The 68,558-nt window shown below is 35.5% G+C and overlaps 2 protein-coding genes and 1 pseudogene across 2 annotated transcripts; 1 reads left to right on the top strand and 2 right to left on the bottom strand.

The window, feature by feature from the left end:
* Positions 1-30,017: 30,017 nt before the first annotated feature.
* On the bottom strand, positions 30,018-43,513 carry LOC132185171 (glutamate receptor 2.8-like). Its single transcript, XM_088518404.1, is given in 5 exon segments — positions 30,018-30,635; positions 30,736-31,142; positions 36,119-36,431; positions 36,633-37,969; positions 43,246-43,513. Coding segments are annotated over 5 exon segments (2,943 nt in total).
* A 10,148-nt stretch (positions 43,514-53,661) lies between these two features.
* Positions 53,662-63,134, bottom strand: TAFII15 (TBP-associated factor II 15). Its single transcript, XM_059598050.2, has 6 exons — positions 62,959-63,134; positions 62,761-62,825; positions 60,167-60,229; positions 58,360-58,417; positions 58,229-58,279; positions 53,662-53,850 (listed from the first exon to the last, which is right to left on the bottom strand). The coding sequence occupies exons 1-6, from the start codon at positions 63,049-63,051 to the stop codon at positions 53,770-53,772; spliced, it is 411 nt and encodes a 136-aa protein (XP_059454033.2). The 5' UTR covers positions 63,052-63,134; the 3' UTR covers positions 53,662-53,769.
* Positions 63,135-65,459: 2,325 nt separating this feature from the next.
* LOC148584608 (uncharacterized) lies at positions 65,460-66,237 on the top strand (annotated as a pseudogene).
* Positions 66,238-68,558: the final 2,321 nt, after the last annotated feature.

Raw genomic sequence — 68,558 nt, 5'->3', positions numbered from 1 at the left:
GGGACAGTGATGCATGCATGAGCTTTAGTACTCACTTCTATGTTAGTGGGCAAATTAGGATTCGTTAAGGGCTCATTGTTCTCATGCTGCTCAACTTCTTCTTCTTTTTCTTCCTCCTCAATGTTATCCACAATTTCCTCACTCTCAATTGTGGTGGTGACTTAGGCATGCTCAACTTGCTCTGTGTGCTCCTCTTGCTCAGGTGCTCAACTTGCTCCTCTTCGTTGTCCACAATTTCATTCTCATCAACTATGTAGTGTAAAATGAATGGACATTCGGTTTGGTGGTGAGTAGGATTATAATAATATTCACAAAACAAACATGGTTCGAATTTATTCATAATTCTGGTATAGGCAACCCTAACTGTCATGAGTTGGTTTTTTCTTCTTTTTAAGTCATCAATGTGAGCATTTGAACAAAGTTGCCGTACCTCATCTTTAGGAAGATAATTTCATGTAGCACTTTCCTCTCTTTCAAAGTTAGTGCTGGCTTGGACATGCTCATGATAAGAATTTTCGGACTTATCCTCATCAATCATGTAGTGTCCTTTAGCTATCAACAGACCTTGAAGTTTTCTTCCTCATTGTTATCATCTATGCTTGCATTGTCCCAATTTTGAGTTATTGGGTCAAATTGATGTTCAGCAAGATATTCATTCTCACTCTAGCCAATCCATTCCTCCATCCCTGCAGTAGTTTGAGTGTTGGCATATTTGAGCTCTTGATTGAATTGTCGCAGTTCTTGTACGGTTTGGGAGTTTAGTTTGTTCATTTCTTGAAAACCGCTATCCATTTTCTTTTCTGTTGATTGGGCTGACCGGTTGATAGTTTGCATGAGTGCTTTTATCTTGTCTTTCAGTGATGACTATGATGCAGGCTGTGGCACTCGCAAGTGGTTGAGCTTGGTGATCGAACTGCGGATTTTCTGAATTGTGCAATTCATCAAATTGGTGAGCATAATTTCCTGTAGCCTTAGTTGACCATGAGAAATCAAATTGGTTGCTCCAATCCAAGTTGTAGCAATTGGAATTTGATTCAAACCCCAGGCTGGAGACATTAGAGTTCAATTGCTCATATGAAAAATTATAAAATTGTCCCTAGTGTGGACAATTACTAGAACTATAATAAGGATTTGAGCAGTATGAACATGAATCATGTGGGTAAAAATTTTGAGGGTAATTAGTAGGAACTGGTCTCCTACAACTAGGAGAAGCATGTTGTACAGAAAAATTATTAAAATTATTAAACGGAAAATTCATACTTTACCCTCACTCTTTAGCATGCAAATTTCCCACATAACACATTCACCATTTTTTTTATATATATATATTTTCAAATAAAATAAACTAAAAAAAAATGACTAACACAATAAAAAAAATTAAAACTAAAATTTAAAAACTCACAAATAGGACCAAAAATAAATTTTTGGCAAAAATTTTCAACTACTGCCAGCCTGTTGGTGCTACCTCTAGAGGTGCGCTCAAGCGTAGGTTAGGTGCGATCGAGCGCAGTAGCGCTGATCCGTTGGTGCATGACTGCAAGTGCACTTGAGCCTTCAGAGACGATTGTCGAGCACAGGTTACCCTTCTGTCTTGGCCCCGAGTGCGCTTGATCATAGCAGGGCTGCGATCGTTTGCACTAGTAGGGGCGTGTGGAAGATACTGCAGTAAAACTGTAAAACAAGGCAAGAAAACAAAAAACAAACAAAAGAATTTTTTTTTTTTTTATTAATAACAAGAATAAAACAAAAATAAATTGCAGAAAAAAAAAAATCCTAATTATAACTAGTAGAAGAATAAAACTAAGCTAGAAATAAATTGGTTTAAAAAATTAAACAATTCCCTGGCAACGGCGCCAAAAACTTGTTGTGCAAATTTATTTAACTCGCAAGTGCACGAATCATTCATAGTTTAATGGATTGCAAATGCGAGGTCGAACCCACAAGGAATTGTGTTTTTGAAAATCAAATTTAAATCTAAACTAATTTTACCCTAACCTAGTTCCAAAAAGAGTTTGATTTTGAGGTTTTTGAAATCGAAAAGAAAACGTAAACTAAATTAAATAAACTAAATCTAGGGATGAAGGTACTAAGGTTTGGCAATTCACACTCACCGAATCATAACAACATACTTCCATGTTTATCAATATTAATCCGAAATTCTCACAATTAAAATCATATGTATGCTTTACATATGAATTGTATGTAAATCATACATATGATTTTGAGTTAGCTTTCCAATGCCGCTAGAATCATCTCAATCCGATATTTGAGTAGAAAGTTATCTTCAAAATACAAAGAGGTGTTCAGAATCTGAATTTGAATCCAATCCGATTTTGACTTTAATTAGAGAAATTTCAATTTAATCATTTCTTGATTGGGTTAAACTTAACCACATCATCTAGGTCTTCTCGAAGTGTGCTTTCTTTCAAACTTTGCATTTTTCCCTTTAAAGATGCAGTTTCTCTTCAACAACCTACTAAACACTAAAAACACAAAACTAAAACAAAACATTAGATAACGGCATAGGTAAAGGATTAACTAATGTAAATTGGGGTTTAAATATGCAATATTTGGTACTTATCATGTATAAGCCATACAATGAGAAAAATTATCAACTTACAAAATGAGGAGAAAGTTTCACCACCATGAGGTTTTGACAAAAGTCAAACCTTATCATACTAGCCACACTCATCCTATACATTTCCCATTATAAAACAATTTGCACAACTTTGATGTCGTACAAATTTTAATTAACTCATAAGTACAAGAATCGTTTGTAGTTTAATGGGTTGCAAGTGCGAGGTCGAACCCACAAATAATTTTATTTTTTAAAGATCAACTTATATCTAAACTAATTTTACCCTAACTTAGTTCCAAAAGGGTTTTGATTTTGATTTTGAAAATTAAAAGACTAAACATAAACTAAATAAACTAAGTAAATCAATAGATAAAGGCACTAAGGATGTGGAATCTACACTCACCAAATCATAACAACATATTTTATATTCATCAATATTAATCCGAAATTCTCACAATTTAAATCTTATGTATGTTTTACTATGCTTCAAAGAATTAATCAAATCATCTCATATATCCATTCATTGACCAAATCACAAGAGGAATCCAAATTTAATTGAAATACCAGATGTATCTATAGAACAAATCATAAGGGATATCAAATTTTTATGAGTTAAAAACCAAGCAATCAATTATGTGAAATTATCTTAAATTATCAAGTGTATCCTTGAATCACAACAAGATATACAAAAATCATGCCACATATTGAAAAGAAGTAAAACATTGAAATAATAAACCAATAAAATCGGAATAATAAAAACTTACAATAAAGCGATGTTGTTCTTCATTGGTGAGGCTTCGCTCCCAACCTTAATTGAAAATTTAGCTCCACATGGCTATGAAACTAAAACCTAAACCTAAAGAAAAATTAAACTAAAAGAAAAGATGCGGATTGTATTCTGTCTCCAAAATTGTATCCCAAAACTAGTCTCTAGAATTGTATATCTTTTCTTGAATGCAAAGAGGTCTATTTATAGGCTTAGGAAGTCCTAGAAGCCCTACTAAACCAAGATAAATCGGAGGTCTCTCTCCCAATCAAAATAGAAATCAGAATAGGATTCATCCAGATTTGTGTCCGCTTATTCCGGGGCAATTTTGGCATAGTAACCTTCCGAATTAGGAAAATCCTATTTCACAACGAATTGTCATATTAAATCAATTCAATCCGATATTTGAGCAGAAAGTTATGGTCAAAATACTGAGACACGTACAAAATTTGAATTTGAATCCACTCCGAAATCTTATCCAATCTAAAATTTAATCCACTATGATCTTTAATCCAATTTAACCTTTTCTTGGATTTGGTTAAACTTAACCGCATCATCTAGGTCTTCTCAAAGTATGCATTCTTCCAAACTTTGCATCATTCTCTTTAAAGTTGTAGTTTTCCTTCAACTACCTACAAAACACTAAAAACACAAAACATTAAATAACGACACAGCTAAAGGATTAACTACTGTAAATAAAAGAGTCCAAATATGAAATATTTGGCACTTATCAAGCACCCCCAAACTTAAATTTTGCTAGTCCCTTAACAAAGCAAAACGAAAAATAAAATGAAAGCAAGAAACATAAATCCTATTTCGTGGGAGAGACAATTGCATTTATCATATGCAACAAGCCTTTTAAACCCCTAGGCATCCCTAGAGGACGAGTGAAGTCTCGCAAGGGCTTAACAGGAATGATACCCACAAACATTGTGCACTATATTGTTAACAAGAAAGAATTTTCACATAAACCATGGTTCTTTTTCATGAAAAAGCTTAAAAAGACAAACACCTTCATCACAGTCAATAAAAAATCCAAAATCAATTCACTCATAAATGGACAATTTAGACCTCATATGTTCTAAAAAGTGTAAAGTGTAATTAGCATACAATCATAAAGCTTTTAGTTTAAACTCAAGACAAGTTTCATAAAATTTGTAAAAATCTCTATCAAATGAAACAACCAAGGCAAGATATGCATTTTTTTTTTTTTTTTTTAAGGCTCTACAATGTCTAACTCCTTTAACCTTTCTAATTGACTCAGTAACAAGTGTTAGGCCAATGACTCCCAAGCCAGGTGGCTTTAGGGCATTAAATATAGAACATCCATAAGGGCTTAGTAACTTAAGTCAAAAGGGCTACGAAGCCAGACTAGCCATATCTTAAATCAACACTGAATTTCACACCTTCTAACGCGAACACTCAATGCTTAATGAGGCAAGAGATCCGGTTACTCAGCGGAAAACTCAACATGATCTTTCTTTTCTTTTTCCTTCTTTTTTATTTACTTTATATATATATATATATATCTTGCAAGCTAATGGTTATTCATTAATAGGTCATCCAACAAATCTCAAAGAGAACAAGCTTAAGCTCAAACATCATATCTCACAGAAAACATGCTAATGTGCTCATAAAAATTTATCTCAAAACAAGTGAAATCTCTTTTACCCAAAAATAAGTCAAAGGACTCAGACTCCTAATGACATAATGATGTATTCAACCCTTTAAGCAAGCTAATGAAGTGCAAATCACAATTACAGTTTAACTCAAACATGACAACAACATAGAACAATTTAAAAATTAAAAATTAAAAATTAAAAAAATTAACACAGAATGACAAATAAAAATAAACAAATAAGAACAAAAATAAACAGACAAAGTGTTTTTCCATACCCCCCAAACTTGAATTACACATTGCTTTCAATGTGTAGTATAAAAATACATTACCGAAAGTAAGGAAACATCAAGGTGTGAAAAAGGGGCAGGGCATCCTCCAAACTCAAACACCAAAACACCTGTCATCAAAACTAACAGCAAAAATTTTTTTTTATAGAAACAAAACTCAAAAGATTAATTGTAGTTAGAAACAAAAGCAAATAAAAATAACATGTAATGAAAAAGGAAAGAAAGAATTTGTGTAGTGAAGTGTAGAAAATAAACTGGAGGAGAAAACTTTACAGCGCTTTCCCCGATCATGCAGATGTCCAACCAATCCCTTCCACTCCTTCTTCTTCAAAACTTCATACCCCTCTGGAAGGATGTTTCTCCATCTTATGTAGAATTTCTTGCTTCGAAGGATCTTCTTAGGAAAGTGGTTCCTAGATTTGTGTGCACAAATCCTTGAATATCTTGACATAAAATGGCTCTTTGAGACATTCAGGCGATGAAAACGTTGGGCTCTTGATGTGTCTCAAGAGGGACAATGATGCAGGCAGGAGTTTCAGTACTCACTTCCATGTCACTAGGCAAATTAGGATCCGTTGAGGGCTCACTATTCTCATAGTGCTCAACTTGCTCAGGGTGCTCAACTTGCTCCTCTTTCTCTTCCTTCTCTTTGTTATCCACAATTTCCTCACTCTCAAGTGTGATGGTGACTTGGGCATGCTCATGATAAGAATTTTTGGAATCATCCTCATCAATCATGTGGTGCCTTTCAGCCATCAACTGACTTTGAAGCTCTTCTTCCTCTATTATGTTGAAGTCAGCAACTAGATGACCGATCTATCCTTCTATCTTGGTCATGGCCTGCTTAAGTTCTTGTATGTCTCTACTATTAGCCATCTTGGAATTCCTCAGCTCCTGTACCGCTTGATTAGTGAAGCCTTTTATCTCTTGTATAGCTTTGGAGTTGGACTGGTGGACTTTTTCTATTAATGTTTTCATCATGTCTTCCAGTGATGATTGTGGTACAGGCTGTGGCATTTGAGTAGTGGATTGATAAGCAGGAAGTTGAGTTTGATAATCGAATTGCATATAGTCTGAGTGGTGCACTTCATCAAATTGGTGAGCGTAATTTCCTATAGCCTGAGCTGACCATGAGAAATTAGATTGGTTGGTCCAGTCTGAGTTGTAATAATTAGAATTTAAATCAAACCCTGGACTGGAGAAACTGGTGTTCATTTGCTCATATGGAAAATTAGAAGCTTGTCCCCATAATGGACAATCACTATAATGATGATAAGGATTGGAGCAGTATGAACAAGACTTATGTGGGTAAAAATTTTGAGGATAGTAGGTTGGAGTTGGTGTCCTGTAACTAGGAGAGATATTAAAATCATTAAAATGAAAATTCATGCTTCCCCCTCAGTTTTTAGCATGCAAATATCCCACATAAAACATTAACCATTTTTTTAATATATTTTTTAAATAAAATAAACTTTAAAAAAAATGACTGACTAATAAAAATTAAAATAAAACTAAAATTTAAAAACTCACAAAAATAATCAAAAATAAATTTTTGGCAAAAATCTACAGAATTGCTGCAGTTGCTGTCGTTGCTGTGAGTACACTGGATTGCACTTGAGTGAAGATGCGGCAGTTAACGAGCGCAGGTGCGCTTGAGCTTGTTGTCTTGGCCCTGAGTGCGCTCGATCATAGCAGGGGCATGTGAAAGGTGGTTGCGGCAGAACTATAAAACAAACAACAAAACAAAACAAAACAAAAAATATATTTTTTTTTTTTTTATTAGTAACAAGATTAAAACAAAACAAATTGCAGAAAAATAAAATCCTAATTATAACTAGTAGAAAAATAAAACTCATTTAAACATAAATTGTTTTCAAAAATTGAACAATTCCCCGCAACAATGCCAAAAACTTGTTGTGCAAATTTTAATTAACTCGCAAGTACACGAATTGTTTGTAGTTTAATAGATTGCACATGCGAGATCGATCCCACAGAGAATTGTATGTTTGAAAAATCAACTTATATCTAAACTAATTTTACCCTAACCTAGTTCCAAAAGGGTTTTGATTTTGATTTTGAAAATTAAAAGACTAAACATAAACTAAATAAACTAAGTAAATCAATAGATAAAGGCACTAAGGATGCGGAATTTACACTCACCAAATCATAATAACATATTTTATATTCATCAATATTAATCTAAGGTTCTCACAATTTAAATCTTATGTACGTTTTAATATGCTTCAAAGAATTAATCAAAACCATCTCATGTATCCATTCATTGACCAAATCACAAGAGGAATCCAAATTTAATTGAAGCACCAGATGTATCCGTAGAACAAATCACAAAGGATATCCAATTTTTATGAGTTAAAAACCAAGCAATCAATTATGTGAAATTATCCTAAATTATCAAGTGTATCGTTGAATCACAACAAGATATCCAAAAATCATGTCACATCTTGAAAATAAGTAAAACAATTGAAATAATAAACCAATAAAATCAGAATAATAAAAACGTACAATAAAGCGATGTTGTTCTTCATTAGTGAGGCTTCATCCCCAACCTTAATTGAGAATTTAGCTCCACATGAGTATGAAACTAAAACCTAAACCTAAAGAAAAACTAAACTAAAAGAAAAGCTGTGGATTACATTCTGTCTCAATTTTTATGAGTTAAAAACCAAGTAATCAATTATGTGAAATTATCCTAAATCATCAAGTCTATCCTTGAATCACAACAAGATATCCAAGAATTATGCCACATATTGAAAAGAAGGAAAACAGTTAAAATAATAAACCAATAAAATCGGAATAATAAAAACTTACAATAAAGCGATGTTGTTCTTCATTGGTGAGGCTTCATCCCCAACCTTAATTGAGAATTTAGCTCCATATGACTATGAAACTAAAACCTAAACCTAAAGAAAAACTAAACTAAAAGAAAAGCTGTGGATTACATTCTGTCTCCAAAATTGTATCCCAAAACTAGTCTCTGGAATTATATATCTTTTCTTGAATGCAAAGAGGTCTATTTATAGGCTTAGGAAGTCCTAGAAGCCCTATTAAACCTAGATAATTCGGAGGTTTGTCCCCAGTCAAAATAGAAGTCTGAAATCGGAATAGGATTCGTCTAGATTTGTGTTCTTTTATTGCGGAGCGATTTTGGCATAGTAACCCTCCGAATTAGAAAAATCCTATTTCACATCGAATTGTATTATTTTGAGTTAGCTTTCCAATGCCGCTTGAATCATCTCAATCCAATATTTTGGCAGAAAGTTATGATCCAAATAATGAGACATGTATAGAATTTGAATTTGAATTCACTACGAAATCTGATCCAATCTGAAATTTAATCCAATCTAATCTTTAATCTGATTTAATATTTTCTTGGATTTGGTTAAACTTAACCATATCATCTAGGTCTTCTCAAAGTATGCTTTCTTCCAAACTTTGCATCATTCCCTTTAAAGTTGTAGTTTTTCTTCAACTACCTACAAAACACTAAAAACATAAAACTAACACAAAACATTAAATAACGACACAGCTAAAGGATTACCTAATGTAAATAAAGGGATTCAAATATGCAATATTTGGCACTTATCATTTGAGAAAGTGAAATAAATTCCTTTTGGAATGTGATCTTTTGATTTTATTTGTTTCACTATTTTGTTTCTTTTTCTCTATAAGAAAGTGTCCTTAAAATTTTGATGCTAATCACAAAAGAGAAAATAGGAATTTATTAGCCCTAGGTTCAACAAGCATATGGTCAATTTGAAAAATATGACTAGTCAAAAACCTCATATAGTTACCTAACAGACCTCACAAATAAAGTTAAGCAAAACCTCAATTTGAGCTTAAATGTCCACAAGAGATAAAATATAGGCAAAACGTACTACATAAGCTTAGGCTGTAGGTAGCCACAAAAACAAGTCCATTGACACAAATTTTCATCTCATGCATATTAAGAACATTCCAAGACTCAAGGAATTAAATCCACAAAAGCAACATGAGAAATTAATGGACTATCTAGGTGCATAAGACAAAAGAAAGAAAAGAAAATAACCAAAAAAAAATATTTTTGCCTTTTTGAATTTCTTTTTTCTTTTTCAAAAATGCACAAACGACAAAAAAAAAAAAAAACAATTGCAACACAAATAAAACAAAAATGCAATGCAAAAAGAAAAACAGCATGCTCTAGAATATGCAAAGATGTGCAATAAAATCAATCCTAGGCATGTGGGTGACTCATCTAACATAAGGTGAGATCACCACCACTCCCCCTCAAAGGGTGAATGGTATCATCCTTTCTAACCCACACTTGAGAAATCTTAGGTCTAGACTTACGACTTTGCCCAAACTTATCTAGCCTAAATAGCACTTCTCTCATCATTGTGACTAAACCCTTACTTTCTTTCCTAGAATAGGAATTTTCACTTATATGCACATGAGGTTTCAAATTAAAATAGTGAGGTCGAATGTGACCCACTTTTCCACAGTGATAACATGTAAGGGCAAACCTTTGAGAAGGTAATTTTCTAGGAGAATGCACGACTCTACGTTTAGGGTAAGATGCATGAGGCTCAATGTAGATTTTCTTACCTTTCTTACCTTGAGGAGTCAGAACAACTCCTTGCTTTTCTTCACATGAAGATTCTTCTACTTTCACTAGTTTAACAAAAATAATCTTTGAAGTAAAAGCATGGTTTGAAGACAAAGAAGCAGTTTTATCAAACCCTAAACTAGATCTGTCACTAGAACGCTTCTGAACATGCAACATTTTATTTAGCTTTTCACTAGAGAAGTGAGTTCTAGATTCAATCAGATCACTTTGAAGGGATTTATTCTTAGCAATTAACACATGGTTTTCAAATTTGAGAGTATTGCAAACAGCATGTGAATCACTCAAAGATTTCAAGAAATTATCCCTTTCAAGCTCAAGATTCTTAAAATCGTTAACAATTTTCAAGGTAGTATTTCTAAACATAGAAAATTTTTCCATCAAATTGTCAAAGGAGTTTGAAGATCACTGACCCTATTTGATTCATTATCAGAGGAAGACTGAACATCTGATTGTTTAGAATCATCAGAATCATAGGAAGCAACAAATGCCATATAATTAGGAGTTTCTTACTCATCAGTGTCACTCAAGGTAATATTGAAGGCTTTTTGATCTTTTGTCTTATTACTCTTGAGGTTAGCACAATCCTTGCATACATGACCATAGCCAGAACGCTCATAACATTTTGGACCATGTGGGTCTCTTTCATTTCTATCCTGAGTACTCTCTTTTTGTTTTCCAAATCTCTTGGAAATTCTATGTTCATTCTTAAAATACCTTCTAGCTATAAAAGCAAGTCCTTCATCATCTGCTGATTCCTCATCAGATAACTCATCAGAGTTTTTCCTAAGACTTCTAAGGGCAAGATCCTTATTTTTCTTAGGTTGACGCAAAGAAAACTCAGAAGCCTGAATAGCACCAACTAACTCTTCTATCTTCATGATATTAAGATCAGTGCATGACTCAATAGAAGTTACCTTGATTTTGAATCTTTCATGGAGCGATTTCATAACCTTTCTAACTATCTTAGTGTCAGAAACTTTCTTTCCTAGATTTATCATGGAATTTATAATTTCACTAAGTTTACCAAAGAAATCATTAAAAGTCTCATCCTCTAACATCTTAATTTCCTCAAACTGAGAAAATTAAAATTTGAAATTTTGACGCTTTAACAAGATTTGTTCCTTCATAAGTAGTTTCTAGGATCTCCCATGCATCTTTGGCACTATCACAATTGGAAATTCTAGAGAACTTAGTTTGTGAAATTGCCAAGCATAGAGCATTCATAGCTTTGTCATTCACCATACGAGTTTGTTTTTCAACATTAGACCATTCGGCTGTCGGCTTATCTGGAGCTTTAAATCTAAATTCAATAACAGACCAAACGTCTATAGATTTTAAGAAAAATCTCATACGGGACTTCCAATAGCCATAATTTGATCCATCAAAATTAGGCACAGTGTTAAGGGTTTGAGACATCTTAAACAAGAAACAAAGATCACACTCAGGAATTTAATCATTTACAGATTGAACCCACTCTGATACCAATTGAAAAACTTTTAACAAATAAATATCACAATTTATATGGAATTAACAGATATTTAAATATACGCATACAATCACGAAAATATGAAAATTTACACACAAGGATTTTGGTGACAGAGGAAACCTTTTGGGGTAATTTCATTTTTCCCCCATCAACTCCAACGCGTTGTCACTTTCCCCACATGAACTGCCAAATGTACCACCTGGCCCTATCAAACTACCATTTTTTACCCAAAAGCCCCCTTCCATCAGTCAAGGGGGTTAACTTTGACGGTCAACGCATCATGTGAGGAGCACATGCCATCTTTAAACTTTCTCTCCCATTTTTGCCCTCACCCAAGCTGGACCACATGTTTTAGCAGCCTTAAATGAGAAAAAAAATCTGGACCACCTAATTTGTCGCACAGCCTCCTCCTTCAAGCAGGAATTTTTTTTTTTTTTTTTTTTTTTTTCTCTTCTCGTCCTCCTCTCTCCTTCAAGCAGAATTTTTTTGATCCTTCCATGAAATCTAATCGGTTTATCTGGTACCGGTTCCATCCTTATCCATTACTAATCCATCCTGCAATATATCCATGAGTACCGGCCTTTAATGGTGGCTACTTGACCATGATCAGATCTAGTGAAATCCAAGTATCAAAAATAGGTGCAAATACTACTCTTTTTTTTTTCAAATATATTGAATAAATAACTAAAACATATTATATGTAATTTTAAATCCATCTCAAAATAAATAATTTAATTTTACAGGTGATGCAGGTACCTTAATAACCTTTAAAAATTAAAAAATAAAAATAAAAATAAATCATTCATAATTCACTAATAATCATTAAGCTAATGATACATATAGATTTCTTTCATGATCCCGTAAAACGACACCAATAATGCATACGCGTCCATTTGGTTTATCAAGTTCAACAATATCCAATTTGGCTTTTAGTACTCATGGTGAGAGAGTGAAACACCTTGATGTAGGCCTCTTGACGAACTAAAATTTTCCCATATAGGCTTCCATTAATCAGAACATGGGAGGAGCATGCATGGTGGTGGGGCAGAAGAAGAAGGTGTCTAATGTCTACCATGGGAGGAGCATGCATGGTGGTGGGAACAGTCGGTGGGGTAGTAAGTTAGGTTTTCACTTTTACTGAGGGACACGGGGGGAATTACTTTACTAAACCCTGATTTTTCCGTCAACAAGAGTGTTTTGCAAATATCTACCTAAATTAATAGGTAAATAAATGTACATTTAACTCATAAGTGTACAAGATCAATATAGTAGTATGGGGTGCATGTACAAGATCATTCCCACGAGGATTGCTAAATTTTGCTTAAAATAAATTCCATAAATAAAACAAAACAGAGATTGATTTTTGAGTAAATAAAGATAAAGGTAGGGCTTTAATATCCACCACTAATCACGCTCAAATAATATAACAATATGCTAATGCTTTAACCATATTATGAATATATAATATTTGCCAACTTAAGGGCATGGGTGTATACTGCTTAAGCTATAGATTTTCCTAAGCAACGAGTTAAGCATGTATGTATACTCTAACTCTTTTCTTCCTTAAAGAATTTAGCATGGGTGTATACTAAGTTTTTCTTTCAGAAAGCATAAATTTATGAAAATCGACAAACACACGGAACCTAGGACATGGGTGTATACTTCCGATTTTTCATGTTGATTAACCTAAGAACCCAGTGTGGAATTCTTTTGTTACTCTTATTAAACCCAAGACTTGGTCATCCAAATTGATTTAATTAACTAATTTATACCACATGCATATGTTGATCAGGTAAACACATATGAAAAATTCAATAAAACAGGAATTAATCAAGTTAAGCATCACAATATGATTATCACAAAGGCGCCAATATTGAAATATTAAATCAACATGATTATGGCTTCAATCTAGCCCTTCTAAGTAGTTTAGTTACACATGAGTTTGACGTTAAACATCTTCATAAAATAAAATAAAGAGGAAAAGAATAAACCCGAAACTTGAACTTGAAGAGCTCAAATTCTTCTCCTTGGAATTGTATGTCTATTCTAAAGGCTTAAAGGTCTATTTATAGGCCTTAGGAACACTCTAGAAACCCTCAAAATTGTAGCTTTTGCGTTCTAGTTCGCCTAGGGTTTTGAAGGGTTGAAAATGAGGACTTTTTGGAATAGGGCGCTGCTGACTTGCTCCTCACGCACGGGTGCACTCGATCGCAGCCTGTGTGCGATCGATCTCCTGTGTTGGTGCTTGATCGCAAACGGGTGCTTCTTGTACGCACGAGTAGGCCTGCTCATCTTGGCTTGGACCTCTTTGGTAGCGCGCTTGACCGCAGTAACCCTACAATCGATCGCACTATCAGAACCTTTTGCTTGACTCAAATCTTCTAGATTTTTTCCAATTTTTTCATTTATGCCCGAGACTTCCAAAAATACTTTCTTTTCTTCCAAAAGCCTACAAAAACATAAATAACACATAAAGAACTAAAATAGCATAAACTAACAAAACTAAGGAATTAACAAATATAAGTTAAATGCTAAAATATGAATATTTTGGCACTTAACAAAGGGTACATTATTATGGGCATTTACGGTAAAACCCTAAAATATAATGGCATTTCCGTTGTTTTACACATGAAGATATTTTTAGGTGTTAGTAAATGGAGGGTATAAGCGTCTTTTTGTAGCACAAACTGAGGACAAAATTGGGATAGAAAGTTTAAAGATGCCACGTGCTCCTCACATGACGAGTTGACCGTCAATTTTAACCCCTTTGACTGACGGAATGGGGCTTTTGGGTACAAAATGGTAATTTGATAGGATCGGGTGGTACAGTTGGCAGTTCATGGGGGGAAAGTGACAACGCGTTGTAGTTGATGAGGGAAAAAGGTAATTACCGCAAACCTTTTAGGAAACAATCTAAAAGTCAAACCTCTGCGAGGCAGCGAAACCCAAGAAATCACTACCAAAAGATGTTTAGAGATTATAGACACTAGGAACACTTACAAAACGATGCAAGACCATGACTCTGTAAGATCGACAAGCCTCCAACTCATCTCCTCGCTCATAATCTTCTTCAACATGATTCTCCTTTACCGGACCCTTCCGATAAACTTCAATTAAGCACAATGAATCTAACACAAAATCATCTACGTGGAACAATAAGGCTCATAACACTTGATCACTCAAGCACGGCCTCTCCCGAACTCTAGGGTTGTAAAATTTGTGCATCTCTTCTACAAAGATGTATTTATAACATCTACAAAATCCTAGACCTGGGCCCACATAAACCAAACGTTTTGGGCATAATTTCTATAGGGTGTCCGGACAGGGTTAGTGACTGTCTGGACAGTAAGCTTTGAAGATGCATTTCGGCACTTTCGGAAAATGCTATCCGGATAGAGTGAGGGGTTGTCGGACAGGGCCTGCAAAGGTAGAAAATAGCATTTTGGAAATGTTATCCGAACAATGAGAGAACCTGTCCAGACAGCCGTGGCAGGGACTCAAACTTGATGCTTTCAAGCTTCCTTTTATCACCAAATTCGCCAAACAACAAGAACTAACAAAAACTTTTGGATAATACTACCCTTCAAAATGTACTAAATGGAGAAAATTGAGGGGATTTGAAATGGAGAGGATCCTTTTCCAACTGGTAGGCTCATATGATCAGACTTTTGGGAGTACCATATGGGACTTGGTTTTTATAAATTGTGTAATATGGACATGCATGCCCTTTTGCTATTGAATACTTTTGTAAGTTTTGAATATGAATTATAGTGTTAATAAGTTATGATGATTAAGTTATATTATTTCTAGTGCTCTAGTATTATTTTATAAGTATGTGATTTTATGGTTTCACATGATAAAAGGAAAAGAAAACTTTTATAGCATGGTTTTTCATTGCAAACGTTTATCAAAAGGAAACACCTACAATTTTCACAACACAACATACCCCCTGACCACCTATACACAGGCCTACCACAACACGTATACCCGACGCACTTACACACACAGGCCTATCATTACAAAAGTAGGGTCTGTTTGAAACCCTTCTTGTGAAAAGTACTTTTAATACCTAAAAAATTATGTCAAACTAAAAGGTGGCATGTTTACTTAAAAATTTTAAACATAGTTCTTTGACTTTTTTACTCTAAAAATAGTGAAAACACACTTTTAGAAAAGGTTTAGTTTTGAAGCTTTTACCAAAAAAAAAAAAAAACATTTTTTCACTTAAAAGCTCTATTTTTCCAACACAATTCCAAACATACTCTTAATACATAGGCTTGCAACAACACTACATACACCTAACATACCTATAAACATCGGCCTACCATAACACAATATACACCCTACACACATCTATACACGCAAAAAGACCCAATGAGAAAAAAAATATATATATATACACTTACATTAGTTGAAGTTTTTTTTTCTTTTTTTTTTTTTTTGTATTGTATTGTATTGAGTGAAGATTGATGAGATCGAATGGATTTCTCATATTTGGCTGCACAATATTCTTTGAAATAGTTGGAATGTCTATTCCTTTAAATAGAGGAATTGTAACGCCTCAAGTTCTAGAGGTAGAGCGACTGGGAGCAATTGTAACATATTCTTAATAAAAATATAAATTTCTCCTACCATATGTTCACCACAAAAACATAAAATCACCAGAGTACTGTAAACTCTCATTATAAAATCACAAACACATAATGTGTTGGTATTCAATAATTTCATAAGCAATAAAGTTACACCGTCTACGCTTATCCAAAGCCGTCTAGTCTATAGAATGAAGTCCCAGACACTTCTACTGCTACTGCTCCTGTTAGTCCATAAAGTAGCGATAGGATCTTTAACAACTAAGAGGCCCATCGGTACCCATGTCCTCAGTACTACGATATATAGAGCAATCTGAAAAAGATGTATAGGGAGAAGGGGTGAGTTCGACAACTCAGTAAGTAGCCACAACACCAAGATGGTATAAAACATGCTATACAGATTTCTCTGTCAAAATTTTTGTCATGCACAATAACAATTTATGTAGAATAACATAATTAACAAAATAAGCATGTTAGTCGCAAAATGAGTAAGCACTTCCTTTTACTTTCCTTTCCAAATAATTGTTTTACCCTTTGACCCAACACCACAAATTTACCGTGAGTAACGCACATTGGCTTGTCCCGAAGAACCTATATGCTCATCCTGTCGTCACAGGGGAGAGCTACCAGGTTGGGAACTTCCCTAGGTGAAGGCCACCTGGCCGGTAGCACACACCTTCTCGTAACCATCCTTCAGTGTGCTTGCCATGCTACCCTATGCGGTACCGATCGTCACTATAATCGTGTCTCGGGTTAAACATTTATAAGCATGAATGCACATGTAACATTTCATATAATCTGTAAGCTCATCTGTAACTATATGCTATGCCATGAACTTTGAGAGCTCTCATCCTGTCGTCACAGGGGAGAGCTACCAGGTTGGGAACTTTCCTAGGTGAAGGCCACCTGGCCGGTAGCTCACACCTTCTCGTAACCATCCTTCGATGTTCTTGCCATGCTACCCTATCCGGTACCGATCGTCACTATAATCGTGTCTCGGGTTAAACATTTATAAGCATGAATGCACATGTAACATTTCATATAATCTATAAGCTCATCTGTAACTGTATGCTATGCCATGAACTTTGAGAGCTCTTTTCATTCATAATCGCTGTCATGCATAACTCATAAAAATTAGATAATTGTAATACTTAAAATTCTTAAACTATAGCATATGACTGAATAAAACATTTCATTAAAAATATGAAAGGAAGTGTAATTAAAAATCATGTAAGTAGATTCTTTATAAAATCTCCAACATTTTTCCAAAAGATTTATAATAAAATCTGTTGGGTTTTTGGTGTTGTGTCCCCTTACCTGGCATTGTATGCCCTTATATTGAATCCGCATCCAACTCACAATTCTTACAACGGAGGTAAAAAGTACCTTAGTCATCAATTCGTTTTCAAGTCTCAATCATGCATCACTTTAGTTGCTAAGGATCTAGACTTTAATCTTTATCCTACCATCGTCTATCCTTAGCCAAAAACATTATAGTGATATCAACCCTACCATGCTTGATTTATATGCCTCAAATAGAATTCTAATAATCAACTCCACTGAGGCCTTACACTAGAACACCAAGGTTATAACATTCTTATTACTTTAAAATCATCCTACTACAATTAACATTTTAAGAAGTCTATCTAGCCATAATATCGCTCTCTTCCTAAGCCATTTAATTTAGCAACTTACTCCCAATATCAAAAGCTTGGAAACATTTACAACAATCACTCTAATTATCACAAGACGTATTAGCATCTAAACCCAATAAGCATCAACTTCTATGGATCCCATAACAATTTATGATCAATTAACACTCTAAATATAATTAACTTCTCCAAATAGCAATTCAAGTGTTCATAAATTAAAAGCCCCAATTTAATTCCAACTACAAAATTAGGGTTTTGCTTCATACTAAAAATACCATAAAAGATATGAAAATGTTACCTTTGAGAGTTCTCATTTTATTTTATTTTTTTTAATTTCTTCATCCTCCTCTTTCTTTCTCTTCTTTCTTTTCTTCTTCTCTTTTTTCTTTCTTTTCTTCTCTTTTCCCTTCTCTCTTTCTTTTCTCCTCTCTTTCCTTTCTTTTCTTCCTCTTTCTTTCTTCTCTTCTTCCGGTTCTCTCCCTCATCTCACGCTCACTTGAGCTGTGAGCAAATGGGGGGAAAATTGCTCCCCTTTATAAGATGTAAAAGCTGGCCGCATGTGGAACATTTGTCCCGCATGCACTCTACCCACCTGCTGTCAAGTAAGTTTGACACCTTAGCTTCCCAGGAGTTCAATGAGAAGGCAATGGAAGCATGCTGGGTGACATGTGTAACCTTAGGTGTCAATCAAGCGGCTTACTATGCATGCTTATATCTTAGCACTTAGGTGTCTTGACATGAACCTATGAAGATGTAGTCATAAAATTTTATAATTAATCATCAATGAACCTAAACCTTTTGACTACTACATACCCAAAAATCGTGGCTTACGAACATCATTAACCAAGTCGTAGGTACTTCAACTACTTGACAGCTTGACCTATTAAAATTGGAAAAATCATAACTCTTTCAACTTAACTCCAAATGACACAAACTTTGGCTTGAAATTTTCCTCATTCAAAGATGCACAACATATCCAAAAATCATAGTAACCCATAACTGTTTGGTAACTCAAAAGTCCCACGAAATTCGGTGCCTCTGTTTGACTGAAATTCCTGTTTTGACACTTGCATCTTCTAAAATAAATAACCCCTTCTACAAGCATCCAAAAATCATGAAACCACTTTTAAAATCTTCCTTTCTCATCATTCTATAAGGTCTTAAAACAATTTTATTTAAGATCACTCATTGAATTTTCGGCGTCCAAAACAATGTGACTTTTCTTTCAATAACCCACTAAAATTCTAACTAGCAATTTTCTATCATCTTTCACATGAAGTCTATTTACCTAATTTCATATAAATCTTAATAAAATTACAAATCCTCCTTATCCTTGATATTAAGATCACCTTTCTTCTAGGTATAAATTTTGGGGTATTACATGAATAGCTATTCTTGGAGGAATAGGCTCACAATTTGTGTTTTCCAAAACAAAAACAAAAAACCCACATTAATTTTTTTTTCAAACACAACCTTTTTTAAAAGAAAAACAATCTAAATGAATTATGTGGGTGGCACCACGATCAAAGCGCCTCGTGGTGGACCTCAAGTGGTTGGGGAGCATCGGGATGGTCTTGGCCACCCTTCATGGCACTAGACATTGTCGCTCACCCGGTGTTTTGTTAGAATGGTTGGCCACCCCTTGGGGAGGACAGACATTCATAGAATTTTAAGAATTTTTATTATTATTTTTATATATCTTTGTATTGGTTTAATTTTGAGGAAAATACGTTTTACCCTCATAAACTATCAACTTATTTGCACTTTTACCTCCAATGTTTAAAACATGACACTTGACCCCCCCCCCCCCCCCCAAACTTTTAAATTGTCAATTCGACCATTCTGACTCTTTTTTTTTTTCAAAATGCCCCCATCACATATTTTATTTAAAAAATAAAAATAAAAATAAAAAAAATAAAAAAAATAAAAAAATAAAAAAAAAAGAAGAAGAAATATGCTGGAGTGGCCGAACCACCCCATACGGGGCCGGCCACCTCGTGGCCTGGAGGTGGCTAAACCACCCCCAGGCCGACCGTCTGGGGGTGGCCGAACGACCCCCAGGGCCTAAGGGGGTGGTTCGGCCGTCCCCATGGGACAAACCCTCAAAAACAAATTTTAGGGTTTGGCCTTAGGGGGTGGTTCGCCCTTGGGCCCTGTGTGCATATTTCTTCTTTTCTTTTTCTTTTTCTTTTTTGGTTTTTTCTTCTTTTTTTTGGATTTTTTTAAAAAAATAAAATGTTTTTTTTTAATTTTTTTTTTTTTTTTAACATGGGGTGGGGGAATTTTGAAAAAAAAAAAAAAAAAAACTCAAAATTGTTAAATTGCAACAATTTGAAAGTTTGGGAGGGTCAAGTGTCATGTTTTAAACATTAGAGATAAAAGTGCAAATAGGTGGATAGTTCAGGGGGGTAAAATGTATTTTCCCCTTTAATTTTAGTAAGAACATACGTGTTGTCACCAAACAAAAGAATAAGAATAATTATTTCATTCTAACATCTTTTATTCCCAATAATACTCATTATTATTCCTAAAGGAATTACCAATTTGTATACCAAATATGCCCTTAAAGTGTTCACATTTTTTTACACCAACACTTTGGACTAAACAGATTGCCACACAGTTGTGGATCCAGGAGTTCATTCTACCGGGAGCGTCAATAAAATAATAAAATATAATGATAAAATAATTTTTTTTTCTTTATATATTATATTTTTATTATAATATGGTAAAAACAATCCAAAAAAAGACATTACACCACAATATATGTATCACAAAAAGCATATTTATATGCTAAATTGATATATTAGTTACCATGCATGTAGCACTAGTACAAAAGTAAAGGAAAATATAAAATACAAAGTACCTAAAATTGCATTCTATGTGGTCTTAGAGAAGCAAAATCATCAAGTATCAAATCTGAATTGAAGCTTTCAGTAATTTCACTTTCAATGTAGATAAGTAAATTATCTTCAAGAAATTCATCTTCCATTTTGTTACGAAGTATTGTTTTAATAATTGTTTACTTCTCACACTCTAATGATATTATAATAAAATTATTAGCATATTCCGACAGCTATTAGCCTAAAATGAATTAATAAAAAGAACAAATCTAAGATTGGCAATAATCTTCTGAAACTCGTTAATGCTTGACAAAATCCCAAAGTATATAAAACACACCAAACAAAAATAATAATAATAATAACAATATTGTTTTAGAATAAGATAAACAAAATGATGAAAATGAGAGATATATCTTAATTAAAAAGCTTAAATTATAACCAAGTCAAATTAAGGGCACTGTCATAACCAAGACAAATTAAGGCATTAATGGCTTTAATTATAAACTTTACTCTCAACTTACTCGGTTGGGTACTTGGACTATGACAAGAAAATACCAAATATTGATAAATAAACATTAAATTTCTTGACTTTTTTTTTTTTTTGGTAATGTGAAACCAAGAAACCGAAACATCTGGAGGAGTTTTTTTCCTTTTTTTTTTTTGTAACAAAATTTTGTTACCTGTGGCGATAAACAATTCATGCCAAAAAAATACGTAAAAAAAAAATTTTAATTTTTTTTTTACTAGGGGCGACCGCCCCCAAGTCGCCCACACTTCTCTCCGCCCCTGTTGCCACATAATTAGTTCCAAATAGGCATCATGCTAATCATGTATAAATTGACAAAATGAGCAAGTTAGAAAGTTGTACTCATCCCATTAGCATGTTGAGTAGGTTATGATAGAGTAAGCTAAGATGAACCAACGTGTGATGGACTATTAGCACTTTCTAGTGTACTAGTGTGTGAGGGTTGAGGTTGAGAAGCAATCTGTATCACACAAATCACATAATTAGTGCATTTAACCACTCAAACTAAAATGCTGGTTCTGTTGTATACAATCTTTGGCGCACCAAAAATGAGCTTAGACATGCTAGTACTCCAAGCACTGAAGAGCACCTCTTGAAGCAAATTCTTTGGGAAGTCAGAACTAGACTTGTTGTAAAAGGACGATTTCCTAGAACTCGGGAGAATCTTATTTTGTGCTCCTTGTGGAATTTGCCTGCTGATATGCTTTTGTTATGTTGGCTTGTAGGTTTTGTTTTCCTTGTTTTGGTTGTTTTTCTCAACTTTTGTAAGGGCTTGTAACTGTGGTTGAAGAGTTGCTCTGTTTTGAGCTTTGTTCTTAATGAAATCTCTTATTCATCAAAAAAAAAAAAAAAGTGTGCCCAATGCACAGAAGATGTAAATAAAAAAGTTTCTTATAACTTGTAAATTTCAGTTCATAGTCTGTGATAGAATTTGACATTTTATCCGTGAAGACTATAACATATTAACTATGATGGTTTGCCTTAATCATGGAAGTGGAAACTTTTAGTTAATATGTTGACGCATTTGGAATGCCTTGAACAAAATCACCATGAGAAAGTGTTCTATAAAGAGAAAATTACTAAATTGGTTCATGTAGTTTAACCTTCTCTGATGTTCCAAAATGAACAAATAAGTCCCCATTGAATGCTTCTGTAACAAAATGACCTCTATGTATAACTCCAGTTTGAACATTTAACACAAGCCATCAGTGGGACCACGTCACCACCAATAGATAATAGGCACATGTATTGATGGTGAGTCATGGCAAAATTACATGATAGAGAATACATGTCATCGCCACATCACAGAAGGATGCCACGTCATGTACAAAGTGCCATATTAGAAAAATGACAACACACATACACCCAAAAAGGCCCAATCCCGATATTAGCCCAACAAAAGGGCCGGCCCATTGTACCACCGTCAACAAATACGGCTCATGACGAACCAACATATGTTACTGGTGGAAGGTTGGAACCTGGATAACATGCTATTGTTAAAGGCCAACAACCCAGCTAATATGTTGTGCTAGTGGAAGGCTCTAGAAGCCTACAACCCAGCTGATATGCTACTACTGGATAAGGTTATTAGGAAGCCCAACTCGAAATGACTGGGGTTGATCACTAATCCCACATCATATGAGAAGCTGATAGCCCTAGCTTGAACTAGCCAGGGCTGACCACCTAGCCCACATCTTATTCGGAAATTGACAATCTAGCTCAAATTAGAATGTTCATATCTTTTTTAGATTATAAATACATGTTGAAACAAGTCAAACGGGTCGTGTTTGGGTCAAAACGAGTCAAACTAATCATGTTTGCTTCATATTGAGTTAGGTCAAATGAGTTCAATAAGCCGCGTTTAGGTTTAAATTGATCAAACAGATCGACCCATTTATTATACGAGTCAAACGGGTCAAGTTGTGTTTAGATTTAAGGATTTAAATTGTTTACCTAAATAGGTTATGTTTAGATTTACCCTTAACGATCTGTTTGGATCTACCCTTATCATTATGTCTATATTTACCCTAAACGGGTCCAATTTCAATTTAAAGGATCCGGGAGCATCTACACGATAAATGAAAGGAAATGAGAGCTTTTCAAGAAGAAAAAATTGTACCATTTGGTTATTTAATTCACACAATTTAAAAGATGTCTATTTGTACAGTTGAGAAGATTTCCCTCAACCGTTTCGATCCACAAGTAATCTGACTAGTTAGACGAATATCAGTGAATACCATCATCAATGTTGATAGGTGGATGCTCCATCATAATTTAAATGTATGGGAAAACAAGAGCACCATTCATGGGGATAGTGCTGGATTTAATTGCAAATACTTGTATCTCTACTCTAATTCAGCAAGTAATCTTATTAAAAAGAATTAATAAAGAAAGGAAAAACGGACTTTTCTTTTCTTTTCTTTTTTTTTTTTTGTCTTTTCACAATGTAAAGGGAGAATAAGAATAAACATCTTCATAATAAAATAAAAGGAAAAGAATAAATCCGAAAACGCTTCCTTGAAGAGCCTCCAATTCTTCTCATTGAAATTGTGTCTTAAAATTTATGTCTTAGAGGTCTATTTATAGGTTTAGAAAAACTCTAGAAACCCTAGGAAATTCAGAGCTCTAGGTCCTATTACCACTAGGACTTGGAAAACCTAGTTTGGAAAGAAAAAGGAGTCCTAGCCGCCTTTGGGTTTTCCTACAGCGCACGAGTGCGCTCGATCGCTACCCGTGTGCGCTTGAGTGTAGACCTGCGCTCGATCTCATGTGTGATGTGCTCGAACGCATTTGCGCTCAAGCTTCTTCTTATCCATGCGGTCGCAGCTGTGCTCGCTCCTTGGCTTTGGGTGCTCGAGCCTAGGTGTGGTGTGATCAATCGCACTACCCGTGGATGCTTGTGCTTGATCCGGAACTTTTAGCTTTTTCCAATTTTGTCATTTTAGCCCGATACTTCCAAAATTGCTTCATTTTCTCCAAAAACCTAGAAAAACACAAAAAACATAAAAAGGAAATAAAATAGCACAAAATAATCAAAACTAAGAAATTAACAAATGTAAATTAAAGGCTAAAATATGTATATTTTGGCACTTATCACACTCACAAACTTACATATTGCTAGTCCTCTAGCAATACTAAACTAAAAACAAAATAAATAAATAAAAAACATAAAAGAAAAAGATAAATTCATCTTTCGTGGGATGTACAATTGCCTTTAGCGTATGCAACAAGCCTTTTAAAACCCTAGGTATTCCCTATAGGACGAGTGAAGTCTCATGAGAGTTTTCCAAGAATGCTACCCACAAACATTATGCAAAAGTTCATGTTATCCAAAAATTTAAATTATCACTCAAAATTATGATTTTCATTCATTAGCAAACTTAAAAAGATAAACTCTATCTTCTCAATGAATTGGAATTTCAAAGTCTAATTACTTACACAAATCAAGCTAAGGCATCATAAGTTCGAAACAATGTAGGGTGAACATAGCACATAAATATGAAGCTTTCAATTATTTCTAATGTGCAATGTCCCAATATCTCAAAGTTCATTGAAATCCCCATTAGAATGAACAACTATGGCATAACAATTTCTTTTTCTTTTCTTTTCTTTCTTTTTTGTCTTTTCTTTTTGGTCAGGCTGTGCAATGTTCGGTTTCCTTAAGCTCTCTAATTGACCCATATAATGAGTGTTAAGTCAATGACTCACAAACCAGAAGTTTTAGGGCATTAGGTGTAAAGACACCCCTAAGGACTTACTAACTCGAGTCAAAAAGGCTACAAAACAAAACTAACCATGAAATTAACCAAATCAAAATTATTCACCTTTTGACGTGAACACTCATTGCTTAATGAGGCAAGAGGTCCAGTTACTTAGTGAAAAGCTTATCAATGATTTTTTTTTTAAAAAAAAAAAATTATGCCAAAGTATCCAGCCAATGATTCATCCAGTTTCACCCAAGACATTGAAACATACACATCAGACTCTCATGTCATACCCCACTTACTATGTGCTAATATGCTTGTGTCAGATCAGATCAAACAGGTAAATTCTCAAATGTCCAGAGTAAGTAACCATACTTCAAAACTCATTTATCAAATCATGTGTTCAAATTTTGAGCTCACCAATGAAAATCAAATCATAATTTTTCCAGATCAACCAAAATTTTAAGACAAACATGAACGTGCATATATTTTTTTTTTCAAAGATAATTAACAAAAATAAGGAAAAATAAGGATAAAGTGTGTGCAATGTGTGTAAATGTCCCCCCATACCCCCAAACTTAATTTACACATTGTCCCCAATGTGTATATAGCATGGAAAGATCTGACCTGGGAAAGGGAGAACTGTCTGGATTGGTATGGTTCCTAGCACACCCCTAAACTTGAATGCAAGCATACTTTTCCCTAAAAAACAAAACACTAAAGTAACAATGGAAAACAAAATAAAAATAAAATGAAAATAAAACAAAATAAAAACAAACAAACAAACAAAAAAATAAGAAGGATATGCTATGGGGTGCCTTCCATAAGCGCTAAGTTTAACGTCTTCAGCCAGACTGTTGTCCTCCTCTTAAACTTGAAGCACCAGTCTTTTCTTCTCTTGCACCAAAGAGAATGAATTTTTCCTATTGCAAGGTTATTCCAAATGTCCGTAGATCGGGATGGACCACTCTAAGTCTTTCAAACAATTTCTCATATGGAAGGGAATCATGAACTGTAATAATATAAGGAGAATTCTTAGGGATTTTTTCTATCTTGAAGTCCTCAGTTTGCTCATTTGGTAGCTCTAACAGACTGCTCTTCTGGCTTCTTGGTGTTACAGGAATAAAAGCTAATGTTGAAGAAGTTATAATGCTCTCTTCTTCTTCCCGATGTGACTCCTGTAGAACTTCAATTTGCTCCTCCTTCCTTTCTTCCACTTGATTTTCAACCACTTCTTCACTCCCATGTGTGGTGATAGTTTGCTCATGAAAATAAGTACACTCATCCTCTATGTAGTGTCCATTAGGATTGGCCACCAACTGACTTTGGCACTCTTTTTCTTGGTATTGTTGAGGCCAATAGAAGGGAGGTGACTCCTCTTTATGATAGCAAATATTCTCTTCCTCCATATAATGTCCATGAGGAGTGGTCACTGACTGACTTTGGCACTCTTCTTCTTTTTCTTTGAAGATATCGGCTTTTTGTTCATGGTGAGCCTCCATCCTTTCTGATGGCGCTTCTTTTAAGGCATAACTTGCTTCTTCTAAGTCATAACACGCTTCTTCTAAGGCAGAACTCTTCGGAGGAGGTGGTTCTTCTTGATATTGTTAAGGCCAATCAATTGGACATGGCTCTTCGTCATGATAATGTTGAGACCAATTGATAGGAGATGGTTCCTCTTCATGAGCTTCTATCTTGAGAATGGATTGCCGCAGACTGGGGCTAAGACAGGAATATGAATGATCATATATGGGAGATAGCTCCTCTTCTTTGTATTGTGGAGGCCAATAGACACTACAAAAAAATTGTATATTTTGTTACGACGGTTTAGTAACGTGTCAATAGGGTTAACACGTTACTAAATGTTAGTAATGTGTGTGTAGTAACATGTCTAGCATGTTAATAATTTGGGTGTCGCTAAATCCATTTTAGTAACGTGTCAATTTTAACACGTTACTATTTAGTAACATGTCAATCTTGACACGTTCCTAAGCTTTTCATAACGTGTCAAAATTGACACGTTACTAAAGTTTAGGAATGTGTCAATATTGACACATTACTAAAATCTTAGTAACGTGTCAATTTTGGCACGTTACTAAATATTAGTAACGTGTCAATATTGGCACGTTACTATATTTAGTAACATGTCAAAATTGACACTTTACTAGTAACGTGCCAAAATTGGCACGTTACTATATTTAGTAACATGTCAAAATTGACACTTTACTAAATAGTAATGTACCAATTTTGATACATTACTAAACGTTAGTACCGTGTCAAAATTGATAAATTTTTTTAATAAATTTCACCGAAATGTATTTATTTGTACACCTGATAACAATAGCTATCAATTGTTATTGTTATTGTTACCAACATCAACATACATCCATATCCGATACATCCATTTGGATGTACTTTTCAACATACATCCATTTCTCAACATCAATTGCTATCAACATACATCATTTCTCAAGTCGTATCCAAACTATCAATCGAGATGATGTCCACAAAACCTACATATATACATCATTGTCTATATACATCAAGATTGTTAATAAACAAATAATTCCACATGCCATGAAGATACTCAAGAATGGGTCAGCCGTTGTTTCCCTTGTGAACATGTAATTTTGCTCATCCGCATAAAACTCATTAGAGTCATGGTTATGAGAATCCGACAATATTTTGTCTACACTAAGGAAATCAACATAACCTACTTCTTCATCACTAAAATTTGGAACTTCACCTGTAAGGTCTTCATCAACCTCTTCAGAACCTGCGATGTCATCTGTGGGTTTTTCCTCTTCCAAAGGGTCAACTTCCTCGAGGTAGAGGCCGCCAAACATGGGAGAAAACGCATCTTCTTTGTACTCTTCCTCTAGGTCGAATGGCAAAGGTCTTTCATTCGGATCTACCTCACTGACATAGTCATCATAGGTTGGTGGGAAATCCCAATCCACAAATCCTTATGAAGGATCTTCAACATCTTCATGCTTAAACTCTTCATAAAGGAACTCAAATTCCTGAAACTCTTCATCCACAGATTCCTTTTCCTCCTCCACCGAATATGGGTTTGGTTGATGAATTTGAGGCTCACGAATAACGGTCAAGTTGGCCTATCACGGCATCTCCACTTCCATCTGAGGCCTCCATCGTTGAGATTGCGCCCTACGAATGACAACCACGTTACCTTCATTCACAAAGCATGGAGTTGGTTGACGGCGACGAACTTTAGGACCACCCATGTTGCTCAATCGCGTCGCAATCATCTCTATCTGTTTCCACAGGATCGCCACCTTATCCTCCATGCATTGCCAACGAATCGCCGATTGATTCATCATCTCTGTCACCTCCCTAGGCACCTTCTTTTTATCAAACTTTTCTATCTTTTCTTTTTAGGTGTCGAGCTTGACGTCTGCGTCCCATGATATAGCATGGGCTTGTGCCGTTGGAAATTTCTTCTGCACTTTGCGCCCCGCATACAGATTTATAGGTTCACCCTCAACGATAAATTTGTCTCCCACCCCCGTGTACCGTGGTCTTGGTTGACGACGACGAATGCTCGAACCATCCATGTAAGCGAAGTGATCGGTAGGGACCCTGTGTTGGGTGCGCGCACGCTCCTTCTTCTACTTGGTTACACCACCAAACCTCTCCTCCATGCAAATGAATCGCCGGTTGCTCCTTACATGCTGCCTTCGTGCGCACATGCACTTTGTTCATGTCTGCACAATGGTTGCCCTTCCCATTCATGGAAAGTAACTTGGGCATTGATACCAACTGATGTAGTGTGACTTAATGGCCTGCAGCGAATACAACATTAAGGAACGGGATAAATACTTCTAGACCTTGAGACTATCAAAGATCTAACAAATCTTCTCAAAACGCTAGAGCCGATCTAGGGTTTGAAGGAAAATAAGGTAGAAACTCAACTATGAGACTTTTTATGGATAAAAACTCACATATAAACCAAATCCATGTTTCTGGAGGCTATAAGCTTGTATTTATAGCTCCAAGACTCCAAACCTAATACAAATACGAATTAGAATCGGAATTGTAATCCTACGATGCCCATCTGAAACCCCCGTTTAGATGGACCCTCTTAAAACTGAAAGAAAAAGTGCATAAAATAATGAAAAACTGAAAATAACATATAGTCGTGCGTACGGCTTGCGAATGGGCTGCAAACGGACGTCCTTTTGGACCTAGTAAACATTGAAATTAGCAAACTCTCATAACACATGACTTTGTAGAGCTTTGAGTTAGCTTTCCAACACTGTAAAAATTGCTCAAATCCAAGATCTAAAACTCTAGATATGACCTTTTTAGTAGAACTCGTCAAGTATGAGTTTCTCCCTAATCATCGTTATTCTTTATGGAATCCTTAGCTTTCCAATCTACATCAAGCTTACTATATATACTTGATTTTATAGTCAAATGTGTGCGGGTGTGTTATATGAGCCTTGGATCCAATGGTTGTTTCATGACCGACGCGGTGGTGACGAAATCATCTAAAACTTTTGATGTGCATAAATAAAAACAAATTTTTTTTAATAACTAAAATGACCCACGACCACTTGTGACCCAATGTCACCAACCGGTGGGTCAAGTGATGGGTCACAAAGGTCACAAGTGACCCACCGACCCTCCAGTGGATCACTTTGCAACCTATTGTGGGTCACTTGGTGACCCTATGGTGGCTTGTGACCCACCGATGGGTCATTGTGACCCTAAGTGACCCACCGGTGGGTCACAGTGGGTCACTTTGTGACTCTCTAAAGGGTCACAAAATCAAAAATAAATTATTTTTAACTGCTAAAAAAAATACATTTTTAAACTAAATAAGAAAAAAAGAAAATCCTATGAATTTTGAAGATGGCTGATGAGAGAGTTGCACATTACTGAGAAGAGAAGAGTAAGAAGATGGAAGTCTAAAATGAACTCTACAATATTCTGAAGATCAAAGTCTAAAATCTAAGTCCTTAGAAAACAAAAAACTAAGAGGTAATACAAATTTCTAGTGGGTAAAAGGGAGAGTTTGTACAAAACACCCATGTGCTAGGATTTTTCCTTGCACACTTACTTTAGTCAGAAAATTTAAATTTTGTTGGTATTTTATAAATGTGCCAGCTAAATTAATGTCAAGATTTACAATTATTTGTAAAGAAGATTTATTTGTAAAGATTTATCAACGTTTATTCCAAACACTTGTTGTATAAAAAGATTTATTTAGAGAGATATAATTATTTACATACAATACATTTAAAAACCACATTTATAACAATAATAATAATAACATCATATGGCTTTGTCAATGCCATGTTAGACGGAAAATGCAGATATATTAACTGATTTTGTGATCTATTTCTGGGATTCATAGTCCCTCTTGATTTGGGTGGACAATTTGCTCAGTATCTCCTACTGGTTCAGACACTTGACCCCTTGGACTAACGAGATCTGCGTATTCTTGAGAAGGCGTTTCTGAATCTCCTATGACACGTGTTGAATGGCTTGATGGAGTTGGTGGGTAGTTAGCATTTGGTGAGGTTTCACTTGTGCCTATGACGTGAACACCGTCAATCCCACATCTGTCTCCAAGAGCTCTCTTTCTAAAAGTATGCGAGCTAAGGTCTTTTCTGTCAAAGATTCTCAATGTATGCTGAATTCTTCTCCCTAATGATCCTTCTGTATCAAAACGCATCAAGATTTGCCGCCTCTCATTGTAAAGGAACATGCCAATGGAGACGATGAGGGCTAATAAGGAAGCAACACCGGCAATGAGGAATAGGCCCCAAAAGCTTGCAAGGCTGAGACTATTAGAAGAGACTTGGGTGTTGGAATCTGGACAATTGGTTTCCATCCCAAGCCATGCCTTTTCAATCTCTTTCATTTTCTCTCCCTCGGTCACATTTAAGATTGCCCTAGAAACATCAGCAACAAGAGGGGAACCTCTTGGGAAGGCCTGCGCGCAAGTCATATGAATAAAAAAGAATATGCATGATAAACTACATGCATGCTTACGTATATACAGAAACACACAAACATAAGAAATGAGAGCTTACAAAGCCAAAGCCATCAGTTTTGTATATTGATGCAACCATGGTATATTTTGAGCAATATTGTCCCAAAAAAAGCTTCATGTATGGAATTTCATCAAAAGCAGCAGCTATACCGCCATTTGCACTTCCATTGGATAAAAGTTCATCACATTGATCTGTAGAATTATATTGCCGAAGCTTACTTGTGTCGAAGTTCATTTCTTTTAGGACTCCAAAAACAAAAGAACCTTCTTGGTATCCGACATACTCCTGATTCTTAATAAGCTGTTTGAAATCAGTCTCAGTTGGTTGCAATTGTTGAACTGTTAAGAGTGACGTCAAACTCGCAGTATAGCTTTGAGTCAGTATGAGCACCACAAAAACCCATACAATCACCACAAACCTAGCACAATTGCTTAACACTGGCTCCCCTGTAAATTAAGCTCAAAAGGGTTTTAGGAAAGAACATAATTGCATTTCAAACACAAGTAATCCAAGCATCTTTTGAGTTTTGTAAAACAATGTTAAGATAAGTTATATAATGACATTAAGTTTCATATGTACATATAATGTTATTCCACTTAAAAGTTCTGATATATTATGTCATTGCTGAAACTGAGTTTGTAAAGAAACTTACTAGCGCTACATGAAATATGCAAGTATTCCATTTGTTAACTTACATAGAATTCAGGGTGTTATAGTGTGTAAAAACCATATCTCAAGAAAAAGTGAAAAATCTAGGACATAATTGGTGTCGTATGTATGTGTGGGTGAGTGGTGTGTGTGTGTGTGTGAATGAGTGAGGGAGACAGAAGCGTGTGTTGTGTGTTAACTGTGAGTATTATGTACGTCATTACTCAATAGGGAAAGGGTTTTGTGTTATAGCTTAAGAAAGAAAAAATGTGTGCTCGTTAAGATTTTTTTGTGATACACTTGTATGATCCTTTTGTACTAATGAACTTTTAACATAAATTTCATATTTTACTGTACTATCCTTTGCTCGACTTTACATGTTTGATTCAAAAATTTGATATCAGGGCTAGACAGTATAGTTAGTGATTGTGAAGCTAAGCGATCACAGGCCATTAAAATGCACCACATGAAGAGATGCTTTTCATGCACAATCTAGGATTGTGAATCTTGTTAGTTTGGGACCAAGTTTACATTGGAGTGTATAGGATCACTCTAAGTTACAATGAAAAATCTCCAATTTTTGGGTACAATGGAGAAGCTTAATAATTATAATTATAGCATGTCGCAAACATACATGAAGTCATATTTGTAGGGGCACTATCTCTAGGAAATTATTTGTTGTAGTGACACTATACACCTCCTACAAATCATGTCAAAGGACTTCAAAAGTGAATGATTAAAAGCTAGTAAATTTCTACTTACGATTAAGATAACAATTAAGAAGGAGATGTTGATGCAAATTCAAAAAGTCATCACATCTAAACAAGCATGGGATATACTGGGTCGCTTGTTTTTCAAAGAAAAATTATATGCAACTTCAACTTCTGAAGAGGGATTTAATATTCACGGCCCAATGAGAGCTCACAGTTAATTAATATTATACAAACATGAAATCTCTTTGTTGTGAAATATTTGACTTAGATCCTATTATTAAAATTAATGAAAAGGTATTAGGAGGATTATCATCCATGGGTTCTCCCAAATATCGAGGACTTATAACAGTTGTTCAAGGTTGGCCAACCGTTCTCTTGAGGAGATGGAAAATTTATTAGCCAACCAAAAAACATTGGCCAAGCAGTTGGTTGGGTCTCATTGAAGAACAAGTAAGAGACTTTTTGGTGGTACCAAGATCGGACAAGATAAAGAAAGGAGATGCGCCATATTAAGAAATAAAAAGACTTGGAAAAAGGTTAGCAAGTGAGTTCTCAATCAGGGGGAACTAAAAATAGTTGGCAAAAAGATGGTCAACAATCAATGAAAACTAAACGTCTGAATCAAATTATTAAATGCTTTAACTGTGGTCAAAAAGGACACTATCCTCAAGACTATCAGCTGAAAAAAAAAATAATAAAAATAAATAAATAAACAAATTAGCATAAGAAAATTTGGTGACATCAAATTAGCAACAAAACATGTATTATAATGAAGCTTAACGAGATTTTCAAGCGCCCTTAGTCATAACGAATTTTGAGGATAAAGTTTCTCATAGAAGAAGTTGATTTCAACTAGAAAGCTATCAGATAACAATTTATTATCGATGAAATAGCACCAAGTTTTGCTGTAGGTAAGTTAGAGGAAACACCAATGGCAGTGACCAAAACCAAGTAATCAATTATGATGAATATTATATCATTGAGTTTGAGGTGAACTCCAATCACATGAGTAAAACTAAATTGGGGAACCAAAGAATAACACGCAACCATGTCGTAAAACCCTAGAAAGACATATATTATTAATTCGTGAAATTGAGCAAGAGTCAAAGAAAAAAAAATAAAATAAAAAATAAAAAGAGAATAGCCTATGAAAGATTGGTGTGCATAGAATACTAGATGTTGTACTTTATAGTGTTGAAAAAAAAAAAAAAAAAAAAAAAAAAAAAAAAAAAAAAAAAAGAGAGGAAAGAGTGTTGCATTGAACAATAAGCTAAAAGCACAGCATGGAGAAAAGTAATGAATGAAAAAGTATTTGCAATAAAGATAATCATACTCGGTATATAGTTCCAAAATCAAAGGATGTTACACCTATTTCATGCCAATGGGTTGATAAAGTGAAGACTTGTCGACAGGGATTGAGTAAAAGTTATAAGGTGTTGTGAGTGGCTTTAGGATTCTCTCAATAGTGTGGATTGGATTTTGATAAAACCTTTAGTCTTGTAGTTAAGAATACTTTAGGCTGCGTTATAGTATTGGCAACTAGTAAATTATAGAAGCCATAAAAAATGGATATGAAGAATGATTTATTGTATGAAGATCGAGGAGAGTCAATGAGTGATTAGGGGGAGTGTTGAACAACAGCATCATGACCTCATTCTCTCCAGAATTTTCCCTCCACTACATGCCTTCTTCAACAACCACACCTCATAGCCCAACACTGCCTTTCACTCCAATGAGTTTTCTTTCCCTCTCTGTCTTGCTCTTCTTTCTCCACATTATTCTTCCACTCATTTTCTTCACCTCTTGCCGTCTTCCACCACTTGCCGTACCCCAATCTCTTTCTCATGTTTCTTCCTAATAGATCATTAATAGCTCACTAAGTCGACTAAAGGACCAGTCGGAAAGTACATAAACGTCAACTAACATCAAATGTATAAGGAAGCGCGGGCTATGTATGTTAATGTGTGTGTGAAAAACACAACTCAAGAAATAGTGTGATGCCATCAATGCATGAGTGGAATTATAGTACGAGAGAAAGTGTCTGTTGTGTGTTGGTCATGAGTATTGGGTGTCAAAAATCAAGAGAGAAAGGGTGTTGTGTGTGTCATATCCGAAGAGAAAAGGTTTGTATTAGTAATTGAAAAGTTTTTTTGGGTTTGGTGTGAATGTGATACACTTGTCAGATTCTCGTGTACTAGTGAGTTCTTAATAGAAATTTCTTATTTTATCATGTGTTATCCTTTTTTTGCCTTCCCAGGTTTGATTCAATACTATTAAACCACTAATTGACTTTTTATTCCCTATACCCTAGGAATTTATATTAATAACTCTAATATCCTAATTAATCATATTTTATTTACTTAAAATTAAAGCTGGCAATTTTTTACACGATTGGCGAACCCAAAATGAAATTATAGGGTTTGGGTTTAGCATGAACAGGTTCGGGTCACAAATAGTTTGACCCGCTTGACCCATTTATGAAATTATATATATTTTTATATAATATATACATGTTGAAGCATGTCAAACATGTCAAAAGGGTCATGTTAAGTTAGGTCGAACGGGTTAAATAGGTCGTGTTTGGGTCTAAACGAGTCAAACATGTCAACAAGTTTGTGATCCATTTATTAAACAGGTAAGCGGGTCATGTTCAAGTTTACAAGTAAGATTCGTTTAACTAAATGGATCGTGTTTAGGTTTACCCTTATCGGCAGGGGCAGACCTGTAGCTTGGGGTGGGGGGACGAATGTCCCCCCGAAATCTTTACAAATTTTCTTAAATTGCCTTAAAAATCTACCCATTTTATAAATTTGTCCTCCCAAAATGATATTTTTGTCCCCTCAAAATAATACTTGCGTCCCCTTAATTTTTTTTTTTTTTTTTTTTTTGCTCCCCCCCAAAATAATGTGTCCATTTTAATTATTTTTTATAGTTTTGCTCCCCCAAAAAGAAAAAATATGTTTGTTCCCTTTTAATTTTATTATTATTATTATTATTATCTTAAACTTTGCCCCCTCTTTTAGTATAAAAAAACCTAAAATACCCAATTCATTTAGTTTCCCTCTATATTCTAGTTCGCTTCTAACTAAAAACTCAATTTGATTTAGGACTTTGATTGAATATGTGAAAGAAAAAAGTTAAATGGTTTGGGTACTTTGAGTAGCTTCTAACCAACAATCAGTTTTTTAAACAGTTATTTTGTCATCATTTAAATTTACAATATTTGTTTTGACATCACAAATTAGATGGTTTAATCATTTATGATTGCACCATTGTTGGACTCAACTCTTAGCATTTCTCTTATTGTTATTTGGGACTTATGGGGATTGTTAAGAAAACGAGTTCACGCTCAAAGGTACCGTTTTTCTTAAACCCTATAAATCATGTTTAGTTTATTTTGCTAGTTTTTTTTTTTTGTTTTTCTAAGCTATTTCGGTAGTTATTTATATTGTTATGTATTGGTGATGCCATGAGATTAGATGTAAGACTTCTATGCTTTTATTTTATATAAACACACACAAACACACATATAAAGAGATTATGTGCATTTATACACTTTTGTATTTATATAAGTCCATCAATCTCCCAAAAAAAAAAAATTCCGTCCCCCTATACCTCAAATCATAGTTCCACCCCTGCTTATGGGGTTGGTGCGCGGGTCAACCCGAACCCAACCCGCCAACCCATTTTGCTAGTTATAATCCGCTTTGACTCAATCTTATATCACAAAAACATGTTGACTATTATAAAACAATTATTTTCTTTGACAGATGATAATAGAGAATGAAAGCAAAATATATATATATATATATATATATATATATATATACACACACACTTCAACCCAGTAGTAGGAAGTTAAGCAAGCTGGATAAGTAGTAAATTGTTCTCGAAAAATGGAAATTTCATACTTTATGGTTTCTATGAAATAATTTTTAAAGCTGCAATCGACATACAAGTGTCTAAAGTTGGTATATTGCACATGAGCCCTTGTATTAAGTATTTTAATCACTTGTTGGCAGTATATAAGAATAAACTAGAACATAGTAAAGGAAACTTACGATGTGAAAAAACCATGGTAGAGAAGGCGTACCACAAGCTTGTCCCAATCTGATGCAAGCGAGGCCCACGAAAATCATCATTTATTCGGTGTTCAAGAACCCATACCACAAAGCCTATGAAGACAAAGAAACAACCGCTTGTCATCCAAAGGTCCCAAGTTAAAGGCTTCAAGAACACCCATGCGTTTTTTGGCCTGTTGTCTTGGATTGGAACAACCATTGATACTCCAGATTCCGTGTATGGCAATGCAAAGTCCACAAAGTTTGACCTGTTCGCTACGATCGTTGTATCTCCTACCATAGCGTCAAATTTCTGTCAAGAAAAATTGTTTATTTCCATCAATTATATAAACTGTTTATTTCCATCAATTATATATATATATATATATATATATATATATATATATATATATATATATAAGTGCCTTTTTCGGATAAAGTGCATTTGGAAAAGAGAACAAAGGAAAATAAAGTTATCTTAGTTACTAAAAATAGTAAGAATACTTTTACCGACCCCAAGAAATACTTCGTAGACCAGATCATTATAATTACCGGCGCTTCCACCATCAGGCTTTGCGAAGGGAATAAACTCGTAGCTAACAGCGTATGGCAATTTTTCCATTACAGCATTGAAGACGTCTATACAATACCCAGTGACTTGTGTTGTATTAGTGCTAGGATCACGCGTCACCTTAACAAATTCACTAAAACCATCTTTCACTGGAACTCCTATACGCAGCTTCTTCCCATTTGTTGGAATCTCCCAACCTTTAGGGGCAGAGCTAGAATCGCCTGGCCAAATAACAGGTCCTAGGTTGTCCTTCGAGGTGGAATACGTGCTTGTGTTCGCTGAATTCAATTTCCTTATGAGTCCATTTTCTGGAGTCCAGAATGCAATCCCCCTTTCTCCATTGCCATTCACATTAATAATTTCAAAACTTGATGATTGTAGTTGACCATTAACAAGACTGAACTCTCCAGAAAGTCCTGTAAATCGTACACCCAATATAGCTTCATGAAGTTTCGGGCCATTTTGAGAGACCCTAATAGTTTCAAGATCAGTTAAGTTGCTTGAAACATTTGTCTTCTCAAACCCAAGATTTGTGATCCCAACTTTCTCAACTGCCCTAGCTAGTGCGGAAGCAGCATCATAAGCCCATAGGCCAACAACACTTAGTTCAGCATTGGTAATGTTTGGATTGTCCTGTTGGAATTTCCTTTTCCATTGAATTTTAAAATTTTCAAGCTCTTTTGTTTTTGGAACATAAGTCTTCATACCTAATACCCCTTGCATAGATTCAAGGATTAAAGGTTCTGTCGAACTAAATGAATTGGCTATCCCATTGGTAACTATCCAAACATAACCTTCTCTCATCATTCCAATCTCTTTTGCCTTGGTGAAAAGCCAAGAACTAAGATTGTATGACATGTGCACTATGAACACTTTTGTTTGCATTGTCATCAACTTGTAAAGTTCTTGACGAATTTGGTCATCAGTGGCCAATGGAGGAATGACACTTCGGTAGGGGATACGCGTATCAATCCCTTGCAAGGCATCAATCAAGAAGGGTATTATACCTTCCCCGTAATTATTGTCTACATAGATTGGCACAGCTTCTCTCCATCCAAAAGCTTGAATAATTGCACTTATAGCTTTCACTTGGGATGAGTCATTTTGAGAGACTTGAAAAAAGTATGGACTCCGAAGGGAAGTAAGAGAAGGGCTTGTTGCTGAAAATGATATAATGGGCACCTGAGCTTTTTCCCCCAGATCGATGACAAAGTTGGCCTGCATCGAGTTTTGTGGCCCTATGATGGCTTGCACTTCTGCATTTTTTATAAGGTATAGAGCTGTGATTTGAAAACAAAGAGAAATCTGATTAAATGTCCAATCGAACTCAAAATGATCGGTCAACAATCCTTTAAATCTAAGTTAAAATCTAGTAACCATCAATGCATAACTACCCAAGTTCAGTGATCTTGATAAGCAATCAAAAAGATTAGAAATTTAAGCTAAAATCTTATTTAATTTACATTTGATGCTTGAATGTCTTTATGAAATAACTAATGTCTTTATGGTACTACAACTCATGTCTATATGGCATTATTGATTTCTTCATGACTTGATTTTCTTCTTCTTGGCAAATTTAATATTTCTTTGTTGCATAGTTGATGTCATTGTGGCATATTGTTACCTATGTGACATGCATAATGGTGATTATTGTATTGTGACTTTGGATAAAGTTAGTATTTAAAATATTGGCCCTTTGGATAAAGTTGTTTAATTTACAACGATTCTTGTATGAGATATCTTTCTTTTTCATAAACTTGTAGTTCCCTTAACCTCATTACATATGATGCTTACCAGGTGCTAAACCAGGTGTTTAGTTTTTTTCAAAAATGTTTATAACTTGCTAATCATTTGAGAATAATTAGTCTTGGAGCAATTCCTTTGTTCTGGTTAAAGGCATTTGGATTTGGACCATTTATTTATATGTATGTTAATTATTGTCTTGTTTTGTAAACTCTAGAGTGATGGATCTAGATACTGCTACTGGCCGGGAAAAAATATCTTAGACTGTATTTGGTCATAAATTAAGAATTATTTTTTATGTAGAAGTATACTTTTGATAACTAAAGTCTAATTTGGATTTATTTATGGACATCTTACTAATTCTTGAGAGATTTTAGTGATTAGTGTTTAGTATGCATCAGGACAGGACAACGTCAAAGGCACATAAAAATAACAGTGCAATCAAAATGACACCTCTATCTCAACTATTAATTTGCAAGGTAGAGATGCTCCCTAAAAATGCCATTAGTCTGTTAAATCCTTTACTCTTAATGCAAGTTGTTATGAGCAAAAAAATACATAAGTAAAATTACCAATACACATAAAGAAAGTTGCAATATTTCTTATTGAATACTAAAAAAGAAAAAAAAGGCACAGAAAGGGAAATGGAAACGAGTCAAGAGATTCAAGCAAGTCTCCATTAACCCACTTTGTTACTGTGTTAAAAATTTGAAATATTATGCTAAATGAAAGGAAGAGATATAAAGAAGCAAGACCATAAGAGATTAACTTGGTTCAACCCTAATGGTGTACAAAAACTTAAAGGACATTACATCTTTTCTTACATTCACTTTGATAGGTAATATACTGCAGTGAACTTCTATTTACAACGGGATCTACACAATTTGAAAAATAGGAAATCATGAATTACTCTGATTTACTCTTCATGATAATAATTAATCACTTGATTTACTCTATATAATGTAAATTAATCCATTGATTTACTCTTTATTAAAAATAAAATTAAAAAAATTAAAAAAATAAAAATAAAAGGTGGAATGTTGCCATGGTTTATAGTATGCGTAGCTTTAAGATTTCAACCGTTGTCTGTTTTTTTCTTTTCTATTCAATATGGGGAGGGAAAAGGGGAATTACAACATAAAAAAATACAAAATGAGTGGGCAACTCAAACAACAGGCCTAAAGAACCAAAAATCAGTACATAGAACAAGGAACAAAGAAACTAGTGGGAATGGGTCAAATAAATGATCTGGCCCATTAACAGAACAGGAGCGACCACAAAAAGGCTACTAGTATAGAGGCAAAGCAAAGGGCTCAGGAAGAGGCACAATGATGCGGATAAGCAAGAGCAAGAATTTATTGAGTTTTTAATTTTGGGTCTTTTAATTTTAGTTAGTAAGATCTTTGATTTAGGTTTTAATTGGACCAGGTTAATATAGTCTATTTTATTTTTTATATTTTATTTTATTACGGTTGTCATAAATTAGGTAAGCATTAAATGGGCGTTGCCCTAGGGTTAGGGTTAGGATTTAAGTCTTAGTTTATTTAAGCGTCTTTTTCAATTGTAATCAATAGTTTATGATGAATTGAGATTTTGTTAGACATGGATTTGTCTTCCCCTTTCCCCAATTTCTTCTGTTTTCTCCCCCGGCCACCTTTCTAAAGCTTTTCTCTAGGCTTCTAGCTTCCCGTCTTTGGATTTATTTCCTTCTTTTCCTAAACTTTTTTCATAACTCCTTGTTGTCCTACATCACACGATCAAACTTCAAAAGGTTCCTCAACTCTTCCCAAACCCTCGCAAGGAGCACAACAATAGCACATGGCCCCAAAAAGGCTAGTCAAAGTCACCAAAGAGAAGCCACACCATAGCAAACAAAACCAACAAACTAACGCCGGAAGGAAAACTCTCTAGCATAGGAATAACCCAAACACAACCAGCGAAACAACTAGCTAGAAAAACACAAAGAATAGAAAAATCCATGGAAAAGTTAAAAAACAGCGCATGTAAGCCACTCACCGGTAGTGGAGGCCGGTAGGCAAGAGACCACCACAAGAAACCGGTAGCAGCAAAGGGATGTGGCGTATGAGAGGAATGGAGGCGTCATGCACAATGTAAAGCTGTCCACGCATTGTCGTGTGGGACACGTGCCCGCGAGTAGGTGACACGTGGGGGACAAGCACCAACGAATGAGATCCACTCGCAGGCATGTGTGAAACACAAGTCGGCGCATGTTGGCCGTATGGAGACATGCCGGTGGTGATGAGAAGTGAAGAGGCCCAAGAGCACGGTGGAGTGGTGCATCTGAGGGTGGACCTTCTTGAAGCTGGCATATCGGGTTTTGAAAAGGCCAAATCCAAAAACTACAAAATTTTGGGCGGAGCCGAGGCTGGGGGAGGCTGAAACCGAGTGATCTATGGTGTAGATGGAACGGAGATAAACGGTGGTGGAGAAGGAGCAGGTGGAGCTGCTAATCCGTGAAAAAAGATGTAAAACGGAAGAGAGAGAAGAGTTAGAGGAAGAGAAGGAGGAGGAGAACCTCACAAGGAGGTGGTTGGCTTCTACTAAGACAAAAGGAAAATCTTCTTCTCTCAGAACAGTGAAGCTTCATTAATGGTTAATTTTGATGAAGATGGGTAGCTAGCACTTATTTACCTCGACTCGAATTAAAATCTACCATATGGAGTGTAAAAATACAATCACAATAAGTAGATGAGGGTAATATAAAAAGTGAGTAGAAACTGAATGAGCAAATATAATCAAACAATTAAAAATGTTTTCAAAAACCTTTTCTTTTGCATTTTGTCAAAAAGAATTATTTAATAAATATTTTCGTAGAATAAACCATGACTTGATTAACTACTGTGTGCACTCGAATGAACCATCCCCGGTGTCTTTCTTTCTATGTTAGCAAAACCAAACCATTTTTATGGAGGGCATGCCATGAAATTTTGCCTACGCGGAGCAACTTACACAAGCGGAAAATTGTTGAGGATCCATTGTGCCCATTATGTGGGAATGCTCCAGAAACGGCTTTGCATATTTTATGGGAGTGTCCTTCAGCTATGGATGCTTGGAGTATGGGGTGTCGGAAACTGCAGAAGAAAAGTTCTACAGGTGTCTTATCTTTTCTCCAATTGGTTGAGGATATTTTTATTCTTTGTGCAGAAGCTGAAATTAAGCTATTTATAGGCCTAGCTCGTCGTTTGTGGCTTCGACGAAATGATGTGGTGCATGGTGGTACTATGACCCATCCCACGTTACTGGTTCAACGAACAAAGATGGCTATAGAAGACTTTGATGCATCTATCGGGTTGGGAGCAGGGGCGTATGCCACTCCCACTGGAGGTATTATGGTGAAATGGCAAAATCCACGACTGGGCTGGAAAAAAGTAAATTGGGATGCTTCTTTGGCATCTGGAAAAGGCTGGATGGGTTTTGGTGTGTTGGTGCGGGATGAGCAGGGTCTAGTCATCGCAGCTTTGAGTAGAACCTATGTGGGCAGTTTGGATTCTCTAAAGGCGGAGGCACGGGCAGCTCTTGTGGCGGTCCAATTTTGCAAAAATTTGGGACTTGATCGCCTTCATTTTGAGGGGGATGCACAGGGGGTAATAAAGGCCATTAATTCTTCAGACCCGGATTGGAGCAGTATGGGGATGATGGTGGATGATATCAAGCAAGAATTACAGTCTCTTCAACAATGGCAAATGTCCTTTGTTCGCAGGGAGGGTAATCAGGGAGCACATATTTTATCAAAAATAGCAACACAGAATTTTATGGATAAGTTGTGGCTACATGAGCCACCAGCATGTATTTCTGATGTTTTACAGATGGAGCAATACGCTCCAGCTGGTTTGAATTAATTAATGAGAAAGCAGTCTTTTCTTCAAAAAAAAAAAAAAAAAGCAAAACCAAACCAGATGTTCCCTATTGCGTCTCCGTACATAATAAAAATTCTAACTAGCTAGGTCAATTTCAAAAAGAATATCTAATGAATTGCACTAAATTAAACTTTTTGTTAAACCATCATTTTTCTCAAAAGCTTAAAGTAATAGAAAATAGGAAATACTTAATTTACTAATTTGATTTATATTCTAATACTTCATCCTCTTACGTGTAAGCTCAAACTTCCCTTTAATATTTGAGGTCTAATACCTAAAATATTTAACTGAAACAAGTAGTAAATTGACGGAGACAAAGTTCAAATTTTGGACATTTGCTTTAAAGCTATATTAAATTATCACTTATCTCAAAAGCTTAAGATAATAAGAAATAATTAATTTAATTATTTAATTAATATTCTAACACTCACCTAAACCACATGTGGGTCCAAACCAAGTGAAACCCAACTCATAAAATATTTAATTAAATTGAGAAGTGAATGATGACAAGGACAATGTTCAAGCTCAAAACTTTTACTTTTGTGCTATGTTAAATCATCAGTTATCTCAAAAGTTTCAGCCGATAAAAAATGGTAAATTTAATCATTTAATTAAATATTCTAACACTCTCCCTAATGTTTGAGACCAAACTCCCACTTAATAAGGGAGACCCAACAAGTAAGATATTAAACTGAAATAGGGGGCCCACGAATTATAGAGTTATGGTTCAAACTCATAACCTTTAATTCTAATGTCATGTTTAAATCACCAGTGTACTTGTACCGAAAGTTTTAATTAATAAGAAAAGAATAAATTTAATTATTTTAATTAATATTCTCAAACACCTAAGAGTTTTAATCCCTTAAGAACAACATGTTGGTGGAGGATTAAAAAATAAAAAAAAATTGAGAGAGAGAGAGAGAGAGAGAGAGAACCTGCGGCTGCTGCTCCAACAACATCACGTTTGGAGTCCATGGTGTTAAGCCTCAGCCTAGTTTTGTAGTAAGGATGAGAGGCATAGAAGTCAGAAAGAGCCATATTTATGCAACTCCACCCCATCTTCCCATTCCATGTATCCATGTCAAGAACCACACCAACATCAACTGGGACTGTCGTGTTTTGTGCATTGCCCAAAAGCATGCTTTCAGAAACAATAATGAAGAAGAAAAGAGAAAAACCAAATCTGGTACTATTCATCCTCATGATTGTGTTTGAATATCTTGGAAGCTTGAATGGGCTTTACGCACAACAACTCCCATTTATAGGACATATATGGTACGATGAAGAGAGGATAGGGGAATTTCTTCGAGATAGCTAGGACTTGGAAAGGATGAACTGTAATGAAAGCAACCAAACTAGTAAATTATTGTCGCTTATTTAAAAAAAATAAAAATAAAAATAAAAAAACTAAACCAGTGCCATTTTCAACACTAGAAGAAGATTGCTACAATATTGAGAATGGTTGTAGAGAAACTTTATGCGTTTACCAAGAATATCAGAGTGCAATAAACAACAATATATACATACTAGTTGACACAAATTAGAAAGAAAAAAAATACTAGTTGACACTGCTCTCTTTGACAACGTGGGCTCTGGTGTCGTAGGTTGATTCTGACATCATGAGTTTGGGGTTCACAAATTTGTGAAAAATAGAAGAAATAATCAAAGTGGCGTCAGAAGATTCAATTCTAAGAATTTCAGTTAATACAAATGATTTTATAAATAAATAGAGGCAGCTTCCTGCTGCCCTTCTCGCAACCTTAAATTAGACGAGCAAAGGTTCCTTCTCCACCCAAGCAACTTTGTAGGGCGCATCATTTAAAGAAGAGGCATGTAACATAATTTTTTTTTGTTTGCAAATTCAATAGATTAACTATTGAATTTGTAAACTTATATGAGTTTTATATAAATTTAATGGTGGATTCATCTATTCACTATATGGAGATGATTGAAAAATAACTAAAAGAATGAATTTTATCATTTCTCTTAAAGGAATGACTCACATTAATCCTCCCTATAGGATATAGACGGGACAAAATTGTCCCAATTTTAAAAGTTGAGGACAATTTTGTCTCAATTTTTACAACTTTTTACTTAAATGGCTTAATTTCATTTCATTTGAAATTTAGAGGAACTATTTCTCTCACTGGAAAGCTTTAGCTGCACTACTGGCCACCAAGCTGACGGCGGTTTTGGCTTATCTCACTTCATTTTGGAAGGTATTCCGTTATTGTTGCCCCTGCCCTCCAATTGCCGAGTAACTTAAGATTGGGAAATCTCTTCCACCATCTTTGAAGTCTTCCAATTCTCTTAGAAACCACAAAAACATTAACCGAAATGTAAACCTGCTAGTTGTAAAGTTAGAGAAGGTGCATGTGTTACATGCTTGACAATCGGGCATATATTTGTTTAGTGTTAATTTTTTTATTCTTTAAGAAACAATAAATAGTGAGTATCCAGGAAAGTACCCAAATAGCGGTAGCTTGGAACTTTTGATAACGTGGGTGACCTGTTAACGCAACCTAATTAATTCTAATCCTTCCTCGTATCAAGGACGACCCTAGCTAACAAAAAAGATATGCCATTTGTCTGCACCTTAATTCGTTTACCTTGACCAAATCAAACTACTTAAAAGTCGTTAATTCTGTCAACTACCTTGCTGGGCATTCACACCATAATACTGTTGGTGAAGTTGCAACTGGGGATGAAGTAACTAACCAACTGCTGAAACTCATCTATCCTCACATTTAAAATTTTCACTAAAGTGACTTGCATCAAAATAGTGTTTTTTTTTTTTAATTTGACGAACTTATTAACCCATGTAGGCAACAAAATTGATAAATGTTATTTTTCCTATTAAATTAACACTTATCTTAAAAGCTTAAGTTAATGAGAAGAAAAACATCAAGGGATAGGCCTAGTGGTTAGGCTTGTGGTCTTTAAAGAGTATCACCCCTTAGATCCCAAGTTTGAGACTTGCTAGGTGCAAACTCTCCCTAGGACCCCACCTCCCTCCCGGTGTAAAAAGCAAGCAATTTACTAGATCCGTTTAAGGAAACTTCTGAAGGTGCAGTGCACGAGTCCAAGGTTCATTATGCAGGAATGAGTCCGAAGGGTTCAGCCTTATCAAGGTTTCTCGTCATCAAAAAGAAATAAATTTAATTATTTAATCAATACTTTAACATTCCCCTCACGTATGAGTTCAAACTCATAGATCAATGAGACCCAACATCTGAAATATTTAACTTAAATGGAGAGTGAGAATTGATTATTTAAACTCAAAACATTTGACTCTGATACCTTGATAAATTATAACTTGTCTCAAAAGCTTAGGCTAATAGAAAAAGATAAATTTAATTATTTAATCAATATTTTAACATTTCATTCTCCTCTCTAACTATATATATATATATATATATATATATAATTTATCATGTATAGGACTCACATATGGTTTTACACATCTAATGGTAAATTAAAAAAAAAAAATGTATGAAGATCGATGAACAAGAATAACAAGTCCCAACAAAATTTGAATGGTCATCTCGATAATGTGGAATCTAGTGATTTTTTTTTTTTTTTTTTGTCTTTTTTAATCTTTCCGGGAATTGGGGGTCATTGTCAATGCTCGATGGTGACAACCTATGAAAAAATTAAAATAAATAAATACTTCCGGCCGCCAGTGTTATATAGAAGAGAAGACCGAGGTGAAAGGTTTGAGAGTCCGAAGACTTAATTATAGTGAATGCCTAAGCATTCTGGGGGCGGTGGGAAATATCTTAATACTCCAAAATCAACTGCTGAGATTGCATTCTGCAAGGTTTCAAATATCTTTACCCCTTAAAATTAGAGTAACGGTGCAATAAAGACAACCTCTTATTTACTATTTTGGAAAATTTTGTATACAACGAATGAGATACACTTTATTACCATGTGTTTCACTAACATAGAATCGAATTTCTTAGGGCTTGTTTGAAATTGCATTTAAATGGCCTAAAAGTGTGTTTAACACTTAAAAAGTCTATTTGAGGAAACAAAAATTAAAAAAAAAAAAAAAAAAAAAAAAAATTAAAAGCGCTTTTAAATGTTCAAAAAATCTAAAAATTGTCAAACTGCATTTTTGGCAAAAGCTTAAAAATGAAGTTTTTGCCAAAAAGTGTTTTTTGACTTAAAAACTATATTTTTCAAACACAATCTCAAACAGGCTCTTAAGACTAAGTCTATTGTTGTTCTAGCTGCAACAGGTTTTGGATTTGTTGTTTTTTGGGTTTTTCTTAAGAATAACGTAATGGTTTTCGGTAGGTCTTTTATTTTCTTCTAGTTTTTTCTATGAGCAAACTATTGACTGATGACCGAGGAGTTGTCAAGTTTATAGAAGAATTGTCATTGATGAGAGAGACAACAACCAGAGACGCGATTCGTTGATTTATTAGATCTACCAATTGTAATGATGACATTTATAAGGTGTTGTTTTGTAATAACCCTAGAGGCTATTAGGTATATATGTCATAGATAGTGTTGAGATCCTAGAGTTTACAACTTGTATCTTTGACATTATATAATGGAGCATTTTGCTCCAGATTAATTTTATATCAATTAAGATAACTCGGTTGTTAAAATTTAAAAACAAAACAAAAAATAAATAAATAAATAAAACTCTTATAATTAAAAATTATGTAAAATAAACGGTCATAAGTGAGTGACCGATTCTCACATGACAACAGCTATCAACAGTACTCATGTGAAAATTTCCCCACAATTTCCCCATGCATGGTTTGAGAAGTCAAAGCATGTTTTAGGCTTAAGTATGTTCTTAGTAATTAATTATTAATATTGTTATCTACTATGATATTATGTTTTATGCATGAAAATAGGAAGACTAATTCTATGCATGTTATTTTATATGTTCAAAGCTAATTAAAGCAAAGTCTCTCTCTAGGTCTAATGAAAAGCAACCGCATTGATGGTTACTTCAAATGAATTTTATTGTGTTTCTCTTATATGTATCTATGAAAATCATAAAATGTGTTAAAGAAAAAGTTTTAGCCGAACTTTCAGAAAACAACATTGATGTCCAAAGTTTTCAGTAAAATGAGAAAGGGTTTAATTAATCGAATAAGAAGCCCACGTCACACATGGTTTATTGAATCGTGGACTCATTGTATAAAATGGCCTACCATAACACAATATACAACTACATACAGACACACAGACTTGACACAACACATTATACACCCTACACACAAAAAGACCCTAACGAGAAGAAAATAATAATAATTACTTATATTAGTTAAAGATCATTGAGATCTAACCTTAATCTAACCCTAGGGCATGTTTTTTATATGAAATAGGCTCCTAGAATGGAATAGTTATTCATATGGAATAGTTATTCATTTGTTTGGCTACACAATATTCCTTGGAATAGTGGGAATGGTTTTTCTTCTAAATAGAGGAATAGGCTGCCAAGATGTATTTTCCAAAATAAATAAATAAAACCCACATTATTTTTTATTTTTGGGATAAATGTATAATCCGTCCATGTGGTTGTCCTAGATTACAAATCACTCCATGTGGTGTAAAAAACAATTCAAAGGTCTTCGAGATAGGACAAAATAACAATTTAGTCCCTACAGTCAAATTCCATCAAAACACTTAACAGATTCCGTTAATGTACTACGTCAATACCAATAAAATGTTGACATATGTCACTCTTAATAAAAATAAAAATATATGAAACTTAAAAACTTAAAAATCCTTGGGTGATGGCTGGACAACGAGCCACCCCTGGATCTGGTTGGGGGTGGCTTTCGGGCCAACCCCTCCCTCAAGTTGGCAGCCACCCCTCTATTTTTAATTTTGTTTAGTTTTATATATTTGTATTTTTATTAAAAGGAACACGTGTCATTATTTTATTGGTGCTGACGTGGCACACTAACGGAACCCTTTAAGTGTTTTGACAGAATTTGACTGCATGGACTAAATTGTTATTTTAGCCTACCTCGAGGGCTTTTGAATTATTTTTTATACCGAGAGTTATTTGTAATTTAGGCAAACCACAAAGACTGATTTTGTATTTATCCTTTTATTTTTTTTCAAACACAAGTTTTTTTAAAAGAAAAATAATCTAAATGAATTCTATGGGTGGCATCACCCTCAGAGTCCCTCGTGGTGGACCCCCGAGTGGCTGGGGAGCATTGGGGTGGTCTGGGCCACCCCCCATGGCACTAGGGATTGTCGCACTCCGAGTGTTCTGTTAGAGTGGTTGGGCACCCTTTGGGGGGTCAGACACCCATAGAATTTTAAGAATTTTTATTATTTTTATTTTTATATATCATGGTATTTTAGAATTTTGATTTATTTTTAGTAAGAGCATAAATGTTGTCTTCAAACAAAAGAATAGGAATGGTCGTTCCATTCTAACCTCTTATATTCTCATTAAACTCATTATTATTCCTAAAAAAATTACCATTCCATGTACCAAATATACCCGTAGAGTTTGCACATTTTTTTACGCGATGCCACATAATTAGTTACAAATAGGCATCATGCTAAACATATATAAATTGACTAAATGAGCAATATTTCAGAAAGTTGTACTCAGCCTATTGGCATGTTGAGTAGCTTATGTGTTATGGGAGGTGCTATGGAGGACTTGATTGCATGCAGAGTTTTACTATTAGTTTGAGTCTTTTATTTAATTGAGTTAGGATGCGTATTGCATTAGATAATAGTGCAACGCTTATCAAGTTATCTTGTTATCAAGTCTTAGGAGTTATCTCTAGTAGTTTAAATTACAAATAATTCTCACTGAATTGAATTCCACGTGAAACAGGAAGTGTCATTGTAGGAGTTGAATTCCAATTTCTAGAACTCAACTCCAAGAAGGTTTAGTCCCCTCTATTTAAAGAGGTGATTGTTTAATAAGAAGGCATGCAAATTATATTCTCAAACTCTATTGCTTGAAAGAATCCCAAGAACCTCCAATTTCCTACGCTAATTTTTCCAAGTTAGCACCATAGGTAAGAATAAGAAGCAAGATCCTGTTTCTTATCCTATCGAAGCTCGAGTTACTCAATCAATTACGCAATCACGTAACAAAGTGGTATCAAAGCATAGTTTGATCTTGATGGCCAATCCACGTGTGGAACGGATGGAAAAACAAATCTCCAACCTTCAAACCATGTTCAAAGGAATGATGAAGCAGAATGCTGAAACTACCAAAATGCTAGCCAAGAACTCCAAGGAAGTAACAAAGATCAACAAAAGGTTGTCCAAAGAAGAAAAAAATTCTGGGGAAAATTCTACAACAAGAACCCGTGACAAGTCACACCAGGGAAACCTAAATTCCATGGCACCGAAGTTAGCCAAGCTGGATTTTCAAAGTATCATAGGATGGACGATCCTACAAGCTGGATTTGCCAAGTGGAGTAATTCTTTGAATTTCAAAGGACAGTTGAAGAAGAGAAGTTACCCATGGTAGCCTATCACCTGGAAAAGGAGGCTCAATTGTGGTATCAATTGTGGAAGGAAGATGAGGAGATACCAACCTAGAATTCCTTAAAATAGGCACTCCACATACACTACGGCCCAACCATATTCAAAGATCACTTTTGGCGACCTCACAAAATTGCAGCAAACCGAATCTTTGCGGGAATACAAATCCCAATTTGAACAACTCCTTAGTCGTGTTGGGAAGTTATCAAACTCGCATCAATTAGGGTGCTTTATCAGCGGCCTGAAGGGAACAGTGAGGACGGAGGTGCAAGCAGGCAGACCCAACTCATTAACCGAAGACATCAGTCTAGCCAGATTGTATGAGGCAAAGAATTGGAGCTAAGCTTGAAGAAGCCTCCAATATCAGACAAGAAGCGCATGACACCAAAGGAGACAACTCCTCCGCTACCTTCCTCAAATCTGAACAGGGGCAAAACAATTCCAACACGTCGTTTATCAACCTCCGAGATGCAAGAGCGAAGAGCACAAGGTTTGTGTTTCAATTGCGATGAAAAGTTTGTTCCAGGACATCGTTGTAAAAAATTATTTTTCATCGAAGGAGTATACCTGAGTGAGGATGAAAACGAAGAGGAAGAGGTCCATGAAGATGTGAACTTGATTGGGGTGGAACCGATAATTTCACTACATGCACTAACATGAACACCCATCCCACAAACAATGCGGGTGAAAGGGTATCTAAGAAAAAATTGGAGTGGTCGTTTTGATGGATTCGGGAAGTACTCATAATTTTCTCAATCCACAAATAGCCGACAGATTGGGCTTGAAACCAAAACACATTGGAAGGATGCACGTTATAGTAGCCAGTGGTGAAAAAATTAGTTGCACTAGTCTATGTGCAGGTATAACGTTGTGGCTGCAAGGAGAGCCATTCACGGTGGATTTTTTCATATTACCTATGGATGTATGTGAGGTGGTTTTGGTTACTCAATGGTTACGCACGCTTGGACTAATATTTTGGGTTTTGCAAAACTCTTGATGAAGTTTCTATGGAAGAACCGAGAGGTGGAGTTAAGAGGCCTCAAACAGCTTGTGCACCGTTTGGAGGAAGAGAAGAAGATGGAGAGAGAGGTAAAAAGAAGGAAGATTGGGTGGGTCTGTCATAAATGGACACATCAACCAAGACCTACCATGCAGCAACAATTTCCAGCCTTTGTCCTTGAGGACAAGGACAGTTCAAAGAGGGAGGAATGTTATGAGAGGTGTCGTGGAGGACTAGATTGCATGCAAATGTTTACTATTAGTTTGAGTCTTTTATTTAATTGAGTTAGGATATGTATTGCATTAGATAATAGTGCAGCGCTTATCAAGTTATCTTGTTATCAAGTCTTAGGAGTTATCTCTAGTAGTTTAAATTAGGGAAAAGTACATTTTACCCCCCCTCCCCCCCCCAAAAAAAAAAGTTTGGGGCGATTTTCAGTTCGACCTCCAATGTTTCGATTTTTGCAATGCACCCTCCCAAACTTGCAAATTTTTTTCAATTTTCAACCAATGCCATCCCAAAATTTTCATATTGCCCCTAATTTATTTTTTTATTTTTTATTAAAAAAAATTAAAAAAATATTCGGGGTGGCTCTTTGGCCATCTGGCCATTTTTGCACCCCCAAATTTTCTTTTTTTTTTATAAAAAATAAAAAAATTAGGGGCAATATGGAAATTTTGGAATAACATTGGTCAAATTGAAAAAAATTTGCAAGTTTGGGGGAGTGCATTGCAAAAATTGAAACATTGGTTGTCGAATTGAAAATCGCACCAAACTTTGGGGGGCTAAAGTGTAATTTTTCCTTTAAATTACAAATAATCCTCACTGGATTAAATTCCACGTAAAAGAGTAAGTGTCATTGTAGGAGTTGAATTCCAAGTTTTAGAACTCAACTCCAAGAAGGTTTAGTCCCCTCTATTTAAAGAGGTGATCGTTTAATAAGAAGGCATGCAAATTATATTCTCAAACTCTATTGTTTGAAAGAGGCCCAAGAACCTCCAATTTCCTACACTAATTTTTCCAAGTTAGCACCATAGATAAGAATAAAAAGCAAGATTTTGCTTCTTATCCTGTCGTAGATCGAGTTACTCAGCCAATTACGCAATCACGTAATATTATGATAGAGTCGGCTAAGATGAACCAATGTGTGATGGACTAGTAGCACTTTCTAGTGTACTAGTGTGTGAGGATTGAGGTTGAGAAACAATCTTTATCACAAAAATCACATAATTAGTGCATTTAAAAACTTATCACTCAAACTGAAAAATATCATAGTTACTAATTAGAACCAGTTTGGTTGCTGTTTTGAAATTAGAAAACTGCTTTGATAACCGTAAAACATGTTTTATCATGGAAAAATGTTAGGGGTCAATATTTTCTTCATATTTGGCTCATCTCATCTTACAAATCAACTATTAGATTTGTGAACATATGTAGATCCCACATAAGTTAATGGTCGACCCCCAAAATATAATTGTTGATCTATTAAATTTGTAGAAAAATATGAGCTAAATATAATGAACTTATTACGATAGTTAGGTGTTTGCATACCTGTTTTATTGGGCAAGTTCTAGTGTCGTGCTAATTTGAATATATTTAACACAAGCCACGGATCACATCACCACCAATAGACAATATAGGCACAACATGTATTGATGGTGAGTCATGGTTGAAAGGGTGGCAAAATTACATGATAGAGAATACATGTCATTGCCACGTCATGTACAAAGTGCCATATGACGACACACATACACCCAAAAAGGCCCAATTCCGATTTAGCCCAACAAAAGGGCCCATTGTACCACCGTCAACAAATATGGCCCATGAAGAACCAACACATTAACCTATTGGAAGGTTGGAACCTGGATAACATGCTATGTTAAAGGCCTACAACCCAGCTAATATACTGCTAGTGGAAGGCTCTAGAAGCCGACAACCCAGCTGATATGCTACTACTGGATAAGGTTATTGGGAAGCCCACGACCATGCCAAGGTAATTGATAGCCCAACTCGAACTGGCTGGGGTTGATCACTAATCCCACATCATACGAGAAGCTGATAGCCGTTGCTTGAACTGGCCAGGGCTGATCACCTAGCCCACATCTTATCCGGAAATTGACAACGTAGCTCAATTAGGCTGTTCGACCCATTTTATCCATTTATGAAATTATATATTTTTTTTTATATTATAAATACATGTTAAAACAGATCAAATGGGTCATGTTCAAGTCAAACTGATCATACTTAGATCATATTGAGTTCGGTCAAACAAGTTAAACAAGCCGCATTTAAGTTTCTCATTAAACGAGTCAAACGGGTCAAGTTGTGTTTAGATTTAAGGGTTTAACTCGTTTAACTAAATGAGTTATGCTTAGATTTACCCTTAAGGATTTGTTTGGATCTATCCTTATCAATATGTTTGTATTTACCCCGAACGGGTCCAAATTCAATTTAAAGGATCCAGGAGCATCTACACAATAAATGAAAGGAAATGAGAGCTTTTCAAGAAGAAAAAATCGTACCATTTTGTTATTTAATTCGCACAAAATTTAAAAGATGTCCATATGTACAGTTGAGTAGATTTTCCCCAACCGTTTCGATCCACAAGTAATCTGACCAGTTAGACGAATATCGGTGAATCCCATCAATGTTGATAGGTGGAGGCTCCATCATAATTTAGATGTATGGGAAAACAAGAGCACCATTCATGGGGATAGTGCTGGATTTAATTGTAAATACTTGTATCTCTACTCTAATTCAGCAAGTAATCTTCTTAAAAAGAATTAATAAAGAAAGGAAAAATGGAGTTTTTTTTGTTTTTTTCTTTTCACAATGTAAAGGGAGAATAAGGGTTAGATAATTGTCAACACAGCCATTGGCCAAAATAGTGCAGAAGAGAGAGGAAACATTACAAGCTATGTAGCAAGTATTTTCATAAGCATATATAGATGGGACTTAGAAAACTTCATTCATCTCTTGAAGCAGGATCCATCCCAGTTGAAGGGCTATCAGCAAAATACTCTTGATGCTTCACATTCACGCCATACTGCCATTGAAAATACCATGGGGGTCAATTTCAGATTACCACGATGACAAAAAATTGATAATAATAATAACAGAATCAGTACACATAAAAATCAAAGGATTGAATTATAGGGCATTAAAATTACCAGGACATGGAGACCAGTTCTAAACAGCAAGAAAGATATTACAGGCAGTGACGATTCAATTAATTCTAATATCATTTTCAAACAACTGTATCCAAAGTATGGAAGAATAATATTCCTTATGTCCTTGAAATAAAATATGCCTCTTTTCTTGGGCATAAATAAGCCCTTGTTCAAAAAAGAACTTGAAGAACTCCGATATAGCTAGGGACAACCTGGCACCACTAGATCTCTCACTCAGAAAGTGGATGATGTTAAAATCGCCCCAAATACAACAAGGACTGTTCCACCAACTAATCAACCCAGTTAGTTCAGCCCATAGCACTCTTCTATCACTGTCAACAATAGGGCCATAAACAGTGGTGAAAGCCCACTCAAAGTTATCATCGACATTTCTAAAGAACCACCCTCAGAGAAAGCCCCCACACAGTCAGTTTTTTCCACCACCCTCCTATCCCATCCCACCAGAAGCCCCTTCAAAACCCAAATAACACCAATCCACATGAATACAACCCCATCAACTGCACACCACAATCCTAGAGACTCTATTAGTCTATTTTAGTTTCCTGCAAGCAAACAACATCCACCTCAAATCTCTAAGAAGATTCCGAAAGCCTTTTATCCCTCTCATTTAACCCTCTCACATTCCACAACAAAATCTTTGGTTTTATAAAGAGCACAATATACCCCTACCCTTGCCTTTTCCTCAGTTGGACTGGCCTCCCTTATTGCCATAATTATCAAAACATGCTAACCTCTTCAATTCACGCTACCTTCTGTTCACCAACCTAGAGAGACGACTAGATGAACTAGGATTTTGAAATCCGATTGCTTCCATGGCCATGGGCAACACCATAAGCTCACCCTCAAACGCCTCACAAGAAATCCCCACAACATGATGGAAGCTCTTTACTCTCAGAACCACCCATTCAAAAGCCTCTACAACAAACAAGATTGGCTCTTCAATTACTACAATGGGGTGAACATTCAAGGGCATGCTATCCCTCAACCCATCCCCGTGGTGGAGTACCAACTTGAAGGAGTCATCTCGACCCTACTGCATCTGGCCAAGACTAATCCAAAATCACCGCATGCCAGCAAGGGAACCTGCATGTTCTCCTACTCCTTCCCTAAACTGTCACCCAAGCTCTCCCCGAGCAAAGGAAGAAGTGCCCCAGGATTTAGTCCTGGGACCACGATTCTCCTCCCATCTCGGAGATCTAGCGCCCAATCCACAACCTTATGAGATTCCACTGGCCTTGCAGCTCCAATAGGAGATGCGTCTGCACCGTCATTAGCAGAAGAACCAGATGGAGAAGAACCCAGAACCAACATCCCATCATACTACAAGCTAGAAGCCTCACCTCTTGCGCTAGCAAGGCCAGTGAGGTCTGAGAAACAAACTGGAGCTCCACCAGAAGGCGTCAATAGGAGGATTGAGGACCACCATTGACGTAAAGCTCCTAGCAAATGTTGCAAAAAATCCCCGCAAACCATCCTAACTCCCTTGTCGGTTGCCTCCAAAACAATGGACATCGAGGGCAGGGGGTGGCATCCGGGCAACCAACTGTCGCAACACAGGAAGGACCCAAACCCACTCCCTTGCTTGATTGAGAACTCACAACGCCCCACTGATGATCCACTTGATATTAGTCTTGGACCTAGGTTGGCATTAGGTTGAAGCCAGTACCTAAGCCAACTTGGATCTAGCCCCCTATATTGCACCTTAGCAGGTTGGGTCCCCGCAATTGGAGTAGGGATGAATGCACCAAGGCCCGCAGGTGGTTAGGCCCTCCCTTTAGGTTAAAACCCACACCCTCAAGAAGGGCCCCCTCTCCCAAAAGCCTGGGCCTACATAGCTTTACCCCTATGGGCCTAGAGTTAAATCGGTCGAGCAAGAACGCAATGTGACCTGGACCTTCCCCTTAGACATGGGCCTCACCTCGCATTCCTTCTTATGGCTTGCCTCAATCTCGAAATACCCACAGGGGGCAGAATCCAAATACCCACAGGCATCTGGATTCCCTTTACTTAAATGCAACCATTACCCTTAACCAAACAGCTAGTAAATTTCAAAACTCCCTCCATGTGCCTTAGAAATGCCGACAGTGATATGCAACCAGCATCCAAATATTGCAAGAGAAGGAGAAATATAAGAACAGAGCTAGAATTTCAAGATGGAGGATGATGATAACTGAAAAGTAACCAAACACGGGGGTTCATATATAAAATGTGATTTATTTTTTGTTTGTTGTGGGGGGGATGTAGCTTGATGGTCCACTGTGTTATTGCATAATAAATGACACAAAAACTGGTATGGTACAACTCCCAAAATTAATTGAATGGCTTTTAACCTATAAGCCACCAACAGAAGAAAAACAACTTTTGACATACTGGCTTCCACATCACTGTCACAAAACCAGCTTAGGAAGAAAATACAGACATCCGACTAATATATCTACCAGAAAGGGAATTCAATATGAGTTCTATTTCCCTTTGCTTAGTTCTTAGTTCCCTTGGTTTGGAAAACCCTGGCTCACTTTTAAAAACACTGAATTCTGCCATGGAACGATTCAGTCTGACAATCCACTAGACAGTGGCTGGCATGCAATCATTAACCAGTTAACTGATTGACTACAAAACCATAAGACCTCAGGAAAGAAAGAAAACAAAGGCCACTTTCCACAACAAAATTAAAAAAAAAAAAAAAAAAACAAATTTCTACTGTAACTCAAAACATCATCAAAACAAATCCAACTTGGATATCACTTTTCACACATTGCAACCATGAAGCTCATTCAGAAATCAGGATTACAGAACTCATATTCATCTTCACCACCATCACCCATTGGTATCCACTTTAATCATAATGCACTAGAGGACAGCGAGACAAACCCCTAGGGAGCTTAATGCCCTCCTAGGTTCACTTTAACAAACTTTGAACTAGCCAATCAAAGAGCTCAAATGAGCAAATAACTCTAGATAGCATCAACAATGTTTAAATAGGCCAACCAAGAGGCTCAACTTAGCAGCCATGCAGAGGCCTACAAATAGCCAAATCACATGGTTCAAACGGCCCTGCCTGACCAAACAAGAAAAAAGAAAAGAAAGTTTCTCCTCAGCCTTTCAGCCCAGAGAAACTTTACAATAACGTGCCAATGTGATCGTTCTGACTGAAAAACTTTATGGCATTTCTCAGACATCCTCTTCGCTGAAACAGCTCGAGCATCACTCTCTCTAGTTCTAAATCGACGTTTCATTTCTTTAGGATTGTTGTTGGATAGCAATTTGACACAGCCCGACGACTTGGAAAGCCATCCTACAACAATCCCACCAGGAAGCAGGTTTTGAACCAACCAAGATCGCTCTGACATTCAGATCATAAGATCGTACAGTCCTACAACCTGGATCACTCCTTTAAATTTGATAGCATGTCATGCTTCTTTACTTCTAATTTATCACATCATTTATTTGAAACACTATTCTCCACATCTATCCTCCTTTTTTTTATAAGTAATCCAATCTCATTATAAAGCGTAGACGAGCGCAACCCTAGTAACTAGGAAGTATACAAGAAAGACCCCTATTAGGGAGAAACTCCACACCCATCCTCTGTTTATGTTTCTTACTTTTTTTATAAAAAAAATAATAATAATAATAATAAATTAAAAAATTAAAAATTAAAAAATTAAAAAGTGTAATATCAACAACAGTACTGAATCTGAATAGTGCTTGCCATTGGGTTGGTGTAATACATAATAATAAATCATAACACTTAATTACCAATAAAATGTAAATGCTAGAAAGCATGCGAAAAATATGTTGCTCAGTTAACACGTTTAAACCCATATCTTTTCCATGCATGCCAAATGAATGCTGCTACATTTAAACCCATATTTTTTTTCCATGCATGCCAAATTTATGCAGCTAAATTAACACATTTAAATCCATACTTGTTCCACTAGAAGAATATGTGCAATAATCATAGCTTTTTGCACTGATGCATGTTTGTGTCTCTTAAACATCTAATTAAGTTATATAACATTTTATAACACACTTATTCTTTTCACAAATCTCCATAGTTCATGTATTGAATTCAAATTCAAATTTCAAAAGTTAGCGTCCAAATTTACCACTGAGCTACAACCACTCCAAAACACGCACACACATAAATTTCTTATGAATAGAAGATAATTATAGTGAGAAGAGCTTGACTCTGCTAGCGAAGATTATAATGTAAAACACTTCAGTGCTTACCTCATGCAGTGCCCTTGAGAGGTCCTCCATTGTTAACATTAGGCGCTTATCCTGTTCCCAGAAAAAAGCTTAGACTAGCCAGAATTAATAATAATAATAAAAAGAAAAGTAAAAAAAATCATTTTGCGCACCTTTTGCTGCTTATCCCTTTTGTCCTTGACTACAGTTGTCTGTCTTGCCTTGCACTGCCTATATTAGCCAATGAATGACATTAAGCATCTTACAAACTAGAAAAGCAGGCACCAAGGAGTGCAAATTTGAGGACAAGCCATATTCTAGGTCATAGATATTAGCTTCATTCAGTGATCAAAAATTGTTCTTTTAGATTGCTCAATTTGGTCACATTTTTGTAAATTCTTCATATGTACGTTCTGATGAAAATCAAGTCAGTGTGTTTCATCAGAAACTCAGAAGGATGTCAGATGAAGGTACTGACGAAATGGCTCATAGACTCATAGTGTATTTCGTTAGAAGGTACTGACAAATTGAAGTCGGTGTATTTCGTCAGAAGAACGTCAAAAGAAGTTACTAACGAAATTGAAGTCAGTATGTTTCATCATAACAAAATCAGATAAACATTCTGACAAAATACTGCAATGCCAAAGAGTTAGCGATGAAACCTATTTCGTTCTAACAAAATATAATCGTTCTAAAGTTGCTGCAGTTATTGAAGTTAAAAATCCAAACTTTATCCGTTTCAAAGAGACCTTAGACTGTGGCATATAAATAGGTAACGTTCTCCACTACTTGAAGCAAGGAAGAATAGCTAATTGTGTTGCCTAGAAGCTTTCCAAAGGTTAATCTCCCTTCACCCTTGTTTATCCAAGTAAGGTTCATTAAAAAGCTTGCAACTTTCTCTACTTGGATTTCTGATTCCTTCAAATCATACCATACACATCCTTCAACTGTAAAGAGTTTAACGATGAGTCTGTGAGGAAATGGAGATGAAGAAGATTGGCCAGCATGGAGAAAAGTGTGGAGCTTGTTGCCTTATTGAGTCTTTAGAATTACAAAGAGGTTGTTGAGTTTCTATGTCTGTATTTTGAATCTTCATGCAGTGATTTCTCGCGTTTAACTGCCTCGGAGGTTTTTTTTTTTTTTTACCTTTGATGTGTGAAAAGGAATTTTCCGCCCTGTAACCAAAATACTTGCGTCATTGTGGTGATGGTTTTTTGTCAAGTACTTCATTTTGTTTTCCATATTTATTGTTTGTGTGCTTGTTTTGGGGGTAGAACCGTTCCTTAGGTTCTTTCACCATAAAACGAAAAAAACCTGAAGATCGAATTCACATCAAGGTAGGATCCAAACTAACCCAAAACATACACATATCGGAGGCCACAGCATATGTGTAGCAACTCGCAAGGCTTCTATGCTCTAAAATACCATACTTAAGTTTGCACTATAAATCCAAGCAAGCTGGCTCACACATTGGTTTCTGTTACCCGATCACCCACCACATATATTCAGACTCTCAAACATTTGAATGCAATCTACAAAAAAAAAAAAAAAAAAAAACCCTTTTTCCAGCCAATTTTAGTGGAAGGACATGCTATTTTTTCCATTAGTTTTTTAAACATCCAACGCAAACTTTGAGTAGCCTTATTGAGGTATAGGAAGCCAAGTGTGCAGCAAATAACTGCTGAATGCAAATAAATAGTAAGCCCACATTCCCCTCACACATCAGCAATTACTGGTTTTTTTCACGTAAAGGCATAAACATATTTATGTAAAGTATAAAACTTCACCAACTTTCACTCCCACCCCTACGCCTCTCTTTCAAAACCTTAAACACTTGTTGCATTGCAGTTTTTACTCCGAAACCATAGAAAATGTCTGAATTATGCGCCTGCATGTATTTTGGTGTATCTGCATGTGTCTATGTGTACATATATGATTTGTGTGCATATATGATAAAACAACATGAGTTCAGAAGCATACTGTAGGGCATCCGTTGCAACCTCAGCCACAAACTTCTGTGTAGCAACAGCTACCAGCCTAATTCTGAAAAAATAAAGCAAAATAAAATTTAATTAGATAGTAAATAGCAACAAAAAATAAAAATAAGAAAAGAAAAGAAGAAATAAAACATCAGATATCCTTTTTCTTTCCCTATAAAAAGATGTGAGCTTAAGGCCTACGCTAACTCCCACAGGCTACAAAATCCAATTTCATACGATAATATTTGTTTATTAGCTTCTAAATTTCAGCTCAAAAGGTAAATGATATCAAATTACGAATACACTCAAGAATGAACATTGGAAATTGTCAACCCCATCACAGACAAGCATTTTAATAATCCATTGTTGATGATCATGAATGAAGGAGCTTTTGTAAAAAAAAAAAAAAAATTTAAAAATTAAATAAAATTGTAAGATACAGCATTTTCATAACTGTTTAGGGACGTATGGTACTTTTGAAATCGCTTTTTTCAAAACACGATTTTACATTGGGTGTTTTTGAAACAAAATTCCATTTAAAACCACAATTTCCTATAAAAAAAAATCAAAAATCAAAAAAGTTATTAGAAACTTTTACTTTTTCACAAAAAGCCACGTGAATGAGAATAGAACATGTTCAAGATATCTTATTTCCTCTACAAGAGCTTTTTTTTATAAGTAATTCAATCTCAATATCAAAGCGCAAAGGGACAGAGCCATATTACAAAGGAAGTATACAAGAGAACCATGTTTAAGGAGAAAAAGAAGAACAAATGTCCAAAAGCTCAGGAAAAAAAACAAACAAACAAACAAACAAACAAAACAAACAAAACAAAAAACAAAACAAATTATTATGTGATGCTATCCCATGTGTAAAGGAAATTGAACATGATCTTTTTCAGCTCTACTACCGAAGTATCTTGCTCTTCAAAGCTCCTTGCATTTCGCTCTTTCCAAATACACCATATTATACACAAAGGAGCCACCCTCCAAACTTCCAAAATGTTACAATGTCACACTTGACCTCCTCAACTCACCAACTCTCTCACCCTTCTAGGCACAACCCATACAACAACAAACATATTGAAAAGCAAACTCCATAAATCTCTTGCTGAAGCAGATGATGTTCAATAGACTCCCCACTCTTCTTGCACATACAACATCAATCTACCACAATAACGTTCATCTTTCTCAGGTTATCCAAATTCAATATTTTCCCTAACGTCGTCTTCCAGACAAAGAACGTTAATCTCGAAGGTTTGGTTAACACATGATAATACGAGCTCACTTCAAACTTGCTTCTTTTGGAAAGGATCCAATACATTCTATTCACATCTCCTTGCCTTACTCTAAGAGAATATAACATTTCCAAGAAAAAAGGAAACCAAATCCACCTCCCAATCATGTACAGATCTGGTAAAAAAATAAATTCCATCGAATACTCCCATTTCAGAACTACATATGATCTGTCACCCACACGTCCTTGCAACGTGCAATACTATTCAAGTCTGGATAAGATATCTTCCATGGTTGGTCCCCACACTATACATCATGCCAAATTTACCTTTGACCCACCATCCACCTCGTATCTAACAAATTTTGAAAAAGTTTGCACCCTTCCCCCCTCCTTATATATTTCCACACTCCACTCCGAATGGCCCCGTTACCTCCTTAGAACACCAACCCTCCCTTAAACTATCATATTTAGATTCCATCACCAATCTCCACAAAGCCTCCCTCTCCGTAGCATAACACCATAATCATTTTCCTAATAGAGCACGATTAAACTGAATCAGGTTTCTAATCCCTAAATCACCTGATTTCAACAGAGCACAAATTCTCAACCAATTCACTAAATCACCCATTCCATCTCATAAAAAATCCCTATTAAGTTTTTCAATCCTGTTCCACGCCCATTGGAATAAAGAAAAGAGACAATAATCGGTAGGCAAATTGGAAAGAGTGCTTTTTATCAAAGTTAATCTAGACTCCTCTACAAAAACTTGAATCAGTTAACTTAACCTTGTAGCCAAAAAATAAAAATTAAGAGGAGCAATGCCACTCAAAAGACTAGCACGAAAGAAGAAGGGCACAGGCAGAAAGAGGTCATCCTAACCGAGTTACACAATTTTCATACCTTAAAAAATTTCCCTAGCTGAATTACATTCAGTAATACAGTGTAAGAAGATACAGCTTTCCTGTTACTACTTATATTTTATGAGTTTGTCTGCACATTTGATCTAAGTGAACCAAGTCATAGTGAACGGGTTGACCGCATAAGCCTGTATTGAGTATTGACTACACCATCATTCAAACTCTTAAGTGAAAATATTAACATCCGGAAAAAATCAAGAACCCAGAACAATAAACAAAAGACATTCATGCTTTTTTCTTCCCTACCACAAAACAGCCTATGTGACCAAGAACAAGAATATGGCATGTAAACGATCTTTCTTTCTTTTTTTTTCTTTTTTTTTGAATTTCCTCTTGTCGATGTACACTGCAATTTCTCTCTTTGCAGGTTACCGAGTCTATTTTGAAAAAATAAAATAAAAATAAATAAAAAAGATAAAACGATGAACAAAAAGTACCTACAGTCGAACGTCGGGACATTGGAACCCGCTCTTGGCTAAGTAATGCTCCACCAACTCGTCTGGAATCTGAAAGCGAAATCCCATACAAGCAAGGAAAAACCAAAAGATTAATTCTTCAGATGCATCTAAAAGCGGTTATGGGTGGATTTTCCAGAAAAAACAGAAAGGCAGATTTTCTGGGAAAGGAGAAAAAACTAACCGTGGGAGTGTAATCCATTAAGGATGCGAGGAAATCGGAGAGCGCAGCGTCATCTTCGTGGATACCATCACTGGATTGCGGATTATGGTTCATCCTCGGTGTTTTCTGGAGAAGAGGGAGCAACAGCAAAAGGTGAGCAATTGGGATTTGGGGTGTTTGGTAATATGTGCGGTGACTTCGCGACTTAAGGTCACGGGGTCTTGGGTCACTTGCTTCTGTTCTTTGGGTTCTTTCTGTCAAATTATTTCTAACTTTTTTGTTTTTATAGATTATCACGCTTCAGACAAAATTAGTCCACCCCAACCGAAAATAGTATTAAAGGATAAATGCAAAATAATTCTAGTGGTTTGTCTAAATTCGTTTTTTGTGATATATAAAATAATTTATAGGTGTCACTCTCATTAAAATATATATATATATATATAAAACTAACAAATTAATTTCAAAAGAAAGAAAAATGAAAAATACAAAATTAGTTCATATGGTTTACCTGATTTACAATTAGCTCCATGTGATATCAAAATTAAACTTAGAGGTTCCTGAGGTATACCAACAAAACAATTTAATCCTTACAGTCAAATTCGTTCACTAATTTAACAAATTTCATTAATGTGATACTGACTTAAATATGACACATCATAATTTTATTGGCTCTGACCTTTTACACTATTAGAATATATTAAGTAAGTGGACAAAATTTGATAGTATCACATAAAAAATTGGTAGTAAGTGGACACTATCAGAATATGAACTGTGTTGCGCCGCTCTTCGCCTCTCCAGAATCGGTTGGACTTTAGATCTAGTTTTTCAAATCTAGATCTAGTCTTCTCAACTGGTTTTGCTCAGCCACGCGTCGGCCCACCGTGCTCCCCAGCTCCTCAGCTGCCCATCGGTGCAAAACTGCTTCATCTCGTCCATCATGCGCCGACCAGTGCACTTCGCCTCTCTCATTGCAACTGTTGTAACTATTTACTGGTTTTTTTATTGTGTTTTTGTCCTTTTTTTAAATAAGGGTTTGACTTTTCTTTATATCTACTTTTATGAGCGATCTTTGGGGTGAAGGTTTTTATCCTGACCTTCAAGAAGGATTAGTTTCGGTGTGAGGGTTTTACTCTCATGGCCGAGAAAATAAAAGTTTGGAATATAGGGCTACCTATGTATTAAATTGAGTTTGTCTGGAGCAGATCTGTTCTATAACTTAAGTTTAGACATGGGTTAGCGAATGTTGAAGCCATAGATAGGAATTGATTGTGCGATTTTTATATTTGTCTTTATGACGTTGTAACCTCATAGCTTTGGCTATAATTTATCAGCGTTTATTGCTCTTTGATATAAAAGTTTAATGTTCTTGATCTTTTTAACAAAAAAAAAAAAAGTAAGTTGACAAAATTTGATTATAAGAACTAAATTAATTTTTTTAGCATCTCATCGATGCCACGTTCTCTCTCCCTTCGTCTCTCCCTCTCCCCTTTGGTTTGGCCGAGAATGGAGGAAGACATGGGCGGAACCACGTTAGGCCTTGGGAAACCCCCAAGGCCCAAGGTGGTCCAAAAAAAATTATAAAAATTATAAAATTTCTATAAAATTTAATTTTTGACCCTCCAAATTATTATTTTTAGAATTTTGCCTCCAACACAAATCCCTAGTTCTGCCCCTAGAGGAAGATGATGATTTTAGGTTTGGGTTGTCAAGAATGGTGGTTGGGATTTCTGTATTTTTTTGAGAGTGGGGATTTGGGTTTGGATTTATCATTTATGTAGATGCCGAGAATAGGGGTTTGGATTTCTATGAATTTCGAGTTTGTGCATATTGAGAATGTTGAATGGGTTATCACTCTAATCTTTCAGTGAGAAAGTTTTCATATTAACTCGAGATATTTGCGTTGTTCTCATTTTACGATTAATAATATTGCATATTTTAATAAAATCAATGTCTTGATTCAATGGATCACCGAGATAGATTCATTGTCACATCCATTAAGCAAGACTTAATGGGAACTCCTTAAAAGGAATCTCTTTCCCCCATTTTCTATTTCATTCTTGGATTCAAAATTATCAAATATATGGTGGTAGATGTCTATTATTATGGTTTTTTTTTTTTTTTTTTTAAGGCAATGTTAGATTGTTTTCTTTCCTTTCATCAAACTTTTGATAAAATATCTCATTCACATAAACTTCTTACTCCAATAGATGGTCTGAAATTTTGATTTGCTCTTGTACATGTCATACATGGAAGGCCTAACCATACTAATTGTTTTGGTAACTTAACTTCTAATCGCTTATCACTACTCCAAAATTGCTCTTGGAATTTTATTGTCTATAGAGTACGTAGTGGCTTAATGTTAAATGAAAACATTTCAAAACTTTCTTAAGTGGTAAATAAGGACATTTATTTCATATCAATCATTACATGTAGACTTGTAAACCTTCAAATTGTATAACTATCTTGTGTTAATACTTGATAAGTAAGAAAGTGTGATATGCTTGAGATGTGCTTTTAAGATGGATTCCCAAAAGCAAGGAGATATGTCCTTCATGGATATTTTGCATGGAGATGCTAACATGGCCAACTCATTTTTGGATGAATCTCAACAAGCTGTAATGTACGTTGATCACTCTCAACCCCAAGAAGTTATGACTGGCACTAAGAAATCACAACGAGGTAGTAGCTTCTCTGCAAAGGAAGACAAGTTTTTGGTACTTTCGTGGCTAAATGTTGGCATGGATGTAGTGTAAGGGACTTATCGAACTCATCAAAAAAATTGGCAGAGAATTCACACATACTTCTATGCACATAAGGAGTTTTGTATTGAACGAGCTTTATACCTTCTTAATGAATCCGTGCTCAATTATTCAACAATCGGTTAAATAAGTTTTGTGCGTGCTCGAGTTTGATTGAAAATCAGAACCAAAGTGGCATTATTGGGCATGACAATTTATAACTTATATTAAAATTTGCGTCAATACATTAATATACCAATAATTTCAAGATACTATTTTTTTACTATTTACTTTAATTTTTTAGATTAAGAAGGAGAAGCTTCTATATCACCCACTCCATAACAATGTGCCTTTTCCATTTGAACATTTTTGGAATTTGTTGAAGGATAAACAAAAGTGTCCTTCTATGACAACATCTGCTAATATCACTCATACACCGGATGCAATAAATGAAGGTGAGGGAGACAATGTGTCGCATGATAACGACCTTAAGAGACCAATAGGCAAGAAAGCTAAAAAGGCAAAAGAAAGAGGAAAGAGGGTCCATCCAAAGATGTAGAATTCATGAAGAAGAAAGTAGATAGTCTTGAGAAAGCGCATGTAGTGACACAAAATAATTAACTAGGCTTAAGACAGCTTGGTTAGGGAGTTAATTGGACTTTGGGTCACTAGGGACAGCTAAAGGGGCATTTTCAAAATTTTGGACTTTCTGAGATACAGTACACAAACGCTCATGTGGGGGACCACACGAGCGCTTGTTGACTTTGTATTGACCAATGGTTTTTACCCAATCGTGCACTTGAAAAGCATTTTTAACTTGAATTGAATAGTACACTAGCGCTCGCACCTTTTCAGAATCGTACATCTAAGCATTTTTTACCTTTTGTGAATAGTACATGAGCGCTCGCACCTTTTTAGAACTCCTCCTGCAGCACCCTCAACCTTTTTCCCTATATAAACCCACCCCTCATACGACCCTTAACCCTCATTTTAGCCTCTGTTGCCCTAGAGAAACTCTGCTTGGTTGATTTTTGAGAGTTAGTAAGGTTTATGAGTATTCTTGGAGAAAAAGGAGGTGTGGAACTCTAGCTATCTTCTAAGGTGACTTCTTAATCCTTCTTTTATGCTTTCCTAATTATTGTTACTACTCTCTTAGTATTACAAGTTTTTTAAAGGTGCCATAACAAGTTCTTGTACCCGTTTCTCTTGTAAAAGCAAAGAACGATTTCGAAAGGTTTTCAATCACACCCTTGTTCTCTTTAAAAGTTGTATGATAATATGTTTTGCACTTAGATGTGCCTATTTCTTAACAAAACCAAGAATGTTTTTAAAAGGTTTTTAAACACCTCTTTGATTCTTTGTGTGGTGTTTTCTTGTGGCATCTGTGTTTATGTTGAACCTAGGAAAGAAGATACCAACTCATAGCCTTAAATAGAAGCCTAGACACATTTTGGGGGATTTATGGCCAAACCCTAGCCGCTCGCCCAAAGAGCGGATTACACACCCCTTAGCCCCAAAATGTGGTTCAAAGGTTTTAGCAATCCCTTTTCGTTAGATGGAACCTCATAGAGTTCTCTAGTACTGCTTATAACAATGGGTCGTGTTTCGTTATAGTAGGGGTTCGTGATGTCGGAGGACTCGAGTGAGCGAACGAGGTAAGTAAATACTTACGAACACTTTTCTTAAAAACGTGGGATATATAAGCTGACTGATCACACGTATGATATGAGCATGTCTTGTAATAACTTGGTAACTGCATTAATAACTAGTTGATAAGATGCATCGTATGACATAGTACACCGGTACGTGTGGAATAATAGCCATGGGCTTACTATATAAACTTGATTATATGGTCAAATGTGTGTGTGTGTGTGTGTGTGTGTGTGTGTGTTATATGCGCCTTGGATCCAATGATTGTTTCGTAACCAGTGCAACCATTGCCTAATAGTTGGTTACTAACAAACGTACATCATTAGTAGTGTGGGCCACCCGAAGCCGAACTCGGTCGGGCTGCTAGTGAAGAACGGTAGCGTACAATGGCCGAGGCACCGACATTATATTACAGGTCCCTTAGGACAGGGCCAACCCTACTAAGAAGGGGTAATATCTCGAACAACCATATATGATAGTGAGAACCTATAAAACATTAGTTTTTTTGCATTAAATACTTAGGCGATTGTTGCCAGGAATACACCACCCCTTATTAAACCAAACGATATTTTTAAGGTGTATTAACAGAGACAACATCGCTTTTAAATGTTTACCAAAAGTTGGACGTTTATTTCTGCTTAATAATAATTAGCTCATGTCATATTTAATTGTGAGGTTTACTTATTAAGTCATTAGACTTATGCGGTTATAACTCTTATAGGGAGCTTGTACCTAGAACCCAAGAGTGATACGGTTGTCACTACAGACTTTACATTAAGATCTTCATGTTGTTATTAGGTTTGCCTTATATTATTGTTAGTTGCTCCATATCTTTAATTTGAGGATAATACTTGTCCCTGTAATGATTTATAGATTTTTTAGATTTATTTTACCTTCCTATGCATTAACTCTGATAATGTTAAGATGAACGATTTCCCGTTTAGCCACACGTTGGTTAAATTGTGGTAATTGTCAGTAACCCTGCCAGACTGATGAAGATCAATTTTGGAGGCATTACAGCGAGTGTTCAGGGAGAAAAGATAATTCGCTTGGAAAATGAAATGCTTCAGTTGGAACAACTAGATCAAGAGGAGAAAATGAATATTGATAGGAAAAAAAAGTTTCATTTGCAATAATTGAATAGGGATGAAAGAATAATGATTGGGGAAATTATATCAAAACACCTTGAGTAAACACGTCAAAATTTTTTTGTCCCTAAGTTTTTTTTTT

The sequence above is a fragment of the Corylus avellana genome, chromosome 7, assembly GCF_965113065.1.
Source record: "Corylus avellana chromosome 7, dhCorAvel1.hap1.2, whole genome shotgun sequence".
In the NCBI taxonomy this organism is placed as follows: domain Eukaryota; kingdom Viridiplantae; phylum Streptophyta; class Magnoliopsida; order Fagales; family Betulaceae; genus Corylus; species Corylus avellana.
Note: the sequence above shows the minus strand (reverse complement) of the source record. Positions and strands in the feature narration are given on the sequence as shown.

Excerpts from the sequence above, each read along its gene's own strand:
- TAFII15 (XM_059598050.2), bottom strand. The coding sequence starts at position 63,051 with ATGAACCATAATCCGCAATCCAGTGATGGTATCCACGAAGATGACGCT. Across the intron at positions 58,418-60,166 it reads GTTGCAACGGATGCCCTACA|GCAGTGCAAGGCAAGACAGA; the intron begins GTATGCTTCTGA and ends TGGCTAATATAG. Across the intron at positions 53,851-58,228 it reads TCTCAAGGGCACTGCATGAG|TATGGCGTGAATGTGAAGCA; the intron begins GTAAGCACTGAA and ends TTTCAATGGCAG.